The following is a 72,089-nucleotide window of genomic DNA, read 5'->3' as shown; positions in this document are numbered from 1 at the left end:
ATGTTTTCCTCCTGTTTATTGTCTGGTCCTTTTCCCTGTGTTTTTTTTCCTGTCGTTAGTTTCCCTGGTGTGTCTAATTGTCTGATTATGTTCACCTGTGGCCCCTGTGTTTCCTCCTCCCTCCTCACCTGTGTCTTGTTGTGTGATTAGTCTTTTGTGTATTTAAGTTCTGGGTTTTCTGTCTGTCTTTGTCGGTTCGTCTTGTACTATGACTAGTTCTTCGTTGAGTGTTCTGTTTTGTCTTTGTTAAAATCGCATAGCCTTGAAATAAAGGAGTTTTTTCAGTTTATATCTGCTTTTGGGTCCTGCTTCCTTCACAATCCGTAACAGAACGAACCGACCAAAAATATTCACCCAGCGGATATGGAAGATTTTGAGTTAGATCTTTCCGATCTAGACTTTTCCCTTCAATGCTCTCATGCCGAGTGGAACGGAACTTCTTCTAGGAAGGACAAAGAGGCTATTCTCGAGAGAGCACGAATGGAGGTGGCCGAAATGCCTTGGTTGAGAAGTTCGTTGCCGGATTGGTTACAGCTTTTCACAAGTTGTCCTGAGGACTGGTCCGACGCTTCTAACCCTTTCCTCGGATCCAACTACGGTCCTGTTGGAGGTCCACGGAGTCTCCAAAGAGCCTCTAGGAGACGCAGGGCCAGGATTCCAGCCCGTGCTCCAACAGCCATGATCCCGGTGTGGGATTCCCAACCTGGCACCATATACCTCGGTGGGATCCGTCTGAAGACAACCCATGCTTCTGCCCCAGTTCCTGCTCCTGTCCAGGAGTCGTATGCTGGAACTCGTCTGGCTTATGGAGATCCACGGAGCATTCAGGTGGCTGCTAAGAGAAGGAGTCGCAAAGCCAAGCTAGCAGCCCGAGCCCCAAGAGCCATGGCTCCTGCCCCAGTACAGGCCCCAGCAGCCATGCCTCCATGCTCCAGTACCGGCCCACGCAGCTTTGCTTCCATACTCCATTACCTGGCTTACACGGCCGGGGTCCAGGCTTCCGCTCCGCGCCCAACAGCCATGGTTCCGGCTCCAGTGCCGGACCCAGCAGCCATGGTTCCGTGCTCCAGTACCATCCCGCATAGCCATGGTACCGTGCTCCAGTACCATCCCACACAGCCATGGATCCGTGTTCCGGTTCCTTGCCCAGCAGCCATGGTTCCGGCTCCAGTGCCGGCCCCAGCAGCCATGGTCCCTGCTCCAGAACCAGACCTTACAGCCATGTTTCCGGCTCCAAAATCGGCCCACACAGCCATGATCCAGGCTTCAGCTCCGGACCTTACAGCCATGTTTCCGGCTCCAGAACCGGACCATACAGCCATGTTTCCGGCTCCAGTGCCGGCCACAGCAGTCATGTTTCCGGCTCCAGAACCGGACCTTACAGCCATGTTTCCGGCTCCAGAACCGGACTTTACAGCCATGGTCCCGGCTCCAGTGCCGGCCCCAGCAATTATGTTTCCGGCTCCAGAACCGGACCTTACAGCCATGGTTCTGGCTTCAGTACTGGCCCCAGTACCCATGGTTCCGACTCCAGTTTCGGCTCCAGGACTGGCTTACCGGACAACGCCAGCTCCCCGAGTCCTGTCAGCATACCGGCCGACTCCAGCTCCTCTTCTCCAGTTGGCTGTTAAGCCGACGCCAGCTCCCCGAGTCCTGTCGAAATACCGGCCGACTCCAGCACCTCGTCTCCTGTTGGCTGTTCAGCCGACGCCAGCTCCTCGAGTCCTGTCGGCATACCGACCGACTCCAGCACCTCGTCTCCTGCTGGCTCTCCAACCGACGCCAGCTCCCCGAGTCCTGTCGGCATACCGGCCGACTCCAGCACCTCGTCTCCTGCTGGCTCTCCAGCCGACTCCAGCTCCTCGTGTTCTGTTGGCGAACCAACCGTCTCTAGTCTCTTCTCAAGTACCCTCTCGAGTCACCTCTCGAGTCCCCATTCAAGACACTTCTCAAGTATCCTCTCGAGTTCCCTCTCAAGTCACCTCTCGAGTTCCCTCTAAAGTCACCTCTCGAGTTCCCTCTCGAGTCCCCTCTCAAATCTCTTCTCAAGTCCCCTCTCGAGTCCCCTCTCGAGTCACCTTTCGAGTTCCCATTCAAGACACTTCTCGAGTTCCCTCTCGAGTTCCCTCTCAAGTCACCTCTCGAGTTCCCTCTCAAGTCACCTCTCGAGTTCTCTCTCAAGTCACCTCTCGAGTCACCTCTCGAGTCCCCTCTCGAGTCTCCTCTCCAGTCTCCTCTCGAGTTCCCTCTCGAGTACCCTCTCGAGTCACCTCTCCAGTCCCCTCTCAAGTCTCATCTCAAGTCCCCTCTCGAGTCACCTCTCGAGTTCCCATTCAAGACACTTCTCAAGTCACCTCTCGAGTTCCCTTTCAAGTCACCTCTCAAGTCACCTCTCAAGTCACTTCTCGAGTCCCCTCTCGAGTCACCTCTCGAGTTCCCTATCGAGTTTCCTCTCAAGTCTCCTTTCAAGTTCCCGCTCAAGATCCCTCTCAAGCCATCTCTCAAGTCAACTGTCAAGTTTCCTCTCGAGTTTCCACCCAAGTCCCTACTCTTGTGCCGTTGGAGGTTCCGCTGGGGGTCCTACCAACCTTATGTCTTGTGCCGTTGGAGGCCCCGCCGACTACTCTTCTGCTGGGGGTCCTGCCAACCCTATGTCCTGTGCCCTTGGAGGCCCCGCCGACTACTCTTCTGCCGGGGGTCCTGCCAGCCCTATGTCCTGTGCCGTTGGAGGCCCCGCCGACTAATCTCCTGCCGGGGGTCATGCCAGCCCTATGTCCTGTGCCACTGGAGGCCCCGCCGACCACTCTCCTGCCGGGGGTCCTGCCAGCCCTATGTCCTGTGCCACTGGAGGCCCCGCCGACTACTCTTCTGCCGGGGGTCCTGTCAGCCCTATGTCCTGTGCCGTTGGAGACCCCGCCGACTTCTCTTCTGCCGGGGGTCCTGCCGGTCCTGTGTCCTGTCCCGTTGGGGGTCCCGCCGACTACTCTTCTACCGGGGACCCTGCCAATCCCATGTCCTGTTTTGTTGGAGGCCTCGACATCACCTGTATCGCCGGGGGTCCTGCCAACACCCGTTCCACCGGCTCCGGTTCCTGTCCGGTCAACACCGGCTCCTGTCCGGTCCCCTGAGAGCTGTGGTCTTCGCCCCTTCTTGAACTCTGCCTTGCCCCCTGGCCGTCCGCCCGAGTTCCCCTTTTTGAACTCTGCCTTGCCCCCGGGCCGTCCGCCCGAGACCCCCTTTTTGAACTCTGCCTTGCCCCCGGGCCGTCCGCCCGAGTTCCCCTTTTTGAACTCTGCCTTGCCCCCGGGCCGTGTGCCCGAGACCCGTCCTCCGGACCCCCTCCACCCACCCTGCTGGACTTTGTTGTTTGGGACGTCTGGGATCCGTCCCTTGAAGGGGGGGTTCTGTCACACTCCGAGGCTCATGTCACGTTGGTAGTTTTGTATGTTTAGGTTAGGTCACGTTCTATGTCTAGGTTTGGGTGTTTTGCTGTTTTCCCTGTCATGTTTTCCTCCTGTTTATTGTCTGGTCCTTTTCCCTGTGTTTTTCCTCTTGTCATTAGTTTCCCTGGTGTGTCTAATTGTCTGATTATGTTCACCTGGGCCCCTGTGTTTCCTCCTCCCTCCTCACCTGTGTCTTGTTGTGTGATTAGTCTTTTGTGTATTTAAGTTCTGGGTTTTCTGTCTGTCTTGGTCGGTTCGTCTTGTACTATGACTAGTTCTTCGGTGAGTGTTCTGTTTTGTCTTTGTTATAATCGTATAGCCTTTAAATAAAGGAGTTTTTTCAGTTTATATCTGCTTTTAGGTCCTGCTTCCTTCACAATCCTTAACAAAAGCTTACACATCTTCCGGCGCAGACTGAAAACTCATCTCTTTCGACTCCACTTCGAGCGATATAACTATTAACAAAGAACTTATATACTAATAAAGGACTGGATAATCTAAAGCAAGTTGAGTAGCACTTGAAATGTTTTAGCTCTATGAAACCTGATGTACTTATATGATTCTGTTTTCTTCAAGTTTGTATTTTGTTGGTCGAACGCACTTATTGTAAGTCGCTTTGGATAAAAGCGTCAGCTAAATGCGATGTAATTTAATATTTCGCTCTGTGCAAACCTTTGACTCTAATATGTCAACAACATGAAACAAGAATATGAACCTGGCTTTATCCAATGTTCACACAAGAGTTCTACATCCTGTCACATCCTTGATTTACACTGTCTCAACTGACAGAGGACCAGAAACACATTAAAAATATAATAAAATGTGGAGACTTTGGGATATTTATCTCCCATTCTTTTACTTTTCGGGCATTTTACAGACCAGACATGTCGTTGATGTCACGGTTTACAAAACTACCACTTTTTCTGAAAAATGCATAAAATGATGCAATATATGTTAAATACATGGTTTAAACATGTTTAAACACTGGGGTTCCATTTCTTCTGATTACCTCATTTGGGCGTGCACATTTGCCGCGCGCAAACCTACCTCTTTTGGATTTGGAAAGGTTGGCATGTATGAGTAGTGTGTGTGTGAGAGAAAATGATTGTGTGTGTGTGTGTGTGTGTGTGTGTGTGTGTGTGTGTGTGTGTGTGTGTGTGTGTGTGTGTGTGTGTGTGTGTGTGTGTGTGTGTGTGTGTGTGTGTGTGTGTGTGTGTGTGTGTGTGTGTGTGTGTGTGTGTGTGTGTGTGTGTGTGAGGAATTGTAGTATGTATGAGGGTATAGTAGTGTGTGTGAGAGAGAATGATAGTGTATGTGAGAGAGGAATTGTAGTATGTATGAGGGTATAGTAGTGTGTGTGAGAGAGAATGATAGTGTATGTGAGAGAGGAATTGTAGTATGTATGAGGGTATAGTAGTTTGTGTGAGAGAGAATGATAGTGTATGTGAAAGACAATGCTTATGTTTTTGAGACCTTACCTTATCCATGACTGCAATGGTGCTCCTGATTTATTTTCCTACAGCACCTCCTTTGTTGATGAAGACTTTTACCAGCTGGTCAGAGCACTCATCAAGTTGAGATAGGAATTTGGATGTCAGAGGGATAGTGGTAATTCGCATGAACTCCCTGTTGATCTGTAAACACATGAAGATGGTGTTGTGGCGATCCAGCATAACACAACAGGAAAGAATGAAACAGTGAGGAATCAATAAAAGACAAACACAGGTATAGCTGATCAGTAATTATTATTTAGTTGTTGCAACAAACAAACAATAATGGGGAGTACATCACCTGCTGCCACAGCAGCCAATCGCGGAACTGCCCCAAAGAACAGAAAGATCTCATGTGCTTTATACATGTAAAACACACACGAACATACACTTGAAACAGCATACGTGGTAGAGATGTTCCAACCTTATACAGTCATATATGTGGCATCCTCTGAGTTCTACATGATCCCAAATGTCATGACCTTATTTGGCAGCTACCACACATGCCAATGTATACAACTACTGGTGAAGAGTTTCAGCTGATTGCCTATAGATAGGCCTCCTTCCAGCAAACCAAATGAACAACACACCGTCCACTATACTGTAGCTTATACCATGTGACATTAATGAATATACCAGAAATACGCTGTAATAAACATTCTGCTATAACAATGGCAACATCCAAAAGCAAAGTAAAATTGGTCAACCATTCTCATTCTCATTCAGTGTCAAAATATTAACATATGGTGCAAAATTGAATAGCATATTACTTACTTCATTCATTTCAAACAGAGCCGGCCATCTGCTTTTATAATCTGCAACCAGTGGCTTGTCCTGGACAACCTCTTGTTGTCGGTATGAGAAGGTCCTCTCCATTTTTTCCTTTACAACCACCTGGTTGTTTCTCTTCTGTACCTCAGTCAGCAGCAGGGGCGCCACCAGGGATTTTGGGCCCCATGAAAAGATATCCCATTGAGCCCCACCACCAGGCACAGGCCACGCCAACCAAGCACAATTGCTGTAACCACACCTCCAGAACCCAACCGAGTCATTTATGCTTTAAATAACTCTACCTGTAGGCTTGCATCTATCTTCTAGTCCAATACTAACCGCACAATATTTACTGACACTGAGCGGTGAAAATATAACACTGTGCAGACTGCAAATTCTACTGCAACATTCTGCTGCAGTAGAATTCACTATTTGATATACCACTAACATTCCTGAAAATAGACCTCAATAGTCATCTTTTATGGTGTACTGTACATGCCTTTTTAATAACATTTTTGAATGAAACATTCATAAATCAAAATAAATATAACTTAAATATATATGACCTCTTAAATTAAAATAAAGTGAACATTAACACCAATATTATCATTCATAAAATGCTATAACAAAAAAAATAACATAAGCAGTAGGGGTCGATTATTGGGGCCGATATTCCGCATTTAACCGATTATCGGTATCTGCCTTTTTTTTATGAAATTGCCGATAAAACTTTGGCTCTGATGCGACCGTTTCTCTGGGTGCAGTCACCACTCTTGCGGCTTTCTCACCAGCGCTTTCCCCTTTCTAGCTCCGAGCTAGAGCTTTTCTGGTTCAGCTCCGTTTTCCCTTTTCTGCTCCCGCTTTGTTCACACCGCCAAGAGCCCGACTGGTGCTGCTGCGTCATGACGTCACCGTTTACATCGCTGATTTGCTCCCCAACGGTGTTACGGCGCCCACAAAAACAATGGGGGACTGCGTCGGGTCGATGATCGTGTTGCTTTTAATCACACGAAGCCAGATTAAATTAAATAACGACTTCTCCAACCTTAGGCTTTTCTCCAGAGTGCCGTAGTTCATTGTTTATTAATGTGTTTCAGCGGCATTTACCGACCGCTGCAGTACTGGCTGCTCTTCCACGGGAGTTTATTCTCCCGTTAGCTCCCGGCTAGCTGTGAATACTTTAGAGAGGCCGCTCTAAAGTATTAGCTAAACCGGAGCTAATGGGAGAATAAACTCAAGTGGACGAGCAGCACTGCAGTGGTCGGTAAAGGCCGCTGAAACACATTAATAAACAATGAACCACGGCACTCTGGAGAAAAGTATAAGCTTGGAGAAGTCGTTATTTTATTTAATCTGACTATGTATGATTAAAAACAACATGATCATCGACCCAACGCAGTCCCCCGTTGTTGTTGTTGTTGTTGTTGTTGTTGTTGTGAGCGCCGTTGGGGAGCAAATCAGCGATGTAAACGGTGACGTCATGACGCAGCACCGGCTGCACCAGTCGTGCTCTGGGCGGTGTGAACAGAGTGGGAGCAGAAAAGGGAAACCGGAGCTGAACCAGAAAAGCTCTAGCTCGGAGCTAGAAAGGGAAAAGAGCTGGTGTGAAAGCCGCATTAGCTCCGAAGCTCTTGCCTCTAGACCAGGGGTCGGCAACTGGCAGACCGCGGTCCGGATCCGGACCCAGACGCCGACCTATACGGACCCGGAGCTATAATCAATACATTAATAGGGGATTTTTCGGCGCCTCCCGCTTTTTTAACGCTGATTTGGGTGACTTGTGTAATTCGTGGAGAAACAAAAAGAGTTTTCGTTTTGGGGGTGGGGGGCGGGGGGGGGGGAGTCCGGCCATCAGTCCGACTTCAAAAAAAAAAGAAGAAGAAATCTAGACCGCAAAAATAATTAAACAAGCGAGTACCTGTTTTTCCTGGCCAAGGACAGGTTCCGTGAACACAACACGAGCGTAACGTGTCTTCACGTGGTATATGTCTCGTCTGAAATGAGTGCTGACAGAGAGCAGCAACGCCGCTCCAGCTGAGAAGCCCCTCACTGCAGTGCGCAGTAACTCAAGATGGGCGGGAGCTCAACATGGGCGGAGCCTCAACGCCCCTCCTTCTCAACCTTTGAGGCACGTGACGGGACGGCCCCTCCTTCTCAACCTTTGAGGCAAGTGACGAGCTTCACTGATGATGCGTTGCATCCTGTTTCCGGGGTAGCAGTTCTGTTCTGTTAATCATAGCGTCAGAGTATTAACTATTTTAACATATTATATCTTATCTTATATTATTTATATATATATATATATAAAATGATACCGTTAATATAATGATACCTTGACGTCTGTGATGATGGCGAGTGATCTGTCGCCATGGCAACGCCATTTAAAAATGTAAAATTCAAATTAAACACATTAACAGCCTTCAAATCATATTTTAATGTCTATTTGCATGTTAATTGCATCAATTATGACTTCAAGAAAGGACCTTCATTTGTTTTTTAACGTACACCTTTTTAATTTTTATTTCAGAGGCAATATTGTATATTTACTCAGTTTTTACTGAAAAACATGTGATTTAAATGAAATCATATAGTACTGTATTTCCTACCAGTATTTTGAAAAATATATTAAAAAACTGCCATCGTATTGACAAATTGATAGAATTGACAGGATAATATCAATGGTAATATAATACTGTGAACAGAGCCATTCCGCATACTGTACTTGTACTTGTGATACTTTGATTACATTTAGCTGATAATACTTATACTCTTTTACTTAAGAAACACTTTGAATTCAGGACTTTCAATTTTATTGAACACAGAGACAGGGACAGGACAAAATAAAACACAGACAGATTCTGACAACTATTACATTTTGAGGCATTAGTGAACCTAATACAGATTGTAACAGTTCCCCCCCAGCAGCGGTCACTCATGACGCCTTCAAATTATGGCCTGCTTCTTTTGTGGAACCTCTTCATCCTGAAATATATTTGAAAAGAGAGGTTAAATGTTTAACACTCACACTGGTTCAAGACTTTATCATTTGTGATTCAACAACTTCTACCTGCATGGCCTTTTCCTCCCGTCGCCTCTTGCAGTCTTGCGACCTCTCTTGTTCAGACCTTGGTGAATGAAAGACAAACATTAAAAACATTAATTAAAAATGATATAGTCTAGTTACAGTGTAAGAAATAGTTTCAAGAATGCAAATGTAAATTGTAAAATTAAAGAAACATACGGCATGGGAAAGTTTTTCAGGAGAACTAGGCACCACCAGTGCCTAATTTGCTGCATCTTTGTCTTGGAATATAAAAAGCACACAACAAGATGGGTCATTGGATATTAACCTTTGGATTAACTACATCATCGTTATTATCGTTTTAATGCCATTGAAGACCAGTTTAGACCAGACAAAGACGAAGGTAAGCTATGTTAGCGTTGCGGGCTACCTAGCGCCACTTATTTTGATGTACGTTTTTGTTGATAACGTCGCGAGTTTGTATCTTTCAGTGTTGAGGTGGGCACCGTTAGATTCTGTGTCTTTACGATCATAAAAGATGTGTTGGATGTGCAGCTAGGATAAGTAATAAGGGAGCTAGGAGTGATTTTTCGTGCAGTAATAGATTAGCATTTTTCGCTCGGGGCTAATTCAGAGGCTCACTGTTAGCATTGTGTGGTTTTTTTGGAGATTTTTTTTTATATGGATATAAAATATTCATAATTTATTAAATATTAAGGTTCCTTAGACGTTGTTTCCTGCAAATAATGCGATTTCGGCCCCGGAACCGGGTCCGTGGGGCCTAAGAAAATAATATATTACTTTCAATCAACACATTGTCAACCGCAGCAAAAACAAATAGTTAATTTATTCAGGGATACTTACCTCCATCGTAGTCTGACGCTATGATTAACAGAACAGAACTGCTACCCCGGAAACAGGATTTCACGTGCCTCAAAGGTTGAGAAGGAGGGGCGATCTTGAGGTTGAGAAGGAGGGGCGTCGAGGTACTGCGCACTGCAGTGAGGAGTACTACCTCCAGCTCTCCAAATATTGCAGTACCCGTAAGGAACCGTACACATGCCGCAGTATTTGCGTGGCTGTGTCTTTAGTTGTAAGCACAGTGGCGATCTGTTGTTATTAGCATCTGGTTAGCTAGCTATGCTAACGAATTTAAAGAGCTTTTCTACAACCAGGTGGAAGAGAGCTCTCTCCTGAGAGGCTCAAATAACCTCAGCTCAGTGAGGTTCAGGCACACCTTGATATGATCATTATAGTTATTAATGAGACTAAATAAAAAAACAGGTATAAAATACTATATGACAGTAACAAAAAAGTTGTTAAAAATAACAAGAATAGAGTTTAAAAGGGGAGTGATTTGTAAAATATCCAAAAAGAAAGATCTACTTACAGTTCTGTTTCATATGGGTGTTGAAAGATGAATCCATAGATCTCCTCATGTTGCTCTCAAAGTGCACCAGATTGATGCTTTTAACACAATTTTAAAAATCTTCCCGGGGGAGCATGCCCCCGGACCCTCCTAGAGGAGGTTATGTCCCCCCCACCCACTTAAATCATGTCCACATGGATAGGATACTAAATACATTTGCATACATCTTGTGTCCATATCTTTCTGTTTTGGTGGTCATGCCACAACCTTGCACGTGCATGCATGCATGCATGCGCGAGTCATGGTAAGATATCTGGATTAAGAGGTTGCTTTCTCTTTGCACTCCATGAAAGAAAGGCGAAATGAATGGGCTGTGATTTTAGTTTTTTTAAGCAGAGGTTGAGTTCAATAATTTGTACGACCCTCAGAGGAAGTTGTAAAAATTCAAAGGAAAAAGGTTCCCCACCCCTGCTGTAAATAATGATAAAAACCCTTGATTTATAACTTAACATCTCTGTCTCCTATTGATCTGAGTATATTATAAAGAATAGCCAGTTAATTGAAGCATTATAGCACAGGCCTTTGTCAGATGGTATATTACGCTGTTTTTTTTCTGCTTCGAATAGTTCCCTCTTTTTTCACCATACCAATGAGCACCTGCATGTGTATGAGAATGGCCCTGACACCATTTCAGCCCAGATCTAAACTCCTGGCAGGACAAGCTCAAGCTCAATTCTCGCATTGAATTAAAAAAAATTGAGTGAGGGACTGCAATATAAGAGGGAAAGAAAGAGAAACTTTAAAACTGTTCAATTGTTATGATGTGTAAAGACTGATATTGTTCTATAATCGTCTGAAACTGTTAAGTCATGATGTGAAACGGTTAACAAAGAAAAAGGGAAACTCAAGCTGCTGCTACACTTTATTTTATTTATCTAAAATTTTAAGATGAACATATTTTCAAAAGCTATTTTATTTATTTTCTCTATTGTATTTTTAAATGCAGCCCGAGAGGAACATTACACATATCCACAGTATTTTACTGTATATCTGTATAGTTCAATGTTAATTGACAATAAATATTGTTGTTTTTGAATTGTACTTTCTTTATTTGATTGGCAGTCAGTTGTTGATTACATGCAGACGTTGATAAAGCTACAGGCTACTTCAATATATATCACACTAATTCATGAAGCAAGTTAGACATTTTGATGTTCCGGACCTTTGCATTGGGACATTTGCTCTAACTGGACCTCGTTGCATTTTAGTTGAATATCCCTGCTCTAGACCTAGAATTTTTTGGAGCTGGAAGTGAACCGGATTCCGGAGCTAAGAGGCGGCGCCGCTGCGGTGTGAACAGGAAAAACCGGTACTTTTCAGGCTCCAGCTCCGAGCTGGAGCTGAAAACGCGTTGGTGTGAAAGGGGCATCTGTGTACACGAGCAATGTCCCGCCCACAGCGCTTTCTGAAAGGCTATTACTGAAGATTTTCCAGGTGGGAGCCAGCCAGAGAGGCGGGACTATGGAGCTATTTCAGGGTCATAAGTTTTGATCGTTCAAAAAAATACAATTTATTTGAAAGTCCAAGTTTTCATTCTGAACTTTGAAAAATACAATATTGTATTCAGAACAAAACAAAGTTTTTGAAATAATTCTTCAGGTTGAATATTATTTTGATTCAGTTCAGCAATTTTTTTAAATAAAATATTTATTTTTATATTTCACTTTTATACATATTTTGATATTTGAATACTTGTTTTTTTCAGTTTCAGATTTTACGTTTTCAGATTCAAAACAATTATTTTTTTAAGTTTCAAATCTTTTTTTTTCAGGTTTCAATCTTTTTTTTGCCTTCAGATCGCTTTTCACTTTCAGATCTTTTTTTTCGCTTTCAGATCTTTTTTTTCGCTTTCAAACTTTTGGCCCTGATATTGCTTGGGGGGGCGGGGCTTACCAAAGAGTAGTTTGGCATCCTGAGTGACAGGGTCCCTCTGTCATGTTGCCTTCATGGATGTTAGAAAACTAAGACCAGCGTCAAAGTTCCGTTAAGCGAGCTGTTGAGCATCGTAGTTGGCAACAATCAAGTACAAATAAACTGTGTTAGAATGTGAAATTACGTATCCGCAACGAGCCAGCAGGTTGTTCTGGTGGACCTGACGCCATCCCCCGCTGTCTCACGGAGGGATACCGCAGGTCCTTCCTTCCTGCAGCGGTCAGACTAACCAGCACAGCCCCTAGTAGACCCCGCACAAAACAACACAGACTATAACACCTCTTGTTGATAAATACCAACTATGTGCAATATTTGCAATATGTGCAATATATATATATATGCCGTTAAAAACTGTGCAATATATACCTGGCTGCTAAATCCGCAGAACTGTCACAGGGTGTGTATTATGTAAAATGTGTAACTTTAAAAATATATATAATTTCTTTTTTTAATCTTTAATACTTTTTGTATGCATGCTTTAGGTAACATTAAGCTGTCTTTGGCTCTTGTCTGCTGTAACAATGTAAATGTATCCCCTGTGGGACTAAAGGTATTCTGATCGCAAAAACCAAGCCAATACTATGCTGCGTTCATGGAGCTACGTGGAAGTGGGGAAGGACAATGCTTGATTGCGGATACGTGATTTCAGATTCTAGCACAGTTTATTGCTCTTATACCTTGATTGTTGCCAACTACGATCGCTGAACGGAACTTTGATGCTGGTATCAGTTTTATTTACCACCAATCGCGGGAGTATTGTGTATAGAAAGTGTGTAGTTGTATTTCTTGCGCTACCTTACATCCATGAAGGCATCATGAGTCATGACAGAGGGAGGGCTGTCACTCAGGGTGCCAAACTACTCTTTGGTAAGCCCCGCCCCCCGAAGCAATATGAGGGTCAAAAGTCTGAAAGCGAAAAAAAAAGATCTGAAAGCGAAAAAAAAGATCTGAAAGTGAAAAACGATCTGAAGGCGAAAAAAATATTGAAACCTGAAAAAAAAGATTTGAAACTGAAAAAATTATTGTTTTGAATCTGAAAACGTAAAATCTAAAACTGAAAAAAACAAGTATTCAAATATCAAAATATGTATAAAAGTGAAATATGAAAATAAATATTTTATTTTTAAAAATTGCTGAACTGAATCAAAAATAATATTCAACCTGAAAAATTATTTCAAATTCTTTTTTTTGTTTAGAATACAACATCGTATTTTTCAAAGTTCAGGACAAAAAATTGGAATTTCAAATAAATTGTATTTTTTTGAATGATCAAAACTTATGACCCTTAAATAGCTCCATATGGGACCTTCTCAGATTACAGGCAGGTACGAAGCAGACTGAAGCAAGCAGCAGCGCTGAGCGAAATTCAATCACCCCAGTTTCCCAGTTACACAGGGACGTGGGAAGTCAGTCAGAATTGGGGGTGCGTGCAGCGTCTTGCAGCGGAGTAACTGTGGTGCGGAGGGGGGCGGGGGTTGGCTTCGAGTGGAGCCTCGCAGTTTTTCAGGTTGATATGTGAAGCTCATTAGCTAGTATCTAGCAAATGTTTAGCAAATATTAGAAGTGAGGCTACTAGACTAATGTTAGGTCTACTGTAATAGCCTCACTTTTAATAGTTTGCAAAACATTAGCTAGCACTAGTGTTTTGCAGTTGCTAGCAGCTTATTGGGATTTTATGCTAGACAGGCATTGTTTTGATATAATAAATGAAGCATTATTTTTAGTTAAGCATGTCAGCCTGCAGCCCCACTTCTTGTCTCTCTCTAACTCATTGCAGATGGCTGCACTAAAGAAAAGGGCACAGAGAGGAAACCAGTTATAAGATGTTTAAAAGTTCATTAAACATAATATATGCTTAAATACATTTCAAAGAAGTTGAGTTGTGTTGGAGTTTGTGTCATTCTACATTTTGACCCCAAGATTTTCCGATTTTACTGCAAATGTATATCGGTTCCAAATATCGGTTATCGGTCTCCTTGGTTACTAATAATCGGTATCGGCCTTGAAAAAGCCATATCGGTCGATCCCTAATAAGCAGCAGATTGTTTAATTAAATATACATACCAAATACAAAATAAGCGGGTATTAAAGTGTAAATGGACAACAAAACGGAAATGAAAAGGCCTGATGGTGGTGCTAAATCCGAGCCTATTACCTGTTCTCAGTCTTTTTCTCATCATGCATCTTCTGTGTAGTGATCCAATATCATTACCATAGCCTTGACCTTTAACAGTTATTACGAGCCCTTGCTCAGCCTTCACCAAGAGCCCAGCGCCTAGCCTTCTTACAGGATAAGTCACTGATCAAGTCCTTGAAGTCCAGCTTTCTAGCCAACTGGCTTTTAATGGACAGCATGGCAAGACTGCAAAGCCTTATGGGGGGACAGGGCTGCTGGGCCTAGAGATGGATCTGTTGGTCCTGGCACCAGGGGGAGGGACAACTGATTTAGTATGAATGGCTGCTAAAAATGTACCTGCATTTATTAAATGTCAGCTAAAAGAGGAGTGCAGTGAAAAACCTCTGCATTTTCTGTAAAGATATTAACAATACTTAATGTCAGCAAAACATTACAATTATTATTTACAATGGACTAAGCTTAGCTAACAGACTCATTTCCACCACTCATAGACCACACTCACCTTTTCTTTTGAAACACTGGGTGACATACTGTCGCCCTTTAGTCCCTCTCTCTTGTCTTTCTCTCCTTTCTTTTCTTTTTGAAAGCCTGACTTTGTTAGTCGTTGAGACATCGTACACACGTAAGTACTAGCATCCCACCCAGAGATGGGGTGGTTACATATTACTTTTTAAAAAAGTAATATATTACACTACTACTCGTTACTTTACTCGTTACTTTACTCGCCGAGCACGTACGAACTGCGCATGCGTGAGTGGCAATAACTCTCCTTACCAGCCGGCGGCGGTAGTGTGTATTCGTCATTCAAAACAGGCAACAACCGGAAGACAGAGAAGAAGAACAGACTGCATGATATAAACAAACAACAAATAGCGTGTGCGCTAGCTTCACCTTAGCATGTGTGCTTTGCAGGTGTTTTTTGAGGTTTGACGTGGTGTTTACAGCAGTGGATAACAGCTTCTGGCCTGGACACAGTTTGCACCTCACCGTCACATTCCTGTCTATTCTTCGGACGAACTCAAAATAATGGGCATACCTCCACCCCTCGAAAGTTATCGCTGACTCAGCCATGTTTATGCAGCACTGCACGTGGAGATGTGGACGCGAAAGTCGTGCAGATTACGTACATATAAACCTGCGGCGGAAACCCCTCTTGTCTGTCAGTGTGATTATGACTGATTTTAGTAAGTAACGAAGTAACGCGTGTCGGGGCAATGTTAGTAACTGTAGTGTGATTACTGAATTATAAAAGTAGCGCATTACACTACTCTGCTACCGACAAAAGTAATATTATTACAGTAATGCGTTACTTTGTAACGTGTTACATCCAACTCTGATCCCACCTCACATGCTCTCACTAGTCTCTGCCAGAAAGTGTGGTGCCGCACAGCGTTTGGAGGCAGGACCAAACCATTACATGTAAATAGAGGGGGGTTTACAGAGACTTTGGATAATTAACTTTTGGAAGAAATGTTCACATCATTTTGAATGAATCGTAAGCTTAGTGAGTACATTATCAATATAACGTTATATTAATGTTAATTGTTGATGATTGATGAAAGCTTACTTACATTTGTTTTCTTAATGTTCTAAAAATGTTTGGGGCCCCTGTCAGTCACAGGCCCTTAGAATCATCCTAACTGTTCACCCCCGGCGCCCCTGGTCAGCAGTGCAAGTCTTTCATTTTCAAGGCTTTCTTTTGTTTTTCCTCTCGGAAGCAATGGACAGTACTTCACTTCAGCCTTCTTTGGTTTCTTCACATTTAAGGCTTCCTTGCCCTGGTCTTGTGATTTGTGCTTGAGGGAGTTGACACAGATTTCAGGGCAGCCGAGTTTTCCAAGGCTTGAACGGAAGTTTGCCATCTTGTACTTCAAGCTCTGCTTCCAACCTTCAAAGCCTGTTGTGGACCCTCGCTCTGTCAAACGTGGATGGGTCTTGACCAAAGCTTTAGCAACATTGCTTATCTGTACATTGTTGGCAGGGTTCGAGTTATAAACTGAGCTCTATGGGGGTCTTTAAAACTAACGCACGTGCAGGCGTGCACGCACACAGTCACAGGCATAGATTGCGCAATAATGTATTGCGCACCTTGGAGGTGCAGACTCCTGATGGTATATATTGCACACCCTTGTGAGTATACAATTAGTGTCTGATGTGTTAGGGCTTCAAAGATAATTACAAAATCACAAAAACTCAGGAACTCTGTACTTGTAGAGCGTCACAAACAGCGCCTCCGTTTATTACGTTTTACTCTCTCTCCACAACTTCAGGACAGACGGCGCATGCTCAAACACATGAACTCGTACACAATCAATAACAACGTAAGAGCTATACAAATTAAAGAAAATACAAAAATTAGCTCTCACAGATAAAACGAGAGAGAGAGACTGACTTCACTGCTAATTACATGGTTCAACAAACACACACACACACACACACACGCACGCACGCACACACACACACACACACACACACACACACACACACACACACACAGACAGACAGACAGACAGACAGACAGACAGACAGACAGACAGACAGACAGACAGACAGACAGACAGACAGGCACGCACACACAAACACACGCACATACCTTTACACAGATAAAATAGCCCAAAGTGGTCTGTTTTCAGCAGGCTGTGGTCGCGGTCCTGGAACCCATGATGTGAAAGTCCAATGTCCTTTATTTATCCACGATTGGATGAATGGGAAAAGGTCAAATGTGTTGATAGGAGGCCCATTTAAGTCCACAAACAACAATGCGTTGAGGTTTCTGGCTCGCAGCCGGTTCCTGGTCTTACAGTCGGTATCATTACATGCAGAAAAGCCCCTCTCGCACTCTGCAGATGTCGGAATAACAGTGTTGCTCGCCACTATCAGTCTTTTCAAGGTTTTACCCTGATGTTCCTTACCTTGTTGTTGTAGTTTCCAGTCTCTGAACTCACTGACAGCTTCAGTTGCGGACTCTCCAAGAAGTTTAGCAAACTTCCCCACCTCCCTTTCTCCAAACAGAACAAGCTCTGTCCTCTCTTTTGGCTAGAAGTGCTGATCCATAGGCTTCAACATACCAGCTCACTATCGGGGAGACGCCTGGTGAGATTATCAATGATAGACTGGTAAAATTGGGACTTCTTTACTTTAGGTTGAGTTTCTCTAATATCAACCTCTTTGAACTGGCTGCTTGTTATACCCGCTTTGACTTTTAGTTCAGTTTTCCCATCGTTGTCCTTCGTGGCATGAGCACCTTGATCGTCTGATGTATGTTGCGGCTTGCATCAACATGGGACGTGTCACGTTTCTGTGGTTTCAGGGAGAGATTTTGTAGTTCACGTAACACGTCTTTCATTGTCGCTAAATCAGTGAGGAATCCAGTGGATGTCAGATGCTTTAGTAAACCAGTGTACTTGGCTTTCTCTGCACCGGAACGTGAGTCATATTCACTAGCAGATTTAAAGTGATGTGCTAACACTGTGAAGTCCTTCAGCACAGCTGTGACAGTTTTGTAACTGCTGGAAACCCATTTCATTGTAAAGACTTGTCCGATTTTCAGAATCTGCATGTTCAGTTCCGCAGCCGCTTCCTCTAACTCGCTGGCATTTTTCTTGGACTGGTGGTAAAGAGAATAGAGTTTAGCGAGGAAAAACTCTAAATGATTACAGCCTGCCACAGCATTCAATGAATCATTCACCGCTAATTCAAAACAATGAGCAAGACAATGAACTGCCTGAAGACGAGGGAAATCCTTTTTCAGCCTGGCTATGAGTCTAGTCTGTCTCCCCGTTAGCACGGCATTACCGTCTGTGGCTATGCTAATTAGGTTTTTACGAAGAAACTCATCATCCATGGAGGCTGTTTTTCAGTGCGCTACACAGCGACTCTGCATCAGTGCCCTGGTCCAGTTCAACAATGTCAAAATACACATTGTCCATATCTCCATTCCCAGTGACATCGCACCTGACATACGTAAATAATCATGTATGCGCGTCCATGAATTGTGTTTTCGTCTAGTGTTAGACTAATATTGGAATCAAGTGATTTGATATTAGAAATAAATGTCTTTTTCATCTCTTGTGCAATGTGCTCTACAATCTGGGCACATGAATGATCGGATCTGTGAGCAGGGCTGACTGTCGCACCATTCATCTCATTAATTTGCATAATGGGATTCAATTTTGTATAAGGCAACCTTTCTTTAGCGACAGTATAGGCTGCCCTGAACTAACTAGTCTCATTAAACATGCTGGAGCTGAGTTCTGCACAGGACCGTGGGAAGTAGGGGTGCTGAGGGTGCTGCAGCACCCCCTGGTGGAGGACAGGGGATCTGCACTTCCACAAGATATAATACCCAAAAAAACGAATTTTCAGCCTTGATGTAACAACATTCATAATTAAGTAAAGATAACACCCTTTTTTCAACCCGGTTACATTTTCCATTTGCCCTGTACGATGGGTGCTGTAGTGATGAAAGCGAGGGATGTTGGCTTAGCAGGCGTCCGCAACTCACAGCCAAAGTGAGAGAGATAGAGAGAGGGGATACCGCGGGGATACGTTATCTCAGTGAGTCTCAAACGTTTTGATCACAATTTATGTAAACAAATATTTCCAAGGCACACCTTTATAATTATTAGGATAAATAAAAACAGGTTTGAAATCATTCCAATGTATACTATAGGACAGTAAATAAAAATATCGTTTAAAACTGGAGATTTAAAAATATGCATAAATAAATAGATGTTAACTGGTAAAATAAGATATGAATGAACAACACAAATAAAATAAGTTACATTTATTTGTTATTGGCTATGGTAGGTTATTGGAAATGTTCACATACTTATTTGATTAATAAAATGCAAACCAATCTGTTGTACCCTCTAGATCAGTCTAGTAATTGGGCGCTCAAAGTGCACCAGATTGAAGCATTTGACTTTAAAATGTTAAAAAAGTCCCCCGGACCCCCCTAGAGGATTTGAAGTCCACCCCTCCAATTAAAACATGTTATAATACTAAATAAATGTGAAGCCTTGTTATATAAGCTGTCCACCATGTCAATATGTTTCTCTTTTTCTAGTGTATTGGTCTTTTGCAGAGGTTTTTCATTGCCAGCTAAAATCTTGTCTATAGGGCAGCACATTGGTCAGAACCAGCCCTGGTGTCATCCCCACAGCACCCCCCATTTGAAACATGTTCCCACGGCTAACGTTCTGCAACTGTCTTCGGAAGCACTTCTTTTAGTTTGAGCTCCGCTATTTCAACAGTCGCGGTGTTTGTCAATTTTTTTCCGCAACTGCTTCTGCAAAGGGCTAATCACAGTCCCATTGATCCAGGCATCCGCCAAATTCGTTCCATATTTGTTCTCCGAACAAGGGGAGGTACCAGCACTCCTTGCCTTCCTGTAGAGGAGGAGTAGTAATATTCATCCCGCTTTCGTCTCATTGGTATGCATAAAAAAGTGACAGGTCACATCTCCCCCCATTATGCAAATGAGCTAAGTCCCGCATCCCCTTTGATCGAGGTGTGAGATCTCAAGTAGGTGTGATATCTCAAGTAGGTGTGAGATCCGTCGATAGGAGGGGGTTGATGTGTATTCACAGGTGTGAAAAGCCCCCACTGTTGCGCCTTATGGTGTATCATAAAAAATGTTTCAATCACTTTAGTATGCATAAAAAGTGACAGGTGGGCCCGCCCCCAAGTCTATTAAAACAAAATGCCGCTTCCATCACATTAGTATGCATAAAAGTGACAGAAGGGCCCGCCCCAATTATGTGATGTCAGAAGACCGAGCAGGTGGAGCGAGACAAAAAAAAAAAGAACCCCGTGCAGATAAAAAGCCAGTTATTTCCAATCATCAAGTCATCTTTCCAAAAAGAAAAAATGGCCAAGAGACGCCTCGATATGGGTTTAATCAGCGAGACGCCTGTGACAACTTACCGCCATCCGTCCGGAGCGCCAATCAAGAAACGGATGCAGTATCTGTGCCGGGTTCAAACACCTCCGGTCGAAGATCTTGAAGAGAAATGGCTTCTGGAAAATGAACATGTTTGGGGATACGTATTCAACTATATCGCGAATGAACTGCATTTCTACAATCTGAAGAATGGAGAAACGTATGGACCCCACAGTGTTAAAGCGACGTTGACCTCAACAGATTGGGCTGTGTTAACTCTGGTGTCTTCCAGAGATCTCCACGCAACCATTGTATCGGAAGAAGTAGTGCATCAAGAAAATATTGTGAAACCAGCGGTGTACAAGATATTTGCAACAAAAAACAAAGAAACGCAAACAAAAAGCGAGATCAGAGAAGAGTTTTCACCGTTACCCCTCAATGTGGAGGAAGAAGAAGGAAATATCCCCCCGCCGCCAGAAGTGAAAAGAGTCCTGACAAGCACGGTCTGGGAAACTAAAAGCGGACCATCTGGGCGATGGTATTACCGCGCAAGCCGTTTGCTGACGCAGGGGGGAGGGGTTTTGGGAATAATTGCGATGTTTACTATGTTTTTGGTAGATCTTAAAAAAACAGAATTTTTGTAAAAGACTGCGACTCTAAAAGGCAAGTTTGTGATTTTAACACTGTTTCAATGAAACAATACATTATACAATATTACGACTTTTTGCCATATTTTTAACACAATCTTTTTTTTTGTGGTTGTAGGGCTTCAAGATATTTTGCATGTCATGCATAAACACGGTGTCATCTTTTCCTTGAAACTGACGTGCTGCCCGTTTTACAAAACAAGTTATTTTTCTGCTTCTTCATCCTCTGAATTTTCCTCCCCCGTCCCTCTTCCTTCAGCCAGCACAACAAGAATCAAGGTGGATCTGTGAAATGAAACACCTCTTCCCAAAGCGTGACTTCCCTATTGAGAGCATGCGTCTAGGGCAGTAGGGTCTAAACCAATTGGCCAGATATACGAACATGCAGAACGTACGGTATGTTTGAAGACTAACCATTTATCCAGTTCAAGCTGTCTTTAAGATGTGACATTGTGCTCTGACTTTCCCCGTAAAATCGTGACAAACTATTACTTATTCTTAAATTTGACCTCTTGCTGCTTGGTTGAAAATGATAGATGAAAAAATAACTTTAAAAAAAAAGACTCAAACAACGAGGGACATTATACTGGTGAAAAAACTCTCAACGACGATGTTCAGTAAACGATCAATCAAAATCGAACGATCCAATGTATTTTTAAATGGAGCAGAAATAGAACTAGTCTCCCAGTTCAAGTATCTGGAACAGAGAGTGTCATATTGGACTTGCACTTGACTTTTTAAGAAACATATCCAGAAAATATCCAATACCATTAAATTCAACTTGCAACATTTTAAACAAATTAGACCTTTTTCTTAACTGTCAATGCTGCTAAGTCATACCTCCACTGTATGATTCTATCCCACATTGAATACTGTTTTACAAACTGGTCGTTTGCTTGTGCCACACACCTGAAACCCATAGAACAGCTGTTCAAGAGAGCTATCCAGGTGTTTGACAGAAAGCCACAGTCATACCACCACTGTACCATCCTTGAAAATCACAATTTCTTGAGTTTTTTGACATTTTGTATGTCTTTTAAAAGTATGTGTTTTTAAAAAAAAATATTTACATGGGCTGGCCCCCCCCCCTCCCCTTGGGGGAATTCATCCATAGAAAACACACTGGACGCAGCACTAGGTCAGAAACCCTTTGGACAAAATGTCCTCTCCATTAAAGGCAGCTCATTGTGGAATAGCCCCCCAACTGAGATACGGGATTGTCCCACTCTCAATAGTTTTAAAGGTCAACTTAAAGAATGGTTGAGCAACAAACAGACGTGTAATAACCGCTAAATAAATGCACTTTAACACAGGGGTATCTCCTCTTGCACTTTATGTAGCGCTTTTATCTTATCTTGCACTTTATATATCATAGCTGCTACATTGTACTGCCATGTGGTAAATGCTTGTATGCTGCTCATGCTCTTTCTGCATATCATGGATTTTATTTTTGCTGTATATATATATATATATAAATGTCATGTTCTTATATGCTGTATGTGACGGGACTATATATGGAAATTAGCTCAAAGCTAAAATCCGGCTCATTTACACTTGTAGGCATTATTTTTGTTTTAAAGTGTTCATCAATGTGCACTACGGTAGCCCTGAAGAAAATTAAATATTAAAATATGTTATCGATGTCCCCATTCCCAGTTTGTTTTGGGAATAATTGCGATGTTTTCTATGTTTTGGTAGCTCTTAACAAAACAGAATTTTTGTAAAAGACTGCGACTCTAAAAGGCAAGTTTGTGATTTTAACACTGTTTCAATGAAACAATACATTATACAATATTACGACTTTTTACCATGTTTTTAACACAATATACTTGTACCAAACAGTGAGGGACATTATACTGGTGAAAAAAACTCTCAATTCTACAGATGACTCCCCCCACTCAACGCAATAAGTCCCACCCTCCACTCAGCAAAGCATCTAAAACTAAGGACCCCACTAAGACGACAGTTTGAAAACTAGCTATGGATCTGAGAAAAACCAAGTCTCCCCCCGCGAGTTGCAGCCAGGAACAAACTCCTGGACTACCATCATCACCACCATTTTGGACACCCGAATCTTGCAGTACTACTGCTGCTTATTTTGCTCCTTGGGCCAAGACGTCTCTGTTTATGGACACAGTGAAATCAGTGTTGGTTGATATTGTGGAGGGGGTGATACATCGGTACAGAGAAGAAATATGCAACGGATGCCGAGTCAGTCACCCCGGCCAGAGGCAACACGATTGTTTGAAGGACATGCCCGATTTTTTTCTTCAGAAACAATTACAACGCGTTAATGAAAAGACTCTGGCTCACCGACTTCATTACTGAGATCGACCAGACTCTTATTGATAAAGACATTTTCACGGATGATTGGAGGATCCAAGGCGCTTCGGAGGCTTTTCTGCACAATCTCAAAAATTGCAGACGCCGCAAGGAGAGACTTGAAAAGATCCATGCCGAGTTGGATGGAGAAGAAGAAGACTAATAACCTGCGGTTGGTTGAAGCCAGGGATTTTTTCTTTTTCGATACATTGACTTTTTGTTTAAAGTAAAATAAAAATGGGGAACTACTATGCAAAACGCTCGGTATATATTGATCAGAATGTAGTCAATACCCTTTTAATAAGTGTGGTGATGAGGACGATTGAAAACAGAGTGAATAGTGATCCCCGTGTAAACAGAATGGCTGAAGTTTGTAAACTAGAAGACATTTTGGATATCGTTCGTTCTGGCAGTACTATTCCTGGTCATTGGGAAACGATTGTAAACGAAACATTTAAAGTGGTCCTGGAATCTTCATTTCCCGAAACATTCTGTAACATTACCGAAGAAATGAAACAAACATCAAAAGTGTATCATGTGCTCTCATTGTATGCTCTGTTTGTAGATGTAATGCATCTTTGTGTCAAAAACAGCATACACATGAATATTTTGACTGAAGTGAAAAAACTCCATCATGATATTTCCAGTAATCTGGGGAATTGTAAGCTGGAGACGGTCCTGGGGATGTTACAATCAGTATAACTATTGATTTTGTGTGTGAAAATGTTTAAATGTAAATAGGACATTTTTTTTTTTAAATAAAAAAAAGGGTTTTTTACATTTTAAAAACTGTTGTCTTCATTATAGCAAGGGGAGCGTGTCTGATACATGTGTATTACAGTCCTTCACATGCACTGTTGTCTTCATTATAACAAGGGGAGGATAACAGTGAAGATGTATGATACATGTGTATTGAAACGTGCGTATTATACCCCCACAGAAACACAGAAACATGGAAACACAGAAACACAAAAAACACAGAAACACTGAAACACCGACACACAGAAACACCGAAACACAGAGACACAGAACCACAGAGACACAGAAACACAGAAACACAGAAACATGGAAACACAGAAACACAGAAAACACAGAAACACAGAAACACAAAAACACAAAAACACAAAAACACTGAAACACTGAAACACCGACACACCGAGACACAGAACCACAGAAACACAGAACCACAGAAACAAAGAAAACACAGAAAACACAGAAACACAGAAACACAAAAAACACAAAAACACTGAAACACCGACACACAGAAACACCGAAAACACTGAAAACACAAAAATACAGGCTTGTGTGCTAGTATGGTTTTTGAATAAACACATCAGTATTTTAAAAAGTCGATGGGATATTTGACTTTTTAAAATAATGATGTGTTTATTTAAAAACCATACTAGCACACAAGCCTGTTTTTTTGTGTTTTCAGTGTTTTCGGTGTTTCTGTGTTTCTGTGGTGCTGTGTTTTTGTGTTGTTTGTGTTTCTGTGTGTCGGTGTTTCTGTGTTTTTGTGTTTCTGTGTTTCTGTGTTTTCTTTGTGTCTGTGTTTTGTGTTTCTGTGTTTCTGTGTTTTTTTGTTTCTGTGTTTCTGTGGTTCTGTGGTTCTGTGTCTCGGTGTGTCGGTGTTTCAGTGTTTTTGTGTTTCTGTGTTTCTGTGTTTCTGTGTTTCTCTGTGTTTTTGTGTTTCTGTGTTTCTGTGTTTCTGTGTCTCGTGTGTCGGTGTTTCAGTGTTTCAGTGTTTCGGTGTTTCTGTGTGTCGGTGTTTCAGTGTTTCTGTGTTTTTTGTGTTTCTGTGTTTCCATGTTTCTGTTTTTCTGTGGGGGTATAATACGTACGTTTCAATACACATGTATCATACATCTTCACTGTTACCCTCCCCTTGTTATAATGAAGACAACAGTGCATTTGAAGGACTGTAATACACATGTATCAGATACGCTCCCCTTGCTATAATGAAGATAACAGTTTTTAAAATGTAAAAAACCCTTTTTTTTTTCTTTTTTTTTTAAATGTCCTATTTACATTTAAACATTTTCACACACAAAATCAATAGTTATACTGATTGTAACATCCCCAGGACCGTCTCCAGCTTAGAATTCCCCAGATTACTGGAAATATCATGATGGAGTTTTTTCACTTCAGTCAAAATATTCATGTGTATGCTGTTTTTGACACAAAGATGCATTACATCTACAAACAGAGCATACAATGAGAGCACATGATACACTTTTGATGTTTGTTTCATTTCTTCGGTAATGTTACAGAATGTTTCGGGAAATGAAGATTCCAGGACCACTTTAAATGTTTCGTTTACAATCGTTTCCCAATGACCAGGAATAGTACTGCCAGAACGAACGATATCCAAAATGTCTTCTAGTTTACAAACTTCAGCCATTCTGTTTACACGGGGATCACTATTCACTCTGTTTTCAATCGTCCTCATCACCACACTTATTAAAAGGGTATTGACTACATTCTGATCAATATATACCGAGCGTTTTGCATAGTAGTTCCCCATTTTTATTTTACTTTAAACAAAAAGTCAATGTATCGAAAAAGAAAAAATCCCTGGCTTCAACCAACCGCAGGTTATTAGTCTTCTTCTTCTCCATCCAACTCGGCATGGATCTTTTCAAGTCTCTCCTTGAGGCGTCTACAATTTTTAGAGATTGTGCAGAAAAGCCTCCGAAGCGCCTTGGATCCTCCAATCATCCGTGAAAATGTCTTTATCAATAAGAGTCTGGTCGATCTCAGTAATGAAGTCGGTGAGCCAGAGTCTTTTCATTAACTCGTTGTAATTGTTTCTGAAGAAAAAAATCGGGCATATCATTCAGACAATCGTGTTGCCTCTGGCCGGGGTGACTGACTCGGCATCCGTTGCATATTTCTTCTCTGTACCGATGTATCACCCCCTCCACAATATCAACCAACACTGATTTCACTGTGTCCATAAACAGAGACGTCTTGGCCCAAGGAGCAAAATAAGCAGCAGTAGTACTGCAAGATTCGGGTGTCCAGAATGGTGGTGATGATGGTAGTCCAGGAGTTTGTTCCTGGCTGCAACTCGCGGGGGGAGACTTGGTTTTTCTCAGATCCATAGCTAGTTTTCAAACTGTCGTCTTAGTGGGGTCCTTAGTTTTAGATGCTTTGCTGAGTGGAGGGTGGGACTTATTGCGTTGAGTGGGGGGAGTTATCTGTAGAATTGAAAGTTTTTTTCACCAGTATAATGTCCCTCACTGTTTGAGTCTTTTTTTTTTAAAGTTATTTTTCATCTATCATTTTCAACCAAGCAGCAAGAGGTCAAATTTAAGAATAAGTAATAGTTTGTCATGATTTTACGGGGGAAAGTCAGAGCGCAATGTCACATCTTAAAGACAGCTTGAACTGGATAAATGGTTAGTCTTCAAACATACCGTACGTTCTGCATGTTAGTTTATCTGGCCAATTGGTTTAGACCCTACTGCCCTAGACGCATGCTCTCAATAGGGAAGTCACGCTTTGGGAAGAGGTGTTTCATTTCACAGATCCACCTTGATTCTTGTTGTGCTGGCTGAAGGAAGAGGGACGGGGGAGGAAAATTCAGAGGATGAAGAAGCAGAAAAATAACTTGTTTTGTAAAACGGGCAGCACGTCAGTTTCAAGAAAAAGATGACACCGTGTTTATGCATGACATGCAAAATATCTTGAAGCCCTACAACCACAAAAAAAAAAAGGTACAAGTATATTGTGTTAAAAATATGGCAAAAAGTCGTAATATTGTATAATGTATTGTTTCATCGAAACAGTGTTAAAATCACAAACTTGCCTTTTAGAGTCGCAGTCTTTTACAAAAATTCTGTTTTGTTAAGAGCTACCAAAACATAGAAAACATCGCAATTATTCCCAAAACAAACTGGGAATGGGGACATCGATAACATATTTTAATGTTTAATTTTCTTCAGGGCCACCGTAGTGCACATTGATGAACACTTTAAAACAAAAATAATGCCTGTAAGTGTAAATGAGCCGGATTTTAGCTTTGAGCTAATTTCCATCTATAGTCCCGTCACATACAGCATATAAGAACATGACATTTATATATATATATATATATATACAGCAAAAATAAAATACATGATATGCAGAAAGAGCATGAGCAGCATACAGTACCTTAACAAAATAGCCGAGGGATTACCAGAGCTTCTGCCGTTGACCGAAATGAGGCCATTTCTTAGCTTGATGCATGCTAAAGCCCATACAGCAAAATGCGATGTACATAACACCTTTAATGCAAAGGATTTTTAAATGTTGTGCATGGCATGCCTTATTGGATATCAAAAACTTCTAAAGAAATGCTACATAACACTACTGTGTTGCAGGTGAGATGCGGTGGCAGAAGTCAGGACGGAGCAGGAAACACAGTGGGAGAGGAAGTAGAGCAGGTATGTTATTAATGGCATTATTGTAACTGTATGGATACAATAAGTCTTAATAGAAAGCAGTACAAATATGTATTTGTCATCTCAGTGACAAGCCTGTTGATTAGTTGAAAGCATATCCTTTATGTCTGAGTTCAAATGAAAGATAGACAGCTCATATGTTCAGCAACACTAAATGCATGCATATTGTAGGAAGTCAGTACACACGTTTTCTCTTAAACCATCCAGTTCAAGATCTATGATGTGTAGGTGATATTGTTATGTAATGGTGACCGAACATTAATTGTAACATTCATTATAGGTGAACAGCTTTCTCTCCAGGGCAGCTCTGGTCACAAAATACATGACAAAAGCAGGTTGGTATTAACACTACACATGTGATAAGGCAGCCCTGATAAGTATTTTACAGAGAGTTCCCTCCTTAAAAACATTATTGGTGTATTACTTTACTGTAATTACCAGTTCAACAACCTTTCAATGATTGGGTTTAGTCATGTCTATCAGGTTTCTCACTCAGTATTGCCTTTTTGATGTGAATACTTCCTTTTTTGTTTGTGGATATATTTTTTGTCTTTTTTAGGAAGAGTGAACATGCTCACTCAACAGGCCATGGGCTGGAACAGAAGGAAGAGGGACAACCTTCATCAAGTTTTAGCCCACAGATATGTCAAAGTAAGGGCAAATTACAATTGTCTTCTCATCTGACATTACATATTTATGAAGGATGTCTGCAATGTAACCTCATGGCTATATACACGATGTTCTCCCTTATCCACACATCCTCTTGCAAGTCAGATGGTGTCATGTAATGTTTCAACTGTTCTTCTGAAGGTCTTGTACTGAAAACTGGTGTTCTTTGCATTATGGTGTTGCATGGTGCTTTTCGCTGACATTTTCTTTTTTTTGTAAAGATCATAGAGAGGACAAAGGTGGAAGCTGCCAGCTTCAGCGACTTCAAAGAGGAGCACAACCTTGATCAGGAGACCATACAGCAGCGGTCACAGGTAAGACATACCACAGGTTTTCCATATATACATCTGTTAATTACTGTAAGTTTAGACACACAATATAAGTTAGCCATATGTTGAAACTGAGACTGTCACTGATTTTATCTCTTCTCCAATTGTTTTTTTGCAATTATTTAGAGAGAGTCTACGCCCCAGGGTGTACTGAAGGACTGAGGGGGGATATTGAGACCGTCACTCTTTTGCGCAGGAAGCAAGATCTGTATCGTCAGCATGGTTTGTTGTCAAACGTAGTTATTGAAATTACTTTTCAAAAACAACAAAAACATTCTGGCACCATGACACAGTTTTGTTTCCGTTTCACTTTGCAGACAGCAACCAGGCAAGGCAAAGGAAGAGGAAGAGAATGAGAGAGCTGAAGAAGAAGCTTTGCGAAAAAGTTGTGCAATACAACACAGGAGTGCAGGAAGAACAGATCGACGAGGAGTTGGCTTGCAGTCTGACAGAGGGCTACATCTTACCAATGGAGAGGCATGCAAATGGTAGGATAATTGCTAGTTTGGCTTGTTGTTTTTTTTGTCTATACCAAAATATGAAAGAACCAATGCTATCGCTACAAAGATTTGTGTCTCAGAAAGGAAAATCATTCTGTAATAATATAATATATGAATAAATATTCCTTGTCCACTACTCCATTCCTTTCCTCAACCTAAAGGCAACACCTTCAGGTTGAAGAGGTCTGTCTTTGACCAGGTAATGCTGGTCAGACGTTTGGAGGAGGAGCAGAGCATCCTGGTGAAAGAGATGTCGCAGCACATCATGTTCCTTCTGAAGGAAGTGCAAGAAGTGGAAGCACTCAGAGGACAGACTTTGGAGGGCATCAAAACCAGCAGTATGTCTGAGATCTTAACATTTGAATATTTTCATCCACTTTTCAACAAATTACATGTCTTACATAAGTAGAACACATCTGTCACTGTGTCAGGCCGAAGTGAAATAGTAAATTACTGAAACTATTCATTATCAAGATCATAATCGATTATTTTCTGTCTATTGACTATTTGCACTATATAAACATTAATCAACATATCCCATTTGGCACCCGATATATAGTAACATCCTTCAGTTTAAGATGGATTTACCTATTTTGTAGTGTTTTTACATATGCAGCATTGTACAATGCAAAGAGATTTGCAATTGTCATGGTTTGTTTACATTGAGCCCTTTTTCTGTGTGATTCTCCCTCTACAGATTTCGGTGACCTGACAGAGGATGCTGCACATGGGCTCAAGAGTGTCCTCAGTCGGAGGTGGCACTTCCTCAAAAGCCAACACAAACAGGCTCTACATGTGTACAGCGGTGTAGCCGCTTTGGAATGCCATGATCTTCAATTACAGCAGGACATTGAGGAGTCGGATGACAATGACTACACTAGCCCTGAGTCTGAGGAAGAAGACCTGTAAAGGTTTCTGCCAAGCAACACAGAGGCACTGGAGAGCTCTTTCACAAGCGACGTGTCACGTCCACACGCCATAATAATGACAAAACACATTTAAAACACACTTAAAGCCATACAAAATAAAGACAGAATGCAGCGGCTCGTCTGGTCTTCAACCTTCCAAAACATTCCCACACCACGCCGCTCCTCCGCTCCCTTCACTTGTTTCTAGTAACTGCTAGAATCCACTTCAAGACACTGGTACTTGCGTACCATGCTGTGAATGGATTTGGCCGTTCCTACATCCAGGACATGGTTAAACCGTACACCCCAGCACGTGCACTCTGCATCGGCCAAACAGCTCGCTGCAACCGCACTGCGAGGGGGATCCAAGTTCCCATCAGCAAAAACACGTGGGTTTGCTATCCTGGCTCCAAAATGTTGAAATGAGCTCCCCATTGAAACCAGGACAGCAGAAAGCTTACACATCTTCCGGCGTAGACTGAAAACTCATCTCTTTGGACTCCACTTCGAGCGATAGAATTATTAACAAATAATTACTAACAAATAATTACTAACAAATAATTACTAACAAAGAACTACTAACAAAGTACTAACAAAGCACTTATATACTAACAAAGGACTGGCTTATCTAAAGCCAGTTGAGTAGCACTTTAAATGTTTGGCTCTATGAAACCTTATGTACTTATATGATTCTGCTTTCTTCAAGTTTGTATCTTCCTGGTCGAATGCACTTATTGTAAGTCGCTTTGGATAAAAGCGTCAGCTAAATACAATGTAATGTAATGTAACATTATAAAACACTATATATGAGAACGATATTAAACTATGCACTTGTTTCGCCCAAGTTCATAGTAATGTGAAAATGTGTTTATATTTTGTACTTCCGTTTATTTAAAGCGCTTTGACTTGCTGATGTGTATGAAAATAAATTGCCTTGCCTTTATATTTAACTGCCTCTTGTTACTCAAACAAATGCTATACAATGGTTGTTTTCTTGTCACTGCATTTTGTCATTCGTTGATTATGAACTATTAATGTGAATACATCGTAAATAGAGTTCATACAATAACATAATCCTTTATTAGTAACATGTGCATAATGCAGGGTAAATACCAACACATTCTCACTCCCAACTCGTACTTCTAATGTTGTATTATTTTCTAAACCACACAGTGTTATTTACTCAACAATAAGACACAATTATCCTTGTGTTTATTTATTTGTTTGATTGTATAATGTCGGACATTTGGAGCCGTCAGGACCGAGAGTCGGAGCAGCTCAGAGAAGTTGCTTTAGAGAATTTTACACCCGGAAGTAAGTATTCTCTCCGCTATGTTTGACAACCCCCGTGATTAGTCCTCAAGCTGTGATTGGATGTTGGAATGCGCCGAGGGTTACGCCCGTTACGCCGAGTGTCAAACAGCACTTTGAAATGGGATGGAACCACGGCAGACTATCCAAAACTGGACTCGGACGGGTCCACCCCCCCCTCCCCCACCCCGTCTCCAGAACTACACATGCTACACATGTGTGTTTTGCAACATGTTCTATGGCACGTCTCTACTGGGAATTGTAGTTTTATAAGACGTTTTCGTATTTCCCATAATTAGAAGTTGGCAGTATTAAACTGTGTACATCCCTGGAGGTTTAGGGGATAGGAAACACTCACATTTAAAACATATAATTAATACATGGGTGAAAATTGCTTGTGTCCATAATGGGCATCATTAATATATACCCACATGACAGCTAAGGTCAGAAGAGCTTTATTTAACAGCTGGTCTTATGTCTGTGACCCCTCCTGTTGTTAATTGATAAGCCTGAAACATGCACTTGTCAAGGTTCAGAGGCACATTTAGCAAATATGGCAGTAGACATCGATCATCTTAAGATAAGATATACTTTATTGATCCCAAGTTGGACATTTTTTCGTTACAGCAGCATGTTTAACAGTTCTAAATATGCGGTGGTGTTTATTTGTAAATAATTTAGTATAATCACACAAATTCTGTGTTTTATATTTAATAATTCTCTGTTCCTCATTTATTGAATGTTCAATGTTTAACAAGGTCAGAGATGAAAAAGGTCGGAGATGAAAAACTTGGGTCGCAGGTTCCTACTATAATAGCTTTGTCTGCCACAAAAAAGTAAAAAAGGTAACCACTTTCATTCAACTAGGCCAGTAGGTAAGGGCTTTCCACTGGATAATAACTGCAGCGATGTATATGTTTTAGCTGAATACACGTTTAACCCTAATTGATGCAGTTAGTCACTTCTTTAATGTTTGTTCTTTCTGATGTAAAGTCAAGGTTGTAACTGTTTGCAATGAAGTTGTGGGGCGCTGAACTGTTCCTTTGATTCTTTTGATATATGATAGTAGTATAGCAGATAGCTTTTTTCTTATTCAAAAGAGGCCTTTAGACCATTAGTTTGTCTGTCTGTGTCTCCTATTAATATCTAAGCCTGACAAAGTATTGATATTAGGGCCGGGACTTTAACGCGTTAATTAAGATTAATTAATTACACAAAAATTAACGCGTTAAAAAAATTAACGCATTTTAATCGCACTTATTTTTGCACCGCGGAACGTTTCTCACTGGATGAGTTTCAGGGGTACCGATTATACTGGAGCACCAACTAACGTTCATGACTTCAAACAACAACAAACCATAGTGAACAATAGTCAAACGTGAACGAAGAAGCTGATGAGACCGCTTTGGTTGGCCCCGTGGATGGGACATTTTGTTTTAAAAAACGGACGGATGGAAGCATCGATAAGAGCACGGTTGTTTGCAAATTATGCAAAAAGGAATTTGCATATCACCGCAGCACATCAAGCCTCAAGTATCACCTCAATGCAAAACATATAGCAGCTAGCGTGGAAGCTAGCGTGGACGTTAGCCCGACTCGGAGTACAAGGACCCACACCCAATTCGCGTTGATCAAACAGTGGCCTATGCAACAGAGAGATTTTATTTTTCATCAGGATATTGGAAGAATAGGAGGGATTGAGGTCAATCACTGGCACTTTTTTTATTTTATTTTAAATGGTACACTTTATGTTGAACTATTTATTACGTTGTTGGTGCAACTGGCACTTTATGTTGAACTGTTTATTGTTTTGGCCAAGGTTATTGAGAGAGTTGGACTGAAATTGATTAGATTTTTTAAATCAACTGTTGGTAAATCAACCAAGTCTTTATGGCCTCTGAAGCAACAGAGATGTTTTCTAATAGTCAGGGTTTCCAATGTTCTGAATGTACTTGAAAGTATTGTGTTTTACTTAAAAAACAAAGTGTTATAGTTTACAGAAGGTCTACCTACCTATAGGCTACCTGAATCTCGAAAATGTACTATATTCCTAAATATGCTATTGCTACACTTTATGGCAAAAATTGAACTTTTCTGTTGGTCTTTGTTAAGTACCACCTTGAAAAATATAAACAATGTTTTGTTGCTTAAGCTTATGTATTCAGTCATTATTCAATGGTATACTAAAATCCATGTGAAAAAAATTGCTTCTCACTGTTCTCAGGTCAAATATTTATATGTGATTAAAAATGCGATTAATTGTGATTAATTAATTACAACGCCTGTAATTAATTAGATAAATTTTTTAATCGAGTCCCGGCCCTAATTGATATATTGCTTTCCTGCAATGTTAACTACTGTAGGCTATGTTTAAGCACTTATTTTAACTGATATTATACATATGTATTATACTGTCAGGTATTGAACATTCAATAAATAAAGAACACAGAATTATTAAATATAAAACACAGAATTTGTGTGATTATACTAAATGATTTACAAATAAAAACCACTGCATATTTACAACTGTTACACATGCTGCTGTAACTAAAAAATGTCCAACTTGGAATCAATAAAGTATATCTTATCTTATGATGATCGATGGCTACTGCCATATTTGCTAAATGTGCCTCTGATTGGAACAAACCAACACATTCTCACTTATTAGTTTGTCTGTCTGTCTCTCCTATTAATATCTAATAATAAAAATATTAAAATTCAATAACGTGCTTCAACCACTAGGCTTGATTTCTATCAGCTGTGCACCGTTATGGTGTAAATATCGCCTATCTACCAATTGGATCAAATATAAAAGTCAGCCGAATTAATGTTGATACTGAAAGGAGACGTATTGCGTGAAAAGAAATCTAAGATGTTGTTTCATTGCTGACATATTTATGATTCACGTCACGTTTTCAGTTTTGGGGGCAGTTCTTCCTGTTTGTCCAGAAGCCTTCTCATCAGGACTCTATAAATACAGAACTACGGCAGATGTGTAATATTTAATGCAGCCGAACCGTGTATTATATTGCCGTTATGTCATGACCTCCAAAGAGAAAAGAAAGCAAACTCGGAATAAAGTATTGTTTTATTTAAAAAAAAAAACTTTTCCCGATTTCACAGGAAACAGGGAGTCCGGCTAACTAAAATGTCCGTGCGGAAACAGCCGGACTCCCATAGATCCGATTACACACATTCCCTCAAAACTCACCTTTTCACTCTTGCCTTCAACTCCTAATCAACTAACCCCTTGCCTTTATTCCACCTAGCTTAGCACTTTCTACTTTTGTTGTTATTTTTGTTTTACTTGCTTAGAAGCGCTTTGTGCACCAGGAAAAGCGCTTTATAAATGTAATCTATTATTAAATTAAAATAGACTACAAACAGTGTATTCTCAAAGGATTGAAGCATTGGCTAGTTATTTCTTGATGTTTTGTGCATTAAGCATTCTGTTATTAATGTTTTCAATAATGTACTATCATCTCAAGGACCCCTTGTGTGCTGCTTCTGTGTATTTCAATCAGGAGAGACTTCATTTTGTTTAAAGAACATTTATTGACACATGCCATACGATAAATGTTAAGTCTTTGGCGATTAGACCCCGATCCTGAAATGGTATATCTAAAGGGGGAAATGCAGCCGTGAGCATACTGTATAGGGAACCCCCCGGGGTCTAGACACTGGTGATGATGCTGAAGATCTGGATTTGATGAGGAGATGGGATGAAGAGGAGGTGTGATGAGGTCTTTGGATTAGCTCTCCTGGCACTGGATGTGATGAAAGGAGGTGGATGGGGAGGAGGCGGGCGGCAGCATGAACACCTGAAATAACAGCTGACTGCCATTTTAAAGTTTGGCTCTAGCACGGTGATTGGCTGCTGGAGAATGAGGTGAAATGTAATATGTTAAAGAGAACGACTGTGATGAGCTGATTATATGCAGCTGCGGAGTGAATGTATATATATATATATATATATACATACCCAGTCTTCCTGAAAGAACTTGCGCTGAGCTTCATTTTACATCAATATGCAATTCACCTGTGAAATTAATTGCCAGTGGCCATAAAACAATGCATACAGGGATCCTTCAAGTCAAAAACAATGTAAGTCTGTTGCAGTTGTTAAACTGTTGCACTTTAATTACATACAAACACCAAATCATTTTTATTTGCATTGCATTGGGATTCGCATGGGGTGGGAATCAGGCTGCTTGCCAGGATGGAGGCCAGGACATACCACTGAGAAAAAAATAAAATAAAGGGAGGGTGAAGAAGAATTAGTGAGCAGTAATACACATTCAATCGATTTTCATTAGGCTACTGTAACATTTGTATACTGTTTTATAAACGTTTGAAGACAAGTGCAGTGTTGTATGAAGTATTTGGTATTCCAGTGTATGGATGCAGCGATTAAAGGTAAGGTATGTAAGTTTGAGAAACCGGCTCGAGTGCGCTAGGATTTGAAAACACACAGCAGGAAAAAATCAGCCACTTCCTTACAGAGCCCCTCCTCCAACACACACAAACACGCACATGACCAATGAGGGCACGAGATAAGTTTGTGCACAGATGGAAGGCTGACAGGCAGGTAGGCCATCCAGTTATTTTAGCCTTTTTGGTCGTGCGTTTTACAGTACTACGCCTTCCAGAGAGGATATTTTTGTATGGATTTTTTGTCAAAGCACTTAAGATATTCATTGCTATCGGGATGTTAAGAGCATTCCATGGAATATAAAAAAAGTGTATCTCAAGCCGGTTTCTCAAACTTACCTACCCCACCTTTAACCAATGTCACTTTTAACAGTTCAGCTACACTGAGTGTTTTTGTTCTCACTCTCTAAACAACTACATTATGGTACGTTACAGCAACTGTTGCTCCTTGACAAATATGGAAAACTGGTTAATCGGGTTAATAAAGGTAAATAGGCACAGCAGCTGAAAATGCCAAAATGTTGTGGAAAGATCCTATAAAACCTCGAATTATAAGTACACATTCATCCATCCTTAGTGTAATAGTTGTAAAACCCTGACAAAGGTGATGTTTCCTCAGACTATTATCATAGCATCAAAATGTAAAATCATTGCATCCCTAGAGCCTTACAGCAGAACATTTCAAGTGAATAATAACTACTCCAACAGGCACATTGTATTCCAAGAAAAGGGATCAAATAGCATTTGATAGATGCGTTTGTTACGTTACAATTTGATCTGCCCAATAATAGGGTACTGATATATTACCTTTTGTTGTAGTTTACGGTTTCATCACTTGATTGTCACTGTTGTTAATTTGCACATCTGTAGATTAATGAACTTGTGTATAGCTGGTGGTACAGACAGCAGAACTTTTTGCATTTTTCTTTAACAAATGCCACCTAAGATAATGGCGTGCCAACAATTACCACAAATGTTAACAGCACACATAGATTTAATTGTACAAAAGCAAATTAACATACCAAATGGTGCAGGGCTCCCACTGGTAAAGGTGCTCCGTCCCCCCTGTGGCAGGCAGACAAAGACATTGTACATGTGTATGTTATTTGAACGTTGAACTTTCACAAGTACTTATAATATATGTATTGTTAGAATAGTTTGCATATATTTAAAAAAATAGTCATGAAAAAAGACATCTGATCGACTAGAGGGATTTACAGGATGTTTACACAAATAGCTTAATATTGTGAATTGTACAACAGCATTCCTTCAAGGTAAGATAAAGTAATTGCTATACACATTCAGAAAAGTTATCCAACAGCAAACACTGTCATCCAGGTAATCATTATCCTACCTTTCGGTTCCTTCTCCTTAGTATTTCGCGGACAGGAAACACCTCGAGTTGGTTGTGAGAGCAATCTGTAATTGTATGGAATACATTATTTGCAAGTAATAAGTACATTTTGTATAGGGCTCAACTTAGAATGCACAAACATTTCCACTGTGTGACATAAGCACATTAGGTGTTTCCTACTGAGAAATCACAGAAGTTTCAGAGTCTACACATGGTTTTATTCAAAATCTTACCTTCTCTGCCATTCCTTCGGGATGTTGCTGTGTCTGCTAATGGACTGATTACATCTTACATTGCTTGCTACTGAGTGGATATGTTTTAGTCTTATATTCAATGCCTGGTGTGGTGGTGGGTGGGTGATGGGAGCCTGGTGTGATGTTGGGTGGGTGATGGGAGCCTGGTGTGATGGTGGGTGGATGATGGGAGCCTGGTGTGGTGGTGGGTGGGTGATGGGAGCCTGGTGTGATGGTGGGTGGGTGATGGGAGCCTGGTGTGATGGTGGGTGGGTGATGGGAGCCTGGTGTGGTGGTGGGTGGGTGATGGGAGCCTGGTGTGGTGGTGGGTGGGTGATGGGAGCCTGGTGTGGTGGTGGGTGGGTGATGGGAGCCTGGTGTGATGGTGGGTGGGTGATGGGAGCCTGGTGTGATGGTGGGTGGGTGATGGGAGCCTGGTGTGGTGGTGGGTGGTTGATGGGAGCCTGGTGTGATGGTGGGTGGGTGATGGGAGCCTGGTGTGGTTGTGGGTGGGTGATGGGAGCCTGGTGTGGTGGTGGGTGGGTGATGGGAGCCTGGTGTGATGGTGGGTGGGTGATGGGAGCCTGGTGTGGTGGTGGGTGGGTGATGGGAGCCTGGTGTGGTTGTGGGTGGGCGATGGGAGCCTGGTGTGGTGGTGGGTCTGCTGTTTCCCCTGGTTGCTGATCACATGGCACCAAATGTAAGATATAGCTATCGGTTGGGTTGGGTGGGTTGGGGTGGTGTTGGTGTGTCAGGGGTCTCTTCTTGATCTGGGTTGAGTGTTGTCCAACCTACAAAGGGTTTGCAGTACAAATCTGTTTAAAAGCCAACATATGTATTTATTTATTATGTATAATACCAAAATGTTGCATTGGTTAGTTATCTGTTCATATATATTTATACATATCCACATCTGTTTATACAACCATTTCATTCATGCCTCCCCATTAGGGATGTTAAGATTCACCAATTTGCATCGGTGCACCGGCATAAACGTTCAAGATGCGAGTGCACCGGTTGAAAGACTGTACATCGGCTACAGTTTGGGTTGAACTTGCGATGCATCGATTGTAGCGTCTTTGCATTGGTAAAAAAACGATTCATTCATATAATATCCCCTCATCCTGTCAGCACTCAGTAGAGACGATCTCTGATCATTGCTTCGCACTATGGAGGCCGAGAGTCTCAGTTATCAACACACATGGAAGTCGAAGAGAAAGAGAAACACAGCGTACCAAAAAATACCTACAAATCAACTGTTGACAACACTTCGGCTTTTTCAAGAAAGACGGTCAACTTGAAAAATCACTCGCAAATTGTAAACGATGCCGTGCCGCTTTAGTAGTACGAGGAATTTAGCGACGCACATGAGGCGACATGGCTGCGGCTGAAAAGAGAAACCTGAAAGTTAGACATATGAGTGAAATCACTCAGTGAGGTGTTCTGGCAGAGAGAGTGGTGTTTAGTTTACAGCAGCCTGCGACGGCCAATAATAGTTTAAATGTCTTCCTTACTGTAAGCAGTTATGAAAGAGCTGTTTGTGAAAGGTTATTTGTATTCTTTATTGTTCATATAGAACCCACTGCTTTCTGCTCACTGGTGAGTTAGCCTTTGGATGAGTGTTAAGCACATCAGGCTGGCAGCTGTATGGGCATTGCACTATGGTAGTTGTTATTAGCACATTGTTAATCATAGGCAATGCATCCTTAAATTGTTTAACTGTGAGGTGTTATACAATTGTACTCTGGAGAGTTTTTTAAGTTAAAAAAGGTAAAAAAATAAACAGCATGATGGGATGTGCAGTGCTAGTAGAGAGAACCAAATATGTAAAGCACTTTTTTGTTAATGTATGATTTGCTTAATATAAGGAATAAAACAAAAATCCTCTGTCGTACCATAATGAAGTATCATTATTTTGCATCGTGTTGAATCGCATCGTATCGCCCCGTATCGCAAAATGTTGAATCAAATCGTATCGAACTGTATCGCAACAGGGGTGAATCGTATCGTATCGCATCGCTTGGTGTTTCAAATGTATCGTTAATGTATCGTATCGTTGGCAACGTATCGAGATGCGCATCGCATCGGCCTCAGTGATGGAGATGCACATCCCTAGTCCCCATATTAGTATTTCATTTTACTTTCTGTTTCATCTTATTCTATTTTAGATGTATATATTTGACTTATTCCTGCATGTTAGTTTTGTACCTACGTTGTTGGACTAGTTTCTTCTTGCACTATTTTATTTCTTCTTGTACTGTTTGTATGCTGCATTGTTGGAGGAGCCTGGGAGTTAAGATTGTCATTGGCAACAACTACGCTGTAGCTGTGCATATGACAATAACACCTTTGGATATTGAATGTTTGAAAACAGGAACATGGAATACACACACATACATTATAAAATATGAAATTAGGCCAATGTTCAAAACATGCAAAAAAAGGCAACCCTAATCTACCTAAACTGTAAAAAAAAAACTCAAATTGATTGAGTATGTTTATAAATGTTTATAAATGTTTACAGCAATCAAACTGATCGCTTCAATATTTGCAAAAGTCAATGGTATCCCCCACACTGGGTTATCATTGGAAAATGGAAGTTTGATAAGTGAACAAAATGTATTTATTTAAGTTTTTGGCCTGCAATATAATTAAGACTCATATGTGAGATTGTGCGAGAGCTGTCACTGGCTTTATTTCTGGACTTTGCTATCCATATGTGTAGGTGGGAAAGATGTGCTGGGTCAGGTCACTTGAGAAGACGTGTGTGGGGGCCGGAGTGTCTTCAGTGCGCTCTTTGTGCACCACAGAACACATTGGAGACACAGTCTGGTACTTGCATCTGTTCTGCTATTGTTTACTGCTATTTCATGTTATCTTGGATTTTTTTCATCAGCTCCACAACTGACCACGAATGTCAGTACTATACTGTTTCAACCATCTCCTCTGCGCTCCGATGGTGGGGAATGTCATGGCGAGACAGTGCTGATGAAATACTAAGTGGAATTTGATTTGAGATTTGAGTTGGCTTACTTCTTTTACAATTGAAAGATGCTTATGGAATTAGTTATGGCTCACAAGCATATGCACAAATAACACTGATGGTTTGAATGTAGGATCTTTAAGAAACGTGTGATATTAACTGAAATTAAATATGTGAGAGGTTATATGTATAATGATGCTTATAGCATGTATTTATACAATCTGGTTTCAATTCACCACCTCACAATATGCATAGACAATTTCCCCTGTCACCATAATCTTCTGTCAATTAAAAAAAATATATAGATTACAACTTTTGCATGGGAAGTGGCATACACCTCTTTCAAGCCCTGTTTTGTGCATACATAGCAGTTATAAATGAGACCCCAGCTCTTTAAAATGACTCTCTTTGTTGCTTTGAAATAAACAGGACAAATCAACACCACACATTGTATAACAGATAGTCAATATATTTATGAGTGACTCGTGCAGATGGTTATTAAATAAATGCAATCTCACCTGCAACCATCAGATTGTAGATGACCTCCACATTTTCGAGGCATGTCTTGGTGTATGTGGTCAGCTGGGCATGCGTGGGCATCAACACCTTTGTTTTAGATGCCACCTTCTTGCTAGGGGGATACGCCAACAGCAGCAGGGGCTTCAAGCCAAGGGCATGCAACTTTTCCATCTGGGAAAGTAATTGTTGAGAGGTAGAGAGATCAATTAGATAAATACACAAAACTGTTGTTTACATTTGTTGAATTTATCTGCAAGCTTGCCCTGAAGTAGCATCAAAATAAATCATCTACATTAATATCCTGGCATCATAATAAAAACAATGATTTGTTCATAATGTTTTGTTGAATACATTTGGGATTTTTAACTTATGAGACATTCCCTAAACTTCCTAAACATAATAGTTAATTCTGTTTGGAAAATCATTAATCATGAATTATATTCTCATTAAAGGTAGGGTATGTAAGCTTGAGAAACCGGCTCGAGATACACTTTTTGTTATATTCCATGGAATGCTCTTAACATCCCGATAGCTATGAATATCCGAAGTGTTTGGACAAAAAATCCATTAAAAAAATTCATCTGTGGAAGCCGTAGTACTGTAAAGAGCACGACTAATTATTTTAGCCGGCCCGGCTGTATAACTTGACGGACTCACTGCCTGTCAGCCTTCCATCTGTGCACAAACTTATCTCGTGCCCTCATTGGTCATGTGCGCGTTCGTGTGTGTTGGAGGAGGAGCTCTGTAAGGAAGTGGCCGATTTTTTACGGCTGTGTATTTTCAAATCCCAGCGCACTCGAGCTGGTTTCCCAAACTTACATACCCTACCTTTAATGATACAATTAATACTGTGGATGTTAAGCAATACCAGTTAATTTATAATCCTCTGACAAAGTAATAAAACTACTTTTCACACTTTTGGTGAATGAGATAATTCTGTAAACTACATACCAGAATGGCGGCGTCATCAATAACGTGGGACTTGATTCGGTTTTTTGTCATTGATGACAACCACTGCTGCTGCTGGCTTTGGAATTTTTCTATTTTCTTTTTCAGTCTCACATTTTTGGGCTGTGTATGGTTACATACTGGGCAGATTTTATTACCACAGTAAATACTTTGCCTACAGCTTGGGCAGGTCTTTTCTTGGGACCCTCCAGCCATTTGTAGGAGTGAGAGAGTGAGTGATTAAAAGAGAACGTGAGAGAGAGTGATTGAAAAAGAGAAGGTGAGAGAGTGATTGAAAGAGAAAGTGAGAGAGTGATAGAAAGAGAGACAGTGAGAGAGAGAGTGGCTCTTAAAAGTGCCGTTGGTTTTATGTGTGTGTGTGTGTGTGTGTGTGTGTGTGTGTGTGTGTGTGTGTGTGTGTGTGTGTGTGTGTGTGTGTGTGTGTGTGTGGAGATGTGTGTGTTGGTGATATAGAGTTGTAAAGAAGCTGTAAAACAGGAAAAATAAAAACATGATCAGGATTATTTAGAATAACAGTAACATCTGTGCATTACTCTATTATGCAATAATAATTTAGTATAATTTATACTGTGCATATTCTTATATTATGAGGGACATGGCATACAAACAATACAGACACAATATACAAACAATACACAAAATGAAGAGAGTGCAATAATAATTAATCTGTGCATTACTCTATTATGCAATAATAATTTAGTATAATTTATATATCTTATATCTTCTACTATATATTTTAATTGTACAATGTAAAAATCCCAATGTCCCCACTGGACAGTCAAATCCTCTGGAAAAACTCCAGGTCCACATTTTCTGTTCCACTCCATCGCCGATTCCACTATTACAACTCTGTGTTGAAAGCTGTCTTTACAACACATGGGCAAATACAAGCATTTAAACATATTTAAAACATAACAGGCACCTCCACCACTATCCAACTGTGCCGGGGACAGCTAATGTGATTTAGCTGTATAAACTATAAATGCTATCCAGCTGTATAAACTATAAATGCTATCCAGCTACAAACTTTGACCGGAAAGCCGGAGGCTAGCTGAACGTGGCCGCTAGCTTGCGCGTAGCCTATTGTAAAAGCTAAACAGACTACAAAAATCAACATAATATCCAGGAATGAAACGCTATAGAGACTGTGCTACACTGGAATAAATAAAAGTAATATAATTTCGTGTTTTAAAGAAATAAACTCCCCTTGATTTTAGATACTTACTGTAGTCCGTTGTGAGATGAAATGAATGAAAGTGACGTGATCGTGGGCAACGTCACGTGGCTACGTCACTGCCGTCAAGCGCGACATAACGTTGCCGTGGTAACGACAGCATCTTCTTCTGGTTTATCGTTGTTATTAAAAAAATGATTATTATTACTATTAATGATCAAATATGAATGTAATTGTCTTTTAAATAACGTAAACTAAAGGGAACAATCTAGTTGACACAGCTGAAGCTCTGGCCTTCCTTAAAAAATAACTAATTTAATAAAAATGCACCGTTTTTTGAGAACAAACATTGGTAAATAATGCACCATAATACATTCTGACGAAAAATAAAAATGATTATGAATACAAATAAAGTAAAAAAAAGCCTCCCGTGAGTTACTACAAGCTATAAAGTAGATTTTTAAAACGTTTTATAGAATAAAAAGCTCACTGCAGATAATAGATGAGAATAAGAATAATGCAAGATTTCTTTTCAGCACTGTAGCCAGGCTGACAGAGAGCCACAGCTCGACTGAGCCTTCTATTCCCATAGCACTCAGTAGTAATGATTTTATGTGCTTTTTTAACAATAAAATTGTTACTCTTAGAAACAAAATCAATGACCTCTTGCCTTTGACCAGTATAGTGTTATCAACAGCTCCCGGAAACGTAAGTTCTAATATTACACTAGATAGTAAACTAGAATGCTTTTCAGCCATAAACCTTGAACAATTAAATTAAATGATTCTCTCTTCTAAACCATCAACGTGTATCTTAGACCCGATTCCAACTAAGCTGTTAAAAGAAGTTTTTCCATTAATTAGCACTTCTTTATTAAATATTATGAATATGTCTTTATTATCAGGCTATGTTCCAAAATCATTCAAAGTAGCAGTGATAAAACCGCTTCTTAAAAAGCACAACCTCGATCCAGAGGTTTTAGCCAACTATAGACCTATTTCTAATCTTCCGTTCCTCTCAAAAATTATTGAGAAAGCAGTCGCAAAACAGCTGTGTGATTACTTAAAAAACTATGATTTATTTGAAGATTTTCAGTCTGGCTTTAGAACACAACATAGCACAGAGACAGCTCTGGTTAAAGTCACAAATGACATTCTAATAGCCTCTGACAAGGGACTTGTCTCTATTCTTGTTTTGCTCGATCTCAGTGCTGCATTCGATACTATCGACCATTATATCCTATTGCAAAGACTAGAGCACTTAGTTGGCATACAGGGAACTGCTTTACGCTGGTTTAGGTCCTATCTATCTGAACGCTCTCAGTTTGTACGTGTCAACGATGAATCTTCCATGCAAACCAAAGTTAGCCATGGAGTGCCACAGGGCTCAGTGCTTGGACCTATTTTGTTCACACTATATATGCTTCCGTTAGGCAATATTATAAGGAATCATTCTGTAAACTTTCATTGTTATGCGGATGATACTCAACTATATTTATCAATTAAGCCTGATGAAATTAATCATCTAAATAAAATTCAAGACTGCCTCAAGGACTTAAAAACGTGGATGACCTTACATTTTTTGATGTTAAACACGACCAAAACTGAAGTTATTGTACTTGGCCCGAAGAATCTACGAAACAAATTATCTAAAGATATATTAACTATGGATGGCATTAATTTGGCCTCCAGTGAGACTGTAAGGAATCTTGGTGTTATATTTGATCAGGATTTATCCTTTAAAACCCACATAAAATCAATTTCAAGGACCGCCTACTTCCATCTACGTAACATTGCAAAAATCAGGCATATCTTGCCTCATAACGATGCAGAGAAACTAGTCCATGCATTTGTTACTTCAAAGCTGGATTATTGTAACTCCTTATTATCAGGGTGTACCAAGAAGTCAGTCAAGTCGCTTCAGCTGATTCAAAATGCTGCAGCTCGTGTACTAACCAGAGTTAGGAAAAGGGACCACATTACTCCTGTTCTGGCTGCCTTACACTGGCTCCCTATAGAACACAGGATAGAATTTAAAATTCTTCTTCTCACCTACAAAGCCCTTAATGGGCAGGCGCCATCTTACCTTAAAGAACTCATTATACCCTATTGTCCTACTAGGGCATTGCGTTCCAAGAATGCAGGGTTGTTGGTTGTTCCTAGAGTCTCTAAAAGTACAATGGGAGCCAGAGCCTTTTCTTATCAAGCTCCACTTTTGTGGAATCATCTTCCAGTTTGTGTTCGGACGGCAGACACCCTATCCGTTTTTAAGACTGCGCTTAAGACCTTCCTTTTTGATAAAGCTTATAGTTAGGGCTGATTAGATTCAGCCCCTAGTTTTGCTGATATAGGCTTAGTTTGTCGGGGGACATCTTACTTCTTCCTTCTCTCTGTCTATACCTGTGTACTCTCATGTTCCGATTAACCAAGCTTCCCCAAATTTCTTTCTTTTTGGTGTCTATATACGCCGGGATCCGGAGTCATGGATGATCCTGCGGTCCTGTGTCATGGATCGCGAGTCCTGGATCTTGAGTCATGGCTGTGGTCCTGGATCATAAGTCCTGGATGGATATACTCGTGGATTCATCTTCCTATTATACACACATGCATTTCCAAACATTTGGACTACCTATGTTGCAAATGTATTATCTTTTCAATTTACACACGGCATCTATTGCACGTCTGTCCGTCCTGGGAGAGGGATCCCTCCTCTGTTGCTCTCCCTGAGGTTTCTCCCATTTTTCCCTTTAAACTTTGGGTTTTCTCTGGAAGTTTTTCCTTGTACGATGTGAGGGTCTAAGGACAGAGGGTGTCTGTGGCAGCGGGGTGTGGTTTGGGCGCTGGCTGCTGGAGTGAAGGGAGTGGCTCGGCCGGAGGCCAGACAGCTGATCGGAATCAGGCAATCAGTGCGGGAAGAAAAGCATGTCGTAACCTGGTTCTGTTCTGTTATGCAGTAGGCGGGATCCTGGAAGGTCGCGAAAGGACCTGTGAAGTTTCCCACCCGGGCAACGTTTGAGACCCGCGCATATTGTTGTTTGGAGATAATAAACGCCTGTGGTCAACCAACCTGCTCTTTCCGTCCCTGTTTGAACCCTGTGTGAGCGGAGAGGCTCACAGTGGCACCTGAACAGGGACCGGATGTCGGAAGGAGAAACTCCGCTGGGTCAGGCCCTCCAACGTCTCGCTCACATGCAGGAGACCACCACAGCACTACAGCGACAGCAGAGCGAGGCTCTGCTCGGGATCGCCTCGAGCCAGCGCGAGGACCGGGCTCTCATACGGGAGCTGCTGCAGCGTCCGGCCGCTCGGGAGGCCGATCCCGCTACCAACCCGGCCCGACCGCCTTCAATTGCCCTCCAGAAATTGACGGCAGAGGATGATCCGGAGGCATACCTGGACATCTTTGAGGGCACAGCGGCGGCGTGCGGGTGGCCGGAGGAGGAGTGGGCAGCGCGGCTATTGCCTCTGCTATCTGGGAGTACGCAGCTAGCCGCCCACAGCCTGCCAGCAGCCTCTCGGCATGTGTACCGGCATCTGAGAAAGGCCATCCTGGACCGGCTTGGCAGCACGCCAGAGGGACATCGCCGCCGGTTCCGGTCCCTCCCCTTCGAGGACGCTGACCGGCCCTTCTCCTACGCGCAGCGGCTCCTGGATGCAGCGAGCCGATGGCTCCAGCCGGGGGGCTGAGGAAGTCGTCGGGCAGGTGGCGCTGGAGCAGTTAATCGCCGGCCTGCCATCTTCGGCGGCGAATTGGGTCCAGTGCCATCGCCCGCCAACCTGGAAGCAGCCGTCGTCCTTGCGGAGGACCACCTCTCGCTTCCCCGGCGGAGCATGAAAGAGGAGCCCCGACCACCAGCCGTCTCAACGGGCAGACCCGTCCCAGCCCCGAGGAGGAGGTTTCCTGGAGCAGCTGCCCTTCCCTCCCCACCATCACACGGCCCCAACCCCGCAGCCCCGACACTTTCCCCCCTAGCTCTACCTTACCCTCCTGTTTTTATCTCTCCCCAGGGTCCGGCCTACGCTTCTGGTCGTCCGGCACCACGGGGGGCTCCTCAGACGTCAGGGCAGGATTGCTGGCGGTGCGGGCAGCCCGGCCACTTCCGACGGGAGTGTCCTCTCATGGAGGTCGGACAGCTGGTTCGGGTTGCAGGACCGCCAGTTGCCGCCCCCGATTTGGAAGGGACGTACCGTATACCGGTATGTATACAGGGGGGTACACACCAGGCTCTGATGGACACGGGCTGTAATCAGACGATGATCCATCAGCACCTGGTTCGGCCTGGGGCATTGATTGAAGCATCGTGGGTGAAGGTGAGGTGTGTGCATGGGGATATTCACCAGTACCCGGAGGTGACGCTGGAAATTTCTTATAAGGGAAAAAAGCATAGAGTCAGGGCTGGAGTTAGCACTCGCCTTACGCATCCTCTGATTTTGGGAATGAATTGGCCGGGGTTTGCTAAGCTAGCGGGGGCTATGGGGGTGCGGTCACGGACGGCAGGGAAAGGTGAGTTGTGTGCTGTGTTTAGTGGAGAGTCGGAGGCGGCTGACGACGTCGAGGGGGAAACGGACACGGAGGGGGTCGCGGAGGTCCCTCTGGACCCGCTGGTGTTTCCCGTGGAAGATTTCCCCCTCGAACAGTCGAGGGACGAGACCCTTCAGCACGCCTTCGGCCAGGTGGTGAGTATTGATGGCTCCCAGCTACACCCAAACGCAGCACTCACTCACCCACACTTTACGGTGGTTAGGGACAGGCTGTATCGTGTAAGCCGTGACACACAGACAGGAGAGATAAATACCCAGTTGTTGGTGCCAAAAAGCCGTCGGGAAATGGTTTTGCAGGCGGCTCATTATAACCCCATGTCAGGTCACCTAGGGTACGACAAATCACTACACCGGATAATGGCCCGATTTTATTGGCCGGGCATTTGCGCAGATGTGAAGCGGTGGTGTGCATCTTGCCGTGAATGTCAGCTGGTTAACCCGCCGGCCATCCCCAGAGCGCCTTTGCGCCCGTTACCATTGATTGAGGTGCCTTTTGAGAGAGTTGGAATGGACCTAATCGGGCCATTAGACCGGAGTGCACGGCGATATCGCTTTGTACTAGTCCTAGTGGATTATGCAACGCGATATCCCGAGGCAGTGCCGCTGCGTAATATCTCTGCAAAGAGCGTCGCGCAGGCACTGTTTCACATTATCTCCCGAGTCGGGATCCCGAAAGAGATCCTGACTGACCAGGGCACACAGTTTATGTCACGCACACTACGCGAGCTGTATGAACTATTGGGCGTCCATTCAATACGGACTAGTGTTTACCATCCGCAGACCGACGGCCTGGTGGAACGGTTTAACAAAACACTAAAGAACATGGTTCGTAAGTTCGTTCACGAAGATAGCCGTAATTGGGATAAATGGCTAGATCCTCTGTTGTTTGCAGTGCGGGAGGTGCCCTAGTCCTCCACGGGAATTTCTCCCTTTGAGCTGTTATTTGGTATGAAGCCCCGGGGTGTTTTGGACCTAGTTAAGGAAAACTGGGAGGAGGGTCCAAGCACCAGTAAGAACGAAATACAGTACGTTATGGACCTGCGAGCAAAACTCCACTCACTGGGGCAGATATCACGGGTAGAATTTGCTCCAGGCTCAGGAACGTCAGCAGCGCCTGTACAACAGAGGGTCAAAACTGAGACAATTTTCACCGGGAGATAAAGTGCTTGTATTACTCCCATCCTCTAGCTCTAAACTACTCGCCAAGTGGCAAGGACCCTTCGTGGTCACACGACGAGTGGGAGACGTAGATTATGAGGTGGTACGTTCTGACAGGGGGGGAGCAACACAGATTTACCACCTTAACCTCCTGAAAGCATGGAGGGAGGTGGCGTCGGTTTCTCTGGCCACCACGGTGATTGAGAGAGATGAGTTGGGACCGGAGGTCATTAAAAGCAACAAAGTAGCCCCGGTCTGTTGTGGCGACAATCTCTCACCGGGCCAGAGAGCAGACGTTGCTTCGGTGCAAAGGCAGTTTGCCGACATGTTCTCTACGCTGCCAGGGCGCCCCTCTCTCATACACCACCACATAGAAACGCCCCCGGGCGTGGCCATTCGTTCACGGCCCTATCGGCTGCCTACACACAGGAGGAAAATTGTTCAGGCGGAGCTTCAGGCTATGCTAGAGATGGGAGTGATAGAAGAGTCCACCAGTGACTGGTGTTGCCCCGTCGTGCTGGTACGTAAGTCCGACGGGTCAATCCGGTTCTGTGTGGACTACCGCAGGGTGAACGAGGTGTCCAAATTTGATGCTTATCCAATGCCCCGGGTCGACGAACTCCTGGATCGGCTAGGCACTGCTCGCTTTTACACGACGCTGGATTTAACCAAAGGCTATTGGCAGATTCCCCTTTCTCCAGAGTCTAAGGAAAAAACGGCCTTCTCCACTCCGTATGGTTTATACCAATTCATCACACTTCCTTTCGGGTTGTTCGGAGCTCCAGCCACTTTCCAGCAGCTCATGGACCGGGTGCTGCGTCCCCACTCTGCATATGCTGCTGCTTACTTGGATGATGTCATCATTCACAGTGAGACATGGGAGCAGCATATGCAGCAGGTGGGGGCGGTGCTTGAGTCCCTGAGGCAGGCGGGGCTCACGGCCAACCCGAAGAAGTGTGCGGTGGGACGGAGGGAGGTACGGTATCTCGGGTACCACTTGGGCGGCGGGCAGGTGCGGCCACAGATAGAGAAAACAACCGCCATTTCAGCCTGTTTGGCGCCCAAGACGAAAAAAGAGGTCAGGAGGTTCATGGGGCTGGCCGGCTACTACAGGCGGTTCATCCCGTCCTTTTCGGAGCTGACCAGTCCCCTGACCGACCTGACCCGAAAGGGTGCTTCAGATCCGGTCCAGTGGACGGAGCGGTGTCAGCTGACGTTTGAGAGGGTTAAAAAAGCCCTCTGTGGTAAGCCGCTTCTGTATTCTCCTGACTTCTCTCTCCCTTTTGTGTTGCAGACCGACGCCTCGAACAGTGGGGTGGGGGCCGTTTTGTCCCAGCACTTAGAGGGGGTCGACCGCCCCGTACTGTACATTAGCCGTAAGCTCGCCCAGAGGGAGGTGAACTACAGTACGGTGGAAAAGGAGTGCCTCGCCATACGGTGGGCGGTCGGCGCCCTGCGGTACTACCTCCTGGGGCGCCCTTTCACCTTCTGGTCGGACCATGCCCCGCTCCAGTGGCTCCACCGCATAAAGGATGCCAACGCTCGGATCACTCGGTGGTATCTGGCGTTACAGCCTTTCAACTTCAAGGTGATCCACAGGCCGGGTAACCGGATGGTCGTGGCTGATTTCCTCTCTCGCTCGGCGGAGGGGGGGGGGGGAGAGTCAGCTTGCGGCCGGCGGGATCCCGGCCTGAGTCGGGCGGTGGGGGTATGTGGCAGCGGGGTGTGGTTTGGGCGCTGGCTGCTGGAGTGAAGGGAGTGGCTCGGCCGGAGGCCAGACAGCTGATCGGAATCAGGTAATCAGTGCGGGAAGAAAAGCATGTCGTAACCTGGTTCTGTTCTGTTATGCAGTAGGCGGGATCCTGGAAGGTCGCGAAAGGATCTGTGAAGTTTCCCACCCGGGCAACATTTGAGACCCGCGCATATTGTTGTTTGGAGATAATAAACGCCTGTGGTCAACCAACCTGCTCTTTCCGTCCCTGTTTGAACCCTGTGTGAGCGGAGAGGCTCACAGTGTCATATTGTCATACTGATATTCTGTACAAACTGTGAAGTGATATTGGGCTATATAAATAAACATTGATTGATTGATTGATTGACTGCAGGACGTTGTAGAAATGCGTTTGTGCACCACGACAAACGAGCCTCATTCACTTTACATTGGGGTTGTTTGCGTGGTGCCGACACGCAAATATAAAAGATTCCGTGACTCCACCACGCAATTCGGTGTTAAGGAGTCGTGGAGGAGTCACGCATTCTGGTGAGATCAGGTTGGCCTAGCAGATACCAAGAAGAGGCCCCTAGGGTCTCTCTGTTAATTATCAATAGTCCTTGCAATTAACAGGGGAATTCCCAGATACATTTTCAGATATAAGGCAGTTAAAGTCTTGTAGAATTAATGATTTATCTCCTACAGACCCCAAAAGAGGCCTTGAGAATTGAGTCAAACAGTTACCGAGGCCATAGTCTTTTGTTCTCATTAATGTCTGTATTCATTCCAGAGAGCTGACTTTGGGGTGAAGGGAAGTTCAGGGAAGCCATTAAGCCACAAGAACAATTAACTTATGTTGGTTGACTGATTCGGTGACTTTCATGGGACGATGGCGTTTGGATATTTACAAATATGGCTTTCATAGAGAAAAACAGGTGACTGTTGTGTGATAAGATACATGATAGGATGTGTGTGTTGAAGATGTTTAGGGGGAATGAGTATGTGTCCTGTCAAAGAGTCCTCTGTCATGACTCCAAATCATTGATTGAGGACTGCCTAAGGGCAGAGGGACAGAAACACACACACACACACACGCGCACAGAAGCAACAGATGGAATCAACAAACTGCTGACTCACTACCTGGGGTCCCGCCCAGAAGTGAAACGGACCAATGGAACACTGCCAACTCACTGGCTAGCTCGCTCAGAAGTGAACTCGCCAATAACAAATAGCTAGGGAAGAGCAAGCGATAAAACTCCTCCCCACCTGTGTATAAATGTTGTGATCATTTTGAAGATCGGCGTTCTTGTTTCTGACTGGCTGTCGTTGTACGTATATCACACGGTGGTAGAACCTGAGCCCGGAGTACTCTGCAGAGTGCTTCGTGATTGGGTGATGTATTGTATGTTCCACCATTAAAGCAGATTATTGTTTAACCCTTATCCTGGTGCTTTGACTTTTCCTTCTTTTAAAACCAACTCATAGAGGAACGCGCGAAGCAGAGATTCTGCCTCAACAGACATCACTTATGCGACTCTGGGATTTGTAGTCTTTTTAGTTGCATATTTTTCATAGTCTTGTATTTCAACAGTTTTACGACAAATTGTGACTTTTTTGACATGGAAATTATTTTTTTAAGATTGACAAACATCATATGTGTAATTCATGGCACAATTCAAACGGGATCGAAAGATAAGTTTTCTCTCTCCATTGACTTCAATACATTATTTTTCCGAAAATAAGGTCCCATGGACCGGAAGTAGATGGGCGTGACTTCGCCACTCTATAGAGAACCGCAGTGACGCGTCGTAAAACCCGGAAGTAAGTTAGCATTTTTAGCACTTCCGGTTCCTTCCTCAAAAAGCAATGCATTTTTTCCATAGGGTTTTGGAAAATAGCTCGAAATAAGGTCTGTGGTTGACACAAATTTAAGAGATAAATCACGTTTTGTTCTACGACATTAAATACATCAGCAGTGACCCCACTGAGGATTTTTGAAGGGTTTACGTGTCTGAAAAACGATGGTTGTTACCGAGTGGCTGAATAGGACTACAGAAATTGTCGAGGCCGTTGTACGTCATTACACCGAACACGTAAACACTCCCGCTAAGTTTGTTTTCCCCTGTGTTCTGCTTGAAAGCAAGTACCTGCCTATCTTTAGTATCTGTATATCTATATCTGACCATTAGAATCTGTATTTTTGAAATTGTCGTTTTTAACACCGTAGTTTTACAAATTATAGAATAATTAATTACCAGTGTTTTCCAATTTTACTCAGCAGTTCGTTTCGTTAGCTAACGTTAGCTAAAGCTAGCACTACTAGTTAGCTACGCAATGGTTTGTTGCTTTGATCCGGGTTGCAGCCACAGGTCTTCGCATGAAACGTGCTTGTTCTATCTTTTCCCGGCCAATGTTTTCCAAAGGAGAGTCTGCATTCGTGCCATGAGGTAAGCTGACGTTACATTTTTGTCCATGTCACGGTGAAATGTAAATGATGGGTAGTGACTGTATCGCCGTTTTAGAGATGGCGCTGCTGAAAAGACCACAACATAAGTAAAGATAATGAATACATCCTATTAAAACCTGTGTGGCTTATATGATAAGCCTAATTAGTACAAGCAGCATAACGTTTCACCATGTAACTAAAGATTGTAGTCAGGGAAATCAGTTTGACATATTGAACTAATAACAAATCAACTCTGGCTGGCAGAGAACTCTGTGCTCCATAGCTTCTCTTTGATGTAAAATCACATGTACATTTTACATTTATATTCAATTTAATATTCCATCCCTCACATACTTTTGTATATATAATAACTTATATTTTGTTTTTCTTGTTATGATGCTGCAACACAAACATTTCCCAAATTGGGATAAATACAGTAATATCTTATCTTAATTAATTAAGAAATATAACTATTATAATTAGTCTAGCAGCTGACACCTATTTTCAATATGGATTAATCTACCATTTATTTCTTGAGTTCAATTTTCATCTATAAAAATGTCAAAATAGTGAAAATGTTCATGAGACTTATCAAAGTGCAAGGTTATATCTTTAGATGTTTTGTTTTAGCCTATGTACTGTATGTCTTAATGCTCTTACAGTATTATGTGACGGTGTGACTTCCATGAAACTAATATTTTATATCTTCCCAACAGACGAGCTGACAGGAAACCTAACACTCTAACAACCACAACATTCCAAAGGCGAGTAAATGTAAATTAAAAACAATACACAATTTTTGTATTTCTTCTTCCTTGCAGTTAGGTGAAGCTGACCTTGCACTTGGTGCCAGTAAGGATGTTCCTCACGCAGGCTGATTTTTTCTCCTTCCTTACTGACACAGAAGCCCTTGATTTGCAATGCTTCACTAATTGTCATTTCCCTGGCTCCGTAGGGACACTTTACCTCCAGCACAGCGGAAGACCCTACCAGACCACCTGGAGATGCCCCCAACAATCCTGATAGGGAGAGCCACAAATCTGACTCATGGACCTGCATCTGGGTTGCAGTGGTGAATGCCCTGACGCCCTCACATTCATTCATAGTCCCCCACTGTACAGACAAAACACCATCAAGGGCCTGTTGTTGCCCTAGCACCCTGGCAATAAAGGAAGCAGTCACACGCTTTGACCTCAGGACAGCTCCAAAGTTGCTGGCAGTCAAACTTCCTTTCCTGAACAAATGCCAGTTTGGGTTGGTTCGCTGACCAGTGGTAGCCACCCAGGGCCGGCCCAACCCATTAAGCGACATAAGCGGCCGCTTAGGGCCCCGCAGCCACTGAGGGGCCCCCTAGCAAAAAAAAAAAAAAAATTTTATTTAATTTTTTTTTTTATCTCAGTACACCGTTGCTCTACTCTAAAGTCGCATCTAAAACGCAATCTGATCTAGCTGTGTATATATATATTTTTTTTATTGTTATATTCAATCCAGTGTTCGAAATGGGGGGGAGCCAAGGGGGAGCTTGGCTCCCCCGAAGAGGGAGGGAGCTCCCCTGAAGGCCGACTTTGAGATAAATAGGGGGAGCTGCATATTTGTGTCACACAGATTAGAAATGTTGAGTTTCTGTAAATAAAAGTTCTTGAAATAAATAATAGTCATTGTTCATTACAGTTTCTGAATATTTGTTTTATATTTGTGAATATTTCTGGGTGTTGCCATCTGTACGTGGCGGCGCTGCATTCTTTACGCTACTTACGTTGCTATGGTTACGGCGGCGATGCCGGCGGCGTATTTGAAATGTTCTTAAAAAATATGGCGAAACGAAATCAGCCAAGCCTCGCAGCTTTTGGATTCACAAGCAAAGAAGCGAAGGATTCTAAAAATGACAACGTGAACGGAACAACTTTTAGCTAGCCGGCTGTAAGCGGCGTTAGGGTCGCGTTTGACAGCTCCACACCGAGGGAGAGGCTTGCCGATGCGGAGCCTGAAGAGGCTTCAACAACGGCCACAGCCGCCGGCGCCACCTGCACTAGCAAACCTGACGATGCCCATGACCTGCCTTTTAACTGGACACAGAAAAGATGGAGTGAGTGGAATGAAAGCTATCCATGGCTTTTCATTCCACTCACTCCATCTTTTCTGATGAATGTGGATATGAGATTTGCAAAGAGGCAAAAAGTATATTGATCTCTCTGCCACTCGCAGAAAAATCCACCGGAGTGCACCTTTCACAAGAAAGGATTCAGGGAAAAGTCAGTAGTGATTAAAAGAATAACCTGCGGAAAAAGATTTATAATCACCATAAGGGCCAGGCAAATGAAAAAGCGATCGAGATTTCGGAGAGGAGAAAAAAAGATGTCCTACCAAACAAGCTATTGGCGATCAATGTTGACCTAATGCAGGAAACATATAGATCTTTCAGGTCTGCCTATATGATTAGCAATAAAATAAATAAATAGGGCTCCCCCGAAAGCAAATGGGTAATTCGAACACTGATTCAATCTCATTAGCTACAGGCATTTGAAGCTTGTAAAGGGAGGATGACAGCTCTCACTCGCCACTCTGCTGTTCCGCAGCGCCGCTTCCCCTCCCTCCGCTGAAATGATGAATGTAAGGTGTATAGTAATCATAGATAACACGGCAGGGTCCGTTACAGTTTGTTTTCATCTGATTTCAAATAAACAAAGTATTGGCTTTCAGAATATTAAACTTGTTTCGGCAAATTCAGATGATAAATACAACTTTGAAGCTTGTAACGGCATAATTAAAAGCGGAGAACGGAGTAACTTGACGTCACAGCAGGCATAACAACAGCCGGTGTTTCTCGAGTGTTTTCCCACAATACACACAAATGCAAAAATACACAAACACACACACACACACACACACACACACACACACACACACACACACACACACACACACACACACTCGCGGGCTTCCCCCAGACCAGTAATCCAAACGAAAATATCTTCCCTCCGTACTATTTTGATAATTTGCTCCGCTAATAATCAATCAGATCGATCCAGAGAAGAGGAAACTTTGAAGGCCTTTTTCTCAAAATGATGACTCTGTAACAGTCATTATATAATGTGACATATTTTGCTTAATATTTGGAGTACAAAAACAATCGTCGTGGCGTAGGTGTTACTCTCATCTATCTCAGATAGAAGATATGATTGGAGACGACCAGCCAATCAGAATTGACCTTCTCGAGTTCTCCGATTGGTTGGTTTTGTGGCACATTTGTAACGCTGTGACAACTTGAGCGAGCAGGCAGGCAAAGCTGAGCGCTCAACTGTGGTGCCTTCAGTTTGCATGATGTCTGGCAAAAAAAGGACATACGCCTCTGGTGATCAAAAACGAAAAAATAGAAAACTTAATGAAGAAAAAAGGCAAGACAATAAAGGTATGTAACTTCATATTATGGCTCTGTCTCCTGTCCTGTGTCCCACTAACAATAGTTGGATAACTTGGATTTGGGAGTATTCTAACTTACTTACTACTACTACTTACTTTCTAGCTAACGTTACAGCTAGCTAACTAGCCAAGTTATCATTATTATCTCAGCCTTTCTGTAGAATAATGCGATGCTATTAACGTTACTGATTAATTTACTTTAGAAAAGTTTAGCTCAGGCAGCAAGTCACACTCGTAGCTAATGTTAGCTAGGTATATGTGCTTGTTTCATATTTTGACCAAGTAAACCAATTTCCCCTGGGATTAATAAAGTACTATCTATCTATCTATCTATCTATCTATCTATCTATCTATCTATCTATCTATCTATCTATCTATCGATCGATCTATCTATCTATCTATCTATCTATCTATCTATCTATCTATCTATCTATCGAACTATCCAAACATCATTGTGTGGGTTCTAAGTTCATGTAAATGCAAGTATTCATTGGCTGAATATTGAATTAGCTATATAAAGCTAGTATGTTCCATTTGATGTTCCATTTCAAGTCTGTTTCCATAAAGCTTAACTCTGTAACATACTCTCCTCAGGAGCACTTCTGAAGTACTTTGGAAGCCCACAGCAGGTGCCAGCACACACCACAACGTCCACTGAGGACACTGTTGGTGAGTTCAAATGGGCCCAAAGTGAGAGCTTTCTGAATTTGGAATATTAAGTCATTACATTACGAATCATATATTTCTTTATTCCATAGCAGGTCAATCAACCTCCACCGCTGCTGTTGGTGAATGTGAAACCACAAGGTCAGCTGTTGGCACCAGTGACTCCGATGTCATCCAAGAAACCGCCTCAGACAATGCTGGTAAATGATGTGTTAAGTGTATAGATTAAGCCCATAGAGCTAGCTACAATTGCCATTTGTCGAAGTTCTATTGAGCAAGCTCGCTGTTCATTGCTTATAATAAATATCTGTCATGCATGGGGCAGGAGTTTGATGATACCTGTTTTTAAGGACTGATTCTGGATCAGCACTTTGGAGCTATCTCAAAAGCAGCGCCATAGTGGTGAAAAGACAGCTGATCTAGAGACAGTCCTATAGTCATATATTAAACAATGATATACTTCTTTATTCCATAGCAGTTCCATCAACTTCCATCACTGAAGAAACCACCTCTGACAATGCTGGTAAGTTTAGGCCTACATCAAAGAGACCTTAACTTTGTTTGTCAAGAAAAGCAAAGCACTATATGTCCAATCAATCATGGTATTATTATTATTATTATTATTATTATTATTATGAACATTATTATTACTATTGTGTTCAATCATTCAACTGTGTTGTTCATTGCCAGGAACATCAACTTGTAAACATGTCAAGTAACAAAAACTTATTTTTTTAAATTAATTTCCCTATAGGTATTTCTGTACCCATTGAAGTTGAGAGCAGTACCATTACGCCTACTACACCTACCTCTGTAACTTCTACTCCTTTTCTCTCTGGTTCACCAATGGATCCAACTGGGTGGCCATCAGTACTTAACGATCACGTACGTACAGATCTGGTGATTAGGGGGCCAGTACAGGTGGACAGAGATTTTGTATTCCCGAAAACACCAAACAACAGAAGCTTTCATTATCATTACATGTTTAGAACACTTGTAAATGGTGAGAAAGTTAAGCGAAGCTGGTTAATATACTCCAAGAACAATGATTCAGTCTACTGCTTTTGCTGCAAGTTGTTTTCCAAGAAATCATTAAAGCTCATAACAGAGGAACAACAGGACTGGGTGAATATTGGCGCATTACTGAAGCTACACGACAACAGCCCAGATCATGTGAAAAGTGTGTTGACTTGGAAGGAACTAGAGCTCCGTCTTAGAAAAGGGAAGACAATAGACAAAACAGAGTTGTACCTCCTGGAGGCAGAGAAGAAGAGGTGGAGAGAGGTGCTCATTCGGTTGGTTTCCATCATCCAATCTCTAGCAGAGAGGAACCTGGGACTTAGAGGGACTGTTGACACCCTGCATAACCACAACAACGGGAATTTCCTCAAAGAAGTTGAGCTAATTGCCAAGTTTGACCCTGTTCTGAAAGAACACATCAGACGCATTGACAGTGGAGGAAATTACACTACATACTTGGGTAAAACAATCCAAAATGAACTCATGTCCTGTATCAGTGACACAATACTTGCAGCAATGGTGGCTGAAATCAAAGAGTCCAAGTATTTTGCCATCATTTTGGATTGCACCCCAGACGTCAGCCACCAGGAGCAGATGACTGTTGTGATTCGAACAGTGAGTGTGAAGAAAAGGACTGAGATCAGGGAGCACTTTCTGGGGTTCATCATAGCCCCTGCATCCACAGGGCTTGGTTTGTCTACACTCATTTTGAACAGGCTGGAGGAGCTGAAGATCCCCTTTGAGGACTGCAGAGGACAATCCTATGACAATGGTGCAAACATGAAGGGCAGAAATAAAGGGGTGCAGGCCAGGCTGTTGGAGAAGAATCCTCGAGCTCTGTATGTTCCTTGTGCAGCCCACACACTGAATTTGATGGTGGCGGATTCAGCCAAAGGATCAATAGATGCTACTTGCTTCTTTGGTAATGTTCAGAAGCTGTACACCTTGTTTTCAGGTTCTCCCCAGAGGTGGACCATCCTGAAAAAACATGTGGACATCACTCTCAAGTCCTGGAGTGAGACGCGGTGGGAGAGCAGAGTGAATAGCATCGAGCCGTTGCGCTACCAAACGGATAAGGTCAGGGAGGCTTTGCTAGAGGTGAGGGAAAACGCAAATGATCTCATGGTCAGAATTGAGGCCCAATCCCTGGCAGAAGAAATTGGATCATTTAGATTCCAAATCTGCACTGTTGTCTGGTATGATATTCTGTCAAAGATCAATACAGTTAGCAAGCTCCTTCAGTCTGTCAACATGCAGCTGGATGTTGCAGTCAGTCTCTTAGACAAAACCAAAGCATCGCTGGTAACCTACAGGGCCACTGGGTTCACAGATGCTCAGGCCACAGCAAAAGAGCTCTGTGGAAATATGAATGTTGAGGCAGTGCTGAAAGAAAAGAGGCTGCGGAGCAAAAAGAGGTATTTTGCCTACGAGGCAGCTGACGAGGCAGTGGCTGATGCCATGACGAGACTGGAAACAGGATTCTTTAATGTTGTGGTGGACTGTGGCATCCAGTCTTTGGAGGACAGATTCAAGTCCCTGGGGGAAGTAAGAGACAAGTTTGGAGTGCTTCACAACTTCCATAATCTGGATGATGAGTCACTTACAGACCAATGTGCCCTGCTGGGAAAAACATTGACCTGTGGCGAAGAGGCAGACGTTGACTGGAGAGAGCTAGCCATGGAGATGCAAAGCCTTCCAGAGCTTCCCAAAGAAGATATGACCACATTGGAGATGCTCACCTTCTTAAATGAAAACGAGCTGTGTGAGATCTATCCAAATCTTTGGATAGCGCTGAGAATAGCCTGTACCCTTCCAGTGACAGTGGCGTCCGCAGAGAGATGCTTCTCGAAGCTCAAACTGATAAAAACATACTTGAGGTCCTCCATGGCCCAGGATCGCCTGAGTGGAATGGCAATAATCAGCATAAACCACCAGATTGGCAGCCAGATCTCCTATGATCAGGTCATCAATGACTTTGCCTCCAGGAAAGCAAGAAGAGAACAATTCTGACTGTACGTACGAGAGGAACATTTGTATTTGCATTTGTTTTTTTACATTTCATTTCATTGTTAAGCAGTTTGTTTTGCACATATTATTTAATCCTTTAAAGGTATTTTTGGATCTATTTATATATTCTATTTAGTGTTGAGTGTTTTTTATTAAAAATATCTATCTTTGAACAGTGATGGTCACTTTGTCAGTCTTTTTATTCTGTACTGTCAGTTCATCAGTGCTATCTGATATGACTACTTTATTCAAGTTTATGTTCATTTGTCAGAGTACTTTTGATCCCCTAAAATGGGGGATCAAATGTAATATTGGACAAATTAACATACACTTCAACAAAGTAGTCATATTTAATACTTGGTCACAGTATGCACTTTAACCTCATAGTCCTTGTTTCATTTCAAATCTAATGTGCTGGAGTACAGACTCAGAGCCACAACAACAAAACATATGTCACTGAGGACTGAGGAGTTTCTATATTTCTGTTCACTGAGTTTATATAGTCATTAGTTATAGCCTAGGTAGTTATTTGTAGTCAATTTAAAGACTGTGCTGCTCTTCTCAGGTCCCACTTTAGTGTTTACATGGTTATTTGTACAATATGTGTGCTCTTACTAACATCATAAGACAAAAGTTGGTTCCGTGTTGTGTGTAGTGAGAACGCGCTAGAGTGAGGGGGGCCCCCAAACAAAATCTTGCTTAGGGCCCCCAAAAGTCTAGGGCCGGCCCTGTAGCCACCTGAGTTGTCCTCTGTTGCTCTTCAGACAATGCCATGCTTGCCACAATTGCCTCAGGTCCCTGATGCCCATCATATTTGATAATTTCAGGAACAGTAAGTCTTTCCAAGCTGTAGTGTTCCTCTTCTGGCTCGGGGGAGAGAAGCCAAGAAATTCCTGAAAACCTGCCCCCGAGTCTGTCCCTCAGCCAGTCACGATCTTTGGAGGTGGGCTCTCTTGTCAGCGGGTTAAATTAGTTATTTGTTTCAACAGTCACATTAAAACCGTTACTAAATCAGCTTACTATCACCTAAAGAAGCTATCTAGGATTAAAAGACTAATGTCACAGCAGGATTTGGAAAAACGTGTCCATGCTTTTATCTTCAGTAGACTATACTACTACAATGGTGTCTTCACAGGTCTCACTAAAAAATCTATTAGAAAGCTGCAGCTGATTCAGAACACCGCTGCTCGAGTCCTTACCAACACTAAGAAAGTGGATCACATCACTCCAGTTCTGAAGTCTTTACACTGGCTTCCTGTGTGTCAAAGAATAGATTTCAAAATACTGCTGCTGTTTATAAAGCACTGAATGGTTTAGGACCAAAATGCATTTCTGACCTCCTGCTAAATTATGAACCATCAAGATCTCTCAGGTCTTCAGGGACTGGTCAGCTTTCTGTCCCCAGAGTCAGAACTAAACATGGTAAAGCAGCGTTCAGTTATTATGCTCCAAATATCTGGAACAAATTCCCAAAAACCTGCAGGTCCGCTGCAAGTCTTACTACTTTTAAATCCAGGCTGAAGACTTTTCTTTTTGTCGCTGCTTTTAATTGAACTATTCATATCTTAGACGGCACTGTAACTTTTATCCATGTATATTTTCTTTTAATGTTTATTTTATTAGCTTTTCTTTTTAATGACTGATTTTAAATGCCATTTTCTTAATGTCTTTCATTTTTTGTAAAGCACTTTGAATTCCCTTGTGTTGAAAAGTGCTATATAAATAAACTTGCCTTGCCTTGCCTAATAAAGATTTCATGTGACACATACAATTGATTTGTTGATGGGAATTAATGTGAATAAATTAACTCTAGGTTAACGGACTCTTGCTATCACTACTCACCGACACTATAAACCTTGTCCCTCATGCTAGCCCTTACAACACCGGTAAGCACACCTTCATCTAGGCTGCACTGTTACGTGTCCTGACTTGTAGTGGTTCTCTCCTCTATCTACACCAGGGGTCGGTAACCCCTGGCACGCGTGCCAGTATTGGCACGCGGCACCGTAACCAGTGGCAAACTAGGAATAAGTGGAATAAGTGTGCAAAAATATTTAAATTGTATTTTCGGATCCTGATCGAGACCGCCGCCAGAGCGCGTCTCCCCGTTACCTGCAGAAGGAAGCCATGCACGTAACGCAGCCCCGCTCTCTTTAACTCCAAGCGACTTTCTGCCGCTTTCCTCCATGGTCTAGAGCTGATCGTTTCACCACGGAGGAATGCACTTCACTAATTGCAGTATGCCTACCCATAAGGAGCTGTACAAATGCCGCAGTTTTTGCGTGGCTGTGTATTTAGTTGAAAGCCCAGTGGCGATCTGCTCATCGAAATAATATGCTACAAAGGGGCGGACTGGCCATCTGTGTGTTGAACTTTCCTGTCGGCTCCCAGACCGTAGTCGAGGAGGGCAGAAGCAACAAGCTTCAGGTTCAATAACCCACTTTAGCTTAAATGGCTGGAGAGAGGCGAGCTCTTCTTGGGAGGCCGTTGCATTTATTTAGCTGTTCTTCTGTTTCACAAAATACATCACAGACCTCTGTTTTTCTGCTGCCTCGTTTCACTTCCAGAAACATACACGTTCCCTCACTGTCGCTCTACCATCCACACACACATGCACAAGCCACACACCCCTCTCTCTCTCTTAAAGGGACAGCGATCTCATCTCACTCTGCATGACCCTGTGCTCTGGAGAATCACAGAATGGACGATTGTCCTTATTATTATGTCGTTTAAACCAATTATTTAAATGTGTTTGTTAAATTCGGCATCATGTAAGTTGCAATGACAGGTCCACACACTGCTTCCAGTGAGGCTCCCCCGCCCTCCTGCTGATAGTTCTCGATCGTTGGCACGCTGATAACAATTTTTTTTTAAAATGGCACTTCATATCAAAAAGGTTGCCGACCCCTGATCTACACTCTTCTTGTCATCTTTGTAAAACGATATCAGACTGGTAATTGACACAGCCATGACTTCTACTTAAATTCAGTGTGGCTAAAATGAAAAGCTTTGTTAAAATATGCATGCACGCGAAAGTCAAATTCAGCTTTATTGTAAAAAATTCTACATGTGTTATACATCCAGAAATATCGAAATATCGTTTCCCACAGTGTGACATGTATACATAAAACAAAACAAAAAGGGCCTAGATAAACGTGGTATAATAAAAAAAAAAAAAAAGGGCCTAGATAATGAAGTATTATTTGAGTTATTTGAAGTATTAAAGTAACGTGTTATGGCAGGAAAGTTCAATCTGGTATATTCATTTTAATGTCACCTTATATAGAATATGTGTTAAACTTGTGATTTCTGCATTGAGTGACTTCTGCCTAGCAGATACCAAGAAGAGGCCCCTAGGGTCTCTCTGTTAATTATCAATAGTCCTTGCAATTAACAGGGGAAGTCCCAGATACATTTTCAGATAATGTAGTTAAAGTCTTGTAGAATTAATGTTTATCTCCTACACATCCTGCAGGCCTGGAGACTTGGGTCACCCAGCAGTAACCAAGATAAACGTCCTTTTGAGCTTATCAATAAAATGTATTCATTCCTAGTAAGCTGACTTTGGGGTGAAGGGAAGTTCAGGGAAGCCATTAAGCCACAAGAACAATTAAACTTCTGTTAATCAACCAAAACTCATGACTTTCAGGGGACAGGACATTCGGACCTATAACAAGGGTCACTTCCTAGAGAATATGTGTGTGTATTTCTTACTGTGATCAGATGTCCTGTATAATCATTTATCAACTATTCCTGTATTGGTGTTTTATTTGATTCCTCTGCTTTTATTCTTTCATATGTGGGTACTGGAGGGCTACAAACAGTGTGGAGAAATTAGCTTAAACATGTTGTATTACTCTATGGGAAATGGAAGCAGCATGTCAAATGATCAGGGAAATCTACTTGTTTTAAATATATGTGTGTGGTTGATTACTTTGTATTAATAATAGCAGTATGTGTAAAGGAAGCTGGAAATATGCAATGTGAAACCTTTTATTTGAAATAAAGATTCTGCAGGGAATATTCTTAAAGAACAATAGCTCAAGTGTCTGGAAGAGTTGCAGGCTAACTGAGTGTGCGGTACTTTTTACTGCTTGAGATCAGAGCTGATGTTTTCCTCTTGTTATTATTGTTTGAGGTTAAGGTAACTCACATGTGTTATTTGTATAATCCAACTATAAAAAAATATATCTTAAAACTATCTTTATAAAATGCCAAAAGTATGTGAAACTTGCAAGGAGGGGTTTGTTATCTCGAATGTAAGGGTCGCCTCTGGCTCGCGCTGATTGGCTGTCTTTTCTAAGTGGAGGACCCCTCGGGGGGGGGGGGGGGCAAGCGCATAGCTCCTCCTGGGGTTTTGGATATAAGCCGATGTTTTCTTTAGACCAGCCTCTTCTTTTCTTCAAACTGACCAGATCCGTGAGATTGGAGGAAGAGCAGGAAGTACTTCCTTTGTATTTGTATTTGTTTTGTATGTGTATTTTGTGTTGTTACTGTTTATCATTAAAGCAAGATTATTGTTTAACTTGTATTCTGGTGTTTCTTAATCCCTTCCTTTTCACGAATTCACCCAGCTTATCAAACGACACGCGGAGACGAGGTTGGTTTTAAACATCCTCCAAATCTCCAACAAATGGTGACCCGACGTGTCTGAGTGGGGTGTTTTCGGGGAAGAGACCACCAGCAGCAAGCGGACGGAATAGTCCAGGGCTAAACATCTCGGCCTCTTCTGACAACTAAAAACAGAGCTCTGTACAATAGGCTACCAGGTGAGCAGACACGATTTAATTCGAAACCTGTGATTTGACCATATTCCAAATTTTAGGGTTGTCAGACGAAGTTTACAGTGTTTTTATAGTAACAGTACAGATACATATTTTAGATAGGTAGGAAAGTTATATAACATAAAAGTGAATCAACGAGGTATGTAAGACGAAGGTGAAAGGCCCCGTACTTTTTTCAGAAAGGAGACGGCTGAAGACTCGTTGGGGGACGTCCAGTGACCGTTTTCAGACGGCATCCAGGAGACGAATCTGAATAACAATTCTTAGGTTCATAGGAATCGAAGTTGAGTTATAAGTAAAATCCAAAGGAGAGTAACGCAACCTTCGAAAACCAATTTTGAAGTGACCGGACCTCATTAATCCTTTGTTCTGTGGGGGTTGAATCTATAAAGCCAAACGTCACGATAAAGAGTTCTGTAAGCCTGGGTTACGTCAGCGTCACATCGTTGAAAGACGGTGTTGAAGCGCGCTGAGAGGCTTGCTAAACTTGTTGGAATAAACATCGGACAATAAAAGCTGAATAGACTGTACGGGGAAAACAATTTCTGTGAATATTTACTGGTAACAGAAACAGCCGAAGTCAGATGAATAGATACGAAGTCATAATGAAGGGAGAATTTTAACGAGAGGAGCGTGAGTTAAGAGCTCACGAGGACAGTAGGTTCAAGCAGAAAAATTGAATAAAAGGATAGCAGAAGTGCTAATTGTTGAAAGAAGCCCTCCTTTTCCAAAGGAGGCTGAGAGCTACAGCAGGGGAGAGAGAAGGGGGTGTCAATATTTGTCTGTGAGAGTTCCCCCCACCCTTTTTCCTCTCGAGAGCAGCAGCGGCCCGGAGGGTGTCTGCTTGCTTTTTTCTGTAGTGATCTGAAGTTGGACTGAAATACATAGAAAATGAACAGATCAAGGTGTGATTTGAAGTGGTAGATATATTGAAATTAATAAACAATGATTTGCTGTTATTTAAATATAGTCTTTGAGAACTGATTGATACCGTTGCATTGCGTTGTGAATTTCATGGTATTTGTCATTAACTAAGGATTGTAATTAATTATACTTCAAGGAAAATTATGTTACATACAGTAACCTTAGGGGAAAGTAAAAAGAGATTTACTGAGAATATGAAGTACATTAAAGTTAAGGTTTTATTCAAATTAAATATGATAGGTGGATTTTTCCATCTAGAATACGACATGGAAAGAGGAACATTTGTTAGACATGAAATAACGAACTCATTGGAAGAAATATATATATTGTGAGGTTATTTAGGAGTTGTTATCATATACAGTTACTCTCAGTTGATGGTTGTTTAAAGTAGATAGGAAACGGAAAAACATAAACGATTCACCACAATGGTGTTTTTTAGTTTATGAAGAAGAAGTAGACAGTAAAAATAAGTTTTTTGTAAATGTGTCAGTCAGAGGGAATCTGTTCATGTTTAAGCATGACAGAGGTCCTGCACGAGGTTTTGCTCCAGCCATCTCACACAGTTTCACAAAGGGGTGATTTGTGAGGGGCTGGAGCGGAGGCAGCTGCAGGGCGCAGTGAGACAGAAAGAAAGGAGAAATGAGACGGTTTGAAGAAGTATAGAGAGAGTACAGGTTATATAGAGTTACTACTATTCTGGAAAATGTCATATTGTTTTGTGAGTAACATGAAATAAGAATATATTTACTAGATATAAGAACAACAGGCTTATCTAGGTTAACAGAACATTGCTATTAACCAGTTTCAGCTGCAACTATCCTATCTTTGTTCTAAAGAGAACGTACGTTGCATTTACAATTAAGAAATATTCACAATTGATACCATTAAAGACCGTTTGGGATTAATAGGACGAGTTTGTCATAAACATTCGTGCTTAGATGGAATAAAAGTGTTGAGAGATGTTCTCAAAAATGGGAGTTTTCACAATGCTTTTAGTTTTTATTGAAACAATTAAGTAATAAGGACAGAAAAATGTTCCGTGATGATTTATTTAGGTTTCAGCTTTAGTAATAATGAAGATTACATTTTGTAATAATTCCTTTAAGTGTTCCAAAATATATTCATTAACTGTAGTCAGATTACTTGTTTTAAATATATAGCGCTGGATACAGTTAGTTTTGTATTCTGTTACAAATCTAACCATGCTTGTAACACACAACTTAGATAAACAATTTGAAAAGAATAGAATAAGCAAGAAGATTAAAGATGAATCTATAGTGGTTAAGAAAAGTTTTTTGTTTTGCCTATTAACTGAGAACTGAAGTAATGAAGAATAGGAAGACTGTTACCATTAATGGGTTTAACATTCACATGTTTCAGCATTCCTGACCATATAGACACTCAGCTGTTTTATTTTGTCACCCGCTGGGGGAGAGATTTACATTGAGTTTTTCTCAGTAGCTGATTTGCTGTGATTACAGCAGCATTGGATAGTTGTGCGCCACCTTTGGGTTGTACTCTGAATCAGGGTGTTGGTGAAAAGTTGCTCATTGCAAACAGAAGAACTGTGCAAAGAACACATCTCAGAGGAGGGTTTCACAGTTTGCTTGTGCCTTGTTGTCAAGGCAACAGTGGTGTGAAGAGGTACTGCAGTTTTGGGGGATTTCTGCGGCACAGAGGACAACGTGTGTCTGCTGATTGTATCACATTGATCCAGAGGTCCCTTCCCCCTCAGGACATCCCAATGCCAGAGAGAGTTTCCTTGGAGCCCACTGACCAGGGCCGGTTCTAGCTTTTTGGGGGCCCTGCCACTGACTACAGCTGAAGAGGACAATGAATCATTGACTGTTCTCAATATGACAAGATCTTGAGACAGGCTGGTCTCAGTCTGTTCAGACTCTGAAGAAATCATGCAATGATTTTACAGCATAACTGTGCAAGAGTTTATCAGAAGGTGGTGTAGAACGATATGCTTAGTGTTTAGGAAGGGAGGCTGATTGTTTAATGATGGTCTGGAATGCTGAAAGGGTTAAGGTTTAATATCCTTGTTTGGCAAACAAGACATCTGATTATTATGTCACACATGATAATCTTGACATAGTGACTAGCTATGGGTAAACGTGTGGACGTTATACCATTATTATCATGAACTAAACATAAATAGGGAAATAGTATCTGGTTAAAGATGAATGGATTTCATATCCTAGAGAGGATTAGTTATATTGTGAATACTTCACAAGGTATTTACTAATGTATTTTGAAGAACACACAAGAACACAGGTCCAGTTTTGTTTTGTTTCTAGATTAAATTTTCCATTACCAAAACTGTTCAGCTTAGGTCTAGCTTTAGACTTTGATAGTAAAAGAGTATTTAGGCTTATTTTTGTATATCTGACATTTTTTAAATATGTTGGCTATTCACTAGATAGAGAGATGGCATTACTCTCCATTTGTTGAGAACATTTCTGAAGATTAAATGTTTGTTCCATTCCTGATATTCCTATCTAGGATGTAATTTTCGAGTAACAGGGCTGATGCTGAAATTGGAAAATAAGTTAGTGGTTTACATGAAAAAAAAAAAAAGGTTTTGTTTGTTCAACCTCCAGTTAGATCTGAAACAGTAATAATGATTGATTTGGCCAAAACTTAGTTTAACATCCTGATGTAACATTATGAGGTATGTTCACTTCTAAGGGTAAACAAATTGATAAAATGTATTATTATTATTATTGATTAATTTGGAATATTAATTCGAAAGGCCGTTTTCTGCAGGTTCACTTAAGAATGCCTTGCATGAACATTTGTCAGGTATTGTGTTTCCTAGGGGCGGTATATTAATAAAGTGTATTGATCATTTGTTTGTTAAACATCTGAAGAAAATGGTGCTGCGAACACGAGAAAAACTTTGTTGCATTGGTTGACATCAACACAATGATGTCACTAGTACAACTCCAGCTAGTAGAATATTAAAGTCTCTGCAGAGCACGACACATGGCCAATGAAACTGAGACCAAATGACCTTTGACCCTGACTGACAGTGCGACTTGAGAAAAGCACTATCAATGACAGACTCTGGGGCTGACCGAACTTGACTTTACTACCTGACAGAGTGAGTGTGAATGTATTTCTGCATGTGATCAGTGCAACTGCATGATTCTAAAACAATAACTAACCGAGCATGTCTTTGGACTAACATATTATTTTGGAGCTCCAAGGGAAACACAGGTTTCCTAAAAATTCTGCAAAAGGGGGAAACCACATGTGACCCGTTTCTAATTCCCACAGGAGTTGGCGGTTTGCAAATGTAAAACTCAAACTAAAATCTAAAGATTCTGTTTCTTTTAGGACTGCCAGCTGGAAATGAACACTTATTTTCCCTGGAGTGTTTACTGTGAAAGATGATGGATATACTTTTGTGAATGATGTTTGGTATTTTCTTATAACCACTGGTTACCTGAAGGTTTTCTTCCCATACAGCAGTTTGTTACACATGTGTACATGGGTAAAAAGGGGGAGTGTGGGATTTTTTCATTTAGGGACTGGAAGAAACCTGCCGCCCCAACTCAGATGTTCAATCTGACCATTGATTGACAGTTTTAGATTTAACCTGCTCCATATCTGGGGATAAGATAATGTTTGATTAATGTTGACATGTTTCTAATATTGATTGAGTTATAACAGGTAACACAGATGCAGAATCAGTGGCCAAGGGGCTACTGAGAGAGGTAATTCCAGAATGAGAATGAGAAGGTGAACGGTGATAATGAAAACAATTTTGTAATATTTCAACAGGTATTAAAGTAACTGAGGTTTGAAATGTAGAAAGAACATATTACAGCTAAGTTAAAACATAGTAATGTAATGAGATAGAATTTAATTTAGACAACATCTTGTAACTAGCCTGGTAAAGAAGTAAAAGCCATAGACTTTTTGGTTTAGATCATTATTGGGATGTACATTTAATTTAAATTCATAATGGAAAGACAGTTGATGACAGTATGTTGGATTTCTGTATTCATTTTTCAGCTTGATAATATCCAAGCAGTGACAGGTAGAAGCAGTCTCGCCTGGAAATTATTCACTTTGTCAGTAGCATGATTTTAGTTGTTTTTAATCCATAACATTAGTGTGTTCCATTACCAGAGACATTAGCAGTTAATATTATATTTAGATTTTAAATAGGATCTCAAGGATTTCATTTAAAATAACACAGATGCTTGTCAGAAATTCAGAGCTATTGAGATATGTTATTTAGTTCAACTGAAGATGTTGGGGTTTATCTTTTTGACACAGGCCAAGTATTAGGATTCTGAAGCGGCCTACCAGTGGTGGGTCAAACCCCTGAGGGCCCAGAAGCCCTGAGCGTAGACTTGAGGGGTGGGTATCAGATTTCTCCACACAGGTTGCTGACGCCAAAAGGGGGACCCGAGGAGCAGGAGGCCGACACAGCGGAGTTCGTCTGGCTGAAGGTCAAGAGGCCTACGTGGCTCAACTCCAGGTTCTCCGGCCTCTACAGAGTGACCCAGAGGACATCTCATGCAGTCCGCCGAGGAGCAAAGGGGGACATCTGGTACTACTGGAGCCAGTGTGCGGCGAGGAAATCACCGGCTAGGACCATGGAGGACATCAGGACGGACCTGGCTATCGTCAACGAGGACATCCCTACAGCAGACGACTTGGAAGCTTCCATCAGCGGACTGGAGGAGAAGGACCTCGCGGACATCCTTACAGCAGACGACTTGGAAGCTGTCATCACCGGACTGGAGGAGAAGGACCTCGCGGACATCCCGACAGCAGACGACTCGGAAGCTGGCGTCAGCGGGCTGGGGGACTTCTCGAGGCAGCAGAGGAGTCTACTTCTCTCTGATCAGATTCATCAGTTCAACCTTTGATGGAAAGGCCGCATTTCCCCCTCCCTATCAGCTGCCCTTGTTGGCGTTTTCCGCTGATAAAGGGCTGGCTTTCTAAATGCCAGTTGAGTAGCACTTGAAATGTTTGGCTCTATGAAACCTGATGTACTTATATGATTCTGTTTTCTTAAAGGTTGTATCTTCCTGGTCGAATGCACTTATTGTAAGTCGCTTTGGATAAAAGCGTCAGCTAAATGCAATGTAATGTAATGGGGGGGGGGGCCTGAGGATTCAACAACACGCAAGGATGCTGCTTTCTGGCACTCAGGTTCGCACTCTGATAGTTCCTTCACTGACATTGAAAGTTGTGTTCTGTTCACAAAGGTATACTGTTGGGGAGCAGACACAGTGGCAAGGAAGGACAGTAGTTGTGTTTCAAATGTCTTATGTGAGTTGGTCTCGTGGCGGGGAGACCAAAAGTGGGATTGAAGTATTATTTGAGTTATTTGAAGTATTAAAGTAACGTGTTATGGCAGGAAAGTTCAATCTGGTATATTCATTTTAATGTCACCTTATATAGAATATGTGTTAAACTTGTGATTTCTGCATTGAGTGACTTCTGCCTAGCAGATACCAAGAAGAGGCCCCTAGGGTCTCTCTGTTAATTATCAATAGTCCTTGCAATTAACAGGGGAAGTCCCAGATACATTTTCAGATAATGTAGTTAAAGTCTTGTAGAATTAATGTTTATCTCCTACACATCCTGCAGGCCTGGAGACTTGGGTCACCCAGCAGTAACCAAGATAAACGTCCTTTTGAGCTTATCAATAAAATGTATTCATTCCTAGTAAGCTGACTTTGGGGTGAAGGGAAGTTCAGGGAAGCCATTAAGCCACAAGAACAATTAAACTTCTGTTAATCAACCAAAACTCATGACTTTCAGGGGACAGGACATTCGGACCTATAACAAGGGTCACTTCCTAGAGAATATGTGTGTGTATTTCTTACTGTGATCAGATGTCCTGTATAATCATTTATCAACTATTCCTGTATTGGTGTTTTATTTGATTCCTCTGCTTTTATTCTTTCATATGTGGGTACTGGAGGGCTACAAACAGTGTGGAGAAATTAGCTTAAACATGTTTTATTACTCTATGGGAAATGGAAGCAGCATGTCAAATGATCAGGGAAATCTACTTGTTTTAAATATATGTGTGTGGTTGATTACTTTGTATTAATAATAGCAGTATGTGTAAAGGAAGCTGGAAATATGCAATGTGAAACCTTTTATTTGAAATAAAGATTCTGCAGGGAATATTCTTAAAGAACAATAGCTCAAGTGTCTGGAAGAGTTGCAGGCTAACTGAGTGTGCGGTACTTTTTACTGCTTGAGATCAGAGCTGATGTTTTCCTCTTGTTATTATTGTTTGAGGTTAAGGTAACTCACATGTGTTATTTGTATAATCCAACTATAAAAAAATATATCTTAAAACTATCTTTATAAAATGCCAAAAGTATGTGAAACTTGCAAGGAGGGGTTTGTTATCTCGAATGTAAGGGTCGCCTCTGGCTCGCGCTGATTGGCTGTCTTTTCTAAGTGGAGGACCCCTCGGGGGGGGGGGGCAGCCGCATAGCTCCTCCTGGGGTTTTGGATATAAGC

The 72,089-nt window shown here is 42.0% G+C and overlaps 3 protein-coding genes and 2 long non-coding RNA genes across 5 annotated transcripts; 4 read left to right on the top strand and 1 right to left on the bottom strand.

Moving 5' to 3' along the window:
* Positions 1-27,435: 27,435 nt before the first annotated feature.
* LOC307038332 lies at positions 27,436-28,237 on the top strand. The gene is made up of 3 exons (XR_013807967.1): positions 27,436-27,504; positions 27,803-27,857; positions 28,082-28,237. It is a non-coding gene; the product is annotated as an uncharacterized lncRNA (long non-coding RNA).
* Positions 28,238-28,259: 22 nt separating this feature from the next.
* LOC307034856 (uncharacterized protein) lies at positions 28,260-30,865 on the top strand (the record flags this gene model as incomplete). The annotated part of the gene is made up of 6 exons (XM_079673782.1): positions 28,260-28,301; positions 28,413-28,505; positions 28,649-28,742; positions 28,838-29,008; positions 29,182-29,358; positions 29,718-30,865. The coding sequence occupies 6 exons, from the start codon at positions 28,260-28,262 to the stop codon at positions 29,927-29,929; spliced, it is 789 nt and encodes a 262-aa protein (XP_079529908.1). The 3' UTR covers positions 29,930-30,865.
* A 4,487-nt stretch (positions 30,866-35,352) lies between these two features.
* LOC307034855 (uncharacterized protein) lies at positions 35,353-41,761 on the bottom strand (the record flags this gene model as incomplete). Its single annotated transcript, XM_079673781.1, has 7 exons — positions 35,353-35,478; positions 36,693-36,735; positions 37,025-37,089; positions 37,258-38,048; positions 38,606-38,658; positions 40,759-40,930; positions 41,711-41,761. The coding sequence occupies 7 exons, from the start codon at positions 41,759-41,761 to the stop codon at positions 35,442-35,444; spliced, it is 1,212 nt and encodes a 403-aa protein (XP_079529907.1). The 3' UTR covers positions 35,353-35,441.
* A 4,949-nt stretch (positions 41,762-46,710) lies between these two features.
* On the top strand, positions 46,711-50,489 carry LOC307034854 (uncharacterized protein; the record flags this gene model as incomplete). The annotated part of the gene is made up of 3 exons (XM_079673780.1): positions 46,711-47,098; positions 49,896-50,329; positions 50,456-50,489. Exons 1-3 carry the CDS (start codon positions 46,733-46,735, stop codon positions 50,487-50,489), a joined length of 834 nt encoding a protein of 277 aa, XP_079529906.1. The 5' UTR covers positions 46,711-46,732.
* A 3,746-nt stretch (positions 50,490-54,235) lies between these two features.
* LOC307037934 lies at positions 54,236-57,948 on the top strand. Its single transcript, XR_013807835.1, has 3 exons — positions 54,236-57,044; positions 57,320-57,367; positions 57,599-57,948. It is a non-coding gene; the product is annotated as an uncharacterized lncRNA (long non-coding RNA).
* The last annotated feature ends 14,141 nt before the right edge of the window (positions 57,949-72,089 follow it).

This window comes from Notothenia rossii (genome assembly GCF_949606895.1).
Source record: "Notothenia rossii genome assembly, chromosome: 4".
NCBI classification, from domain to species: domain Eukaryota; kingdom Metazoa; phylum Chordata; class Actinopteri; order Perciformes; family Nototheniidae; genus Notothenia; species Notothenia rossii.
The sequence above is the reverse complement of the archived record's forward strand: the minus strand, read 5'-3'. Positions and strand labels throughout refer to the sequence as shown.